This window comes from Miscanthus floridulus, chromosome 3, assembly GCF_019320115.1.
Source record: "Miscanthus floridulus cultivar M001 chromosome 3, ASM1932011v1, whole genome shotgun sequence".
Classification (NCBI taxonomy): Eukaryota; Viridiplantae; Streptophyta; class Magnoliopsida; order Poales; family Poaceae; genus Miscanthus; species Miscanthus floridulus.
The window spans coordinates 129710022-129781442 of record NC_089582.1 but is presented as its reverse complement, the minus strand read 5'-3'; the positions used below and the strand labels follow the sequence as shown (position 1 = coordinate 129781442).

General features: G+C 45.8%; 4 protein-coding genes and 1 pseudogene across 5 annotated transcripts; all 5 read right to left on the bottom strand.

The window, feature by feature from the left end:
* Positions 1 to 13944: 13944 nt before the first annotated feature.
* On the bottom strand, positions 13945 to 18897 carry LOC136546926 (probable mixed-linked glucan synthase 8). 2 transcript variants are annotated; one of them, XM_066538883.1, is made up of 3 exons: positions 18392 to 18897; positions 15976 to 16711; positions 13945 to 15831 (listed from the first exon to the last, which is right to left on the bottom strand). In XM_066538883.1, the coding sequence occupies exons 1-3, from the start codon at positions 18742 to 18744 to the stop codon at positions 14188 to 14190; spliced, it is 2733 nt and encodes a 910-aa protein (XP_066394980.1). In that variant the 5' UTR covers positions 18745 to 18897; the 3' UTR covers positions 13945 to 14187. The 2 variants fall into 2 exon arrangements, with proteins under 2 accessions (XP_066394980.1, XP_066394981.1); XM_066538884.1 differs by lacking the exon at positions 18392 to 18897 and adding an exon at positions 17079 to 17462.
* A 16609-nt stretch (positions 18898 to 35506) lies between these two features.
* LOC136546925 (putative mixed-linked glucan synthase 1) lies at positions 35507 to 38653 on the bottom strand. The gene is made up of 3 exons (XM_066538882.1): positions 38360 to 38653; positions 37389 to 38145; positions 35507 to 37283 (listed from the first exon to the last, which is right to left on the bottom strand). The coding sequence occupies exons 1-3, from the start codon at positions 38623 to 38625 to the stop codon at positions 35625 to 35627; spliced, it is 2682 nt and encodes an 893-aa protein (XP_066394979.1). The 5' UTR covers positions 38626 to 38653; the 3' UTR covers positions 35507 to 35624.
* A 1339-nt stretch (positions 38654 to 39992) lies between these two features.
* On the bottom strand, positions 39993 to 43588 carry LOC136544438 (probable mixed-linked glucan synthase 3; annotated as a pseudogene).
* Positions 43589 to 44515: 927 nt separating this feature from the next.
* Positions 44516 to 48195, bottom strand: LOC136546924 (probable mixed-linked glucan synthase 3). The gene is made up of 3 exons (XM_066538881.1): positions 47602 to 48195; positions 46436 to 47177; positions 44516 to 46290 (listed from the first exon to the last, which is right to left on the bottom strand). Exons 1-3 carry the CDS (start codon positions 47850 to 47852, stop codon positions 44698 to 44700), a joined length of 2586 nt encoding a protein of 861 aa, XP_066394978.1. The 5' UTR covers positions 47853 to 48195; the 3' UTR covers positions 44516 to 44697.
* Positions 48196 to 56541: 8346 nt separating this feature from the next.
* LOC136544437 (flocculation protein FLO11-like) lies at positions 56542 to 57718 on the bottom strand. Its single transcript, XM_066536600.1, has 2 exons — positions 57383 to 57718; positions 56542 to 57273 (listed from the first exon to the last, which is right to left on the bottom strand). The coding sequence occupies exons 1-2, from the start codon at positions 57716 to 57718 to the stop codon at positions 56542 to 56544; spliced, it is 1068 nt and encodes a 355-aa protein (XP_066392697.1).
* Positions 57719 to 71421: the final 13703 nt, after the last annotated feature.

The window sequence follows — 71421 nt, the reverse complement described above, 5'->3', positions numbered from 1 at the left end:
ATCAATAAAGACCATTTCTTGAACATTTGCTATCTTCATGAGTACCACTTATAGGATATCACTTGTGAGTTGATACATACAAACTAGATATCCATTTGCATTGTTGTCTTGTGCTTGTACTCTTATCATTATCATGAGCTTCTTATGTGACTTGAACTAAATTGATTTGCTTAAGCTTTCAAGTCCGGTTTAAACCAATGACAAGCTTCTTCACACCTCTTTTAAGGGTTATCTTGTCAATGTTGTACTTGTCACTTGTTAGCAATACAAATTAAGTCAAGTACTTGGGTTCACTAGCTCATGAACAAATTCATGTACTAACCACTAGATCAAGTAATCATTCATGCAATAGTGGTAAGCTTATGAATTTAAAACATTTCATTTGTTATGCATGATCCTATGAAGTATGTACTATATGCACTAACCGCATACTAGTAAGGGATGAAATGATCATGCACATTACAATGATACCTTTGCTATGTTGGAGTAGAGGATAGTCACATAGATTTCAATTCATTACTCCAATAGCAATGTGAAGTCCAATTATAAGCTTGGTGAAGACCAATAGATACCAATTTGAATTCCATTCTTCACCCATATGAAATGAATACCACTTATGATCAAGTGCACTTTCTTGTTTTGGTTGACTTGCTTTATATTTTGATCTTTGATTGCATGAGAGTATCAATTTGAGAATACAACTTGAAATATCATGATTAGCTCTCTTTTGGGTGTTGCTTGCTTTTCTTGATCAACCCTTTTGATTGCTTCAACTAAGCATCTCAAATGTTCCTCGGATCACCACTTCCATGTTAGCCTTCCAAGTACCACACTTGGTTTACCTACACATAGGCGGCAAGCCCCTACACTAGGGAGAAGTGACCTCTCTCCAAGAACCATTCTTGATACTCACTTGAAATAACTTGATTGATCCAAGTGATGGACTTAATTTGATGAGTAACCTTGATTCCTTCTTTAAGTCCTTTTCTTTCTTCTTGTTTAAGTTCTTTTCTTTCTACCAAAAGATTTCCAATAGTCACTAGAACTTAACCTTCATCTTCATCTTGAGTTTGATCTTGATCTTCTAATTTGAGTACCAAAAGTGTGCAAAGTACACTCCTCAATCAAATGGCCTTGTACTCTTTGTTTAACATGTTACTAGATCATCTCAAAACCAAACTTAGGTACCTCAATCACTTGTAAATATGTTTCCAACTTGAGGACCTTTCAATCAAAGTGACTCTAGATCAATCCAATACTTGTCACTTTTATGGCAGATTCTGTACTCTCCAAAGAACTAAGCATATTTCTCAAAGTACAAATCCAAATACCACAAAATTTGGTGGAGATGAGCTTCACTAAGTTATCTAGCAGCCATAAAAATTTTAGCTTCATTTGATCTCATATGACTGCCAAAATTTTAATTCTTCCACCACTGCTACATGCTGAAAACTGCTGCACTATAGCTGACAAGAACCACTCCAAAACCGAAGCATTTCTTATCCAATTTCCATGAAATTTCTACAGCATCTCATACCATAAGTCTAGAGCATGTACACAAATTTTCATGCCAATCCAATAAGATTTGATTACTCAAACATGGCTATGATCACAGCTAGCTCAGATTTTGAATATAGGACAGATTTCAAGCAATTGAGCTATACTTCATCAAATATGAATCAAACTTGATACTAACTTGTTTGAATACTTCCATAAGACATATATCTATTCAAACCACTTACTAAAAGTCATCTCATGAATTTATCCAACACAAATCAATCCAAACTTGATTACTAATCAACTTATCCATTCAAACACCTCATAGCAAGCAACATTGCATATTTATCCAATTCAATCAACTCATATGCACCCAAATGAAATGATCAACAAGAGATATACCTTTGGTTAGCTCATGATCATCCAATTAGCAAGCTTCAACTCAATAATTTGCAAGTCATCAAATATATCCAATGAATCACCAACAACTTGAAATTTACACTTGTATGTTGTAGCATATTTGGACTTCACTTAATTTGTCATGGCATTGGGATTGGATGTGCACTAAACTTCATATCTTGATTCAACATATCATGATCATTATGAATACAATTGAATCAAGCCTCCAATGCCAATGGTACCTACACACATTCATCCACTTTTTGATGGTACCCAAACAAGTTTGGGTCCTCTCAAGTTAAGAGCAACATACTTAGGCAACGCCTTAGTATGAGTAGCGGGATGTTTTGCAATTTCAACCAATGAGGTACCATTGCCATCCTTTCTAAGCATATCATGATCATCAATTGAAATAGGCTTAGAAATTTTACCTAGGGGACATGAATGTGCCATGTGTCCCCTTTCCCGGCATGAGTAGCACTTTCTCTTTGCTTGAGCCTTCTCTTCTTTGCTCATGTGGTGCTTCTCATTGCCTTGCCTCTCATGGATTGCTTGAGCCTTCTTCTCAAGCTTGTTAGGACACTTAGAGGCAAAGTGTCCCGTACTTCCACACTTGAAGCACTTGATGTGAGCATAGACTTTCTTCTCATTGTCATTCTTGCTCATCATCTTGGCATCTTGAATTTGCATTGGATGCCTTGCTTTTCCACCCCTTCTTGTTTTCTTCTTCTTGATCATCAAATCATCACCATCATGTAGGTTGATCTTGATTTGCTCTTGGGGTGTCTTCTCTTGCTCAACTTGTGGCTTTGGTTGAGGCTTCACTTGTTGCTTCACCAATTGCTTGGTTGGGCACATCGAGGTAAGATGACCCCAAGTGCCGCACTTGAAGCACTTGACATGCTTTAGCCTCTCTTCTTCTTTCTTCAACTTGAGCTTTTCTTCATTTGGGCAACTATTTGCAAGATGTCCCACTTCATGGCACTCGAAGCACATGAAATGAGAGAGCTTCTCTTGTTCTTGCTTCTTTATCTCTCTTTCATATCTTCTCTTGCCCCATCTTTTGCCCTTGATCTTGCTCTTGTTGAAGCCAATGCCACTAGTGTCATTGCGGCTTTCTTTATGATTGACTTTGCTAGTCATGAAGCCGACTCCACTCTTGTCACCAAAGTTTCTTTGAGTTTTCAACATATGCTCAAAGGTGACTTGAGAGTTGTAGCACCTCTCTAACTTGTTGCTCAATTTCTTCACTTCATTTTTGAGCTCATTGTTCTCCTTCAAAATGTTGGTCTCACAAGACATAGAAGTAGAACAAGCATCTATATGTGAAGAGCATGGCATATCTAATAAATCATCACAAGAGGTGGATACATGCTTCTTGCCTACATCACAAGGGTTTGAAACAAATTGTGATTTATCATGTGACCCATGTGATGAGCTCTCATTATTTTTAAGTTTCTTTGTAAATATTTTAATGAGAGAAGCTTGTTTTTCTAATAATTCATCATGAGATGCAAGTAGTGTCTCATGATTCAATTTAAGCTCATCAAGTGAAGATTTATAAGCATCTAGTAATTTCTTATGTTTTTCACAAGAGTTCTTTAGAAATGAGTTTTCATTTTCTAATTTCAATGTTTTAGCTTTCTCATTTTCTAAAGACATGGTCATGCTAGCAAGTCTACTAACAAGCTCATCATATGAATCAACATGATCAACCACATCATCATTTGATACCTTGGTGTCACCTTGTGACATGAGACAATGTGGTGTAGTGGATGGGCTTGTAGTAGCATCATCATGACTTGAGCATGAACCATCATTACCATCAAGTGTGCATGGGGTAGCATCATCACTTGCAACACTTGTGGCATCATCATCAACCTTGTCAAGTGAGCTTGTTGTGGATTGATCATCATCATCCTCACTTGACAATGAGGTGGAGCAATCTTCCACAATCACCAAATTGTGGTTATGCTCAACACACTCATGCACCTCCTTCTTAGGCTCATCCTCCTTCTTGAATTTGCCATCATCCCATGTGGAGGAATCACCGAAGGTGTCCTTGATGGAGTCCCATATCTCACGAGCGGTCCCCTTGTCGTTTACTTGCTTCATCAAATCAAAATGTAAAGCATCCAATAGAAAACAACAAGCATGTGCATCAAATTCATAGAGGACTCTTTGAGCTTTGGTTAGAGTTCTATGATCCAAGACATGGGAGAGACCACTAGTGACAACCCACCAAAATTTAGGTCCCTTTGCACGAAAATGATCAAGCATATGATTTTTCCAAAGTGCAAAGTTAGTGCCATTAAAAATATGATTCTCACAACCATCTAGCCCATAAGCCGCCATCCTCTCGGGTCGGTGAAGACCACAAATGAGAGACCGGGCTCCGATACCACTTGAAGGGTCGAGATGGCGGACTAGAGGGGGGGTGAATAGTCTTTTCTAAAATTAATCGCGTCGGCTAACCGATATAATTGCGGAATTAAAACTATCGGTCTAGCCAAGACTATACCCCTCAATGTATGTTCACTAGCACCTTGCAAAGATAACAATTATGCAACAAAGGTGCCGGGCTAGCTAGAGCTCTCCTAATCAATTCTAGGTGCAAGGTCACACAAACCTATGCCACTAGTACTTTATGCAATGAGGGAGCTCCTATACATGCTAGTAAGCAAAAGCACAAAGCTAACTAAGCTCACTAGCAATGCTCAATAACAAGGCAACTAATGCCTAATTAGAGAGCGCAAATACTTAGCTACACAAACTAAGCAATGTGACTAACAAGGTTACTAAAACCAAATTAGCCACGCAAGGGAGCTACTTCTATGCTACACAAGCAAGAAGGTAATTAGCAAGCTACATAAGCTATCTAATTACAAAAGCAACAACACAAGCGTAATGTATATGAAAGTAAACGCAAGCTTGTGTAATGGAGATGCAAACCAACGGGAAGAACAAGGTTGACACGATGATTTTTCTCCCGAGGTTCACGTGTTTGCCAACACGCTAGTCCCCGTTGTGTCGACCGCTCACTTGGTGGTTCGGCGGCTAATTAGCATCACCCGCTAAGCCCGCACGTCGGGCGCCGCAAGAACCCACCCCTTAGTGAGGGTAGCTCAATGACACGCTTTACTAGAGTTGCTCTTCGCGGCTCCCGCGGGGCGAGCACAAGTACCCCTCACAAGCTCTTCTCCGGAGCTCCGCACAATCTTCTTGCGGGCTTCGACGGAGACCACCACCAAGCCGTCTAGGAGGTGGCAACCTCCAAGAGTAACAAGCACCACCGGCTTGCAACACGATCACCTAGTGCCACTCGATGCAACCTCACGATGCAATCGCACTAGAATCGCTCTCTCACACTATCGGATGAACACTATCATGTATGTGTGAGATGGAGGGCTCCCAAGCACTACTACACAAGCCACCAAGGCTCTAGTGTGCTCAGCTACCGGCCCAAGGCCGGCCATGGCCTCTATTTATAACCCCATGGGCAAATAGAGCCGTTACCCCTTCACTGGGCAAAACTCGGGCCGACCGGACGCTCCGGTCCGATCGACCGGACGCTGGACCTCAGCGTCCGGTCACGCGATACTCGCCACGTGTCCCCTGCGTTCAACGGTCATCTTCCGATCCCAACGGTCATCTGCCGACCGGACGCAGCACTTCAACTGACCGGACGCTGGACCCTCAGCGTTCGGTCGTTTCCAGTAAGCTCCCGAGCATGACCGGACGCGTCCGGTCAACTCGACCGGACACAGCCCAGCGTTCGGTGCTTAACCCTAAGCACTGTGCCGACCGACAGCCTGACCGGACGCACCACTTCAGCGTCCGGTCGTTTCGGACTCAGCGTCCGGTCACTGTTAAACAGTGAGACCGAATTCCTTTCTCCTCTATCTTCTTCACCCTTGGTCCAATGAGCTAACCACCAAGAATTTGCATCCGGCGCAGTAGAAAATAGGCATTCCATTTTCCCGAAAGCGCCGAATCCCCATCTCACCCCTACAAACACCACCTCCTTTGTAAATGTGCCAACACCACCAAGTGTACACCACCATGTGTATGTGTGTTAGCATTTCACAATCATTTCCCAAAGGATGTTAGCCACTCAACTTGCCACGCCACTCGATCCTAGCGACAATGCAAAGTTAGATCACTCGAGTGGCACTAGATGACCGATATGCAAACAAGTTTGCCCCTCTTGATAGAACAGCCATCTATCCTAAACCCGGTCATAAACTTCTCTACACACCTATGACCGGTGAAATGAAATGCCCTAGGTTATACCTTTGCCTTGCGCATTCCATTCCATCTCCTCCAATGTCGATGCAACACATGCACCAACACGATCAACAATGATATGATCCACTTCATATCATCATGTGATCATATTGGTTCATCGATCTTGACTTTACTTGCTCTTCACCGTTGCCATCGTCCATCGGCGCCAAGTCTTGCTCAAGCTTCACCGCCACGCGGTCCATCACTCTAAAGCCTTCGACTTGCCCTTCACGCTTGCAACCGGTCCATCAAGCCAAGTCATGTCTTGATCTTCTCCACCTTGATCACATGACTCAATGTCATGTCTCATGTGCAATAAGCTCCTTCATCATCACATGTGTGAGCTTTGCAACATCTCCAAGCCATTTTCACCTTCATGGCATATGTTGCTCACACACATGTACCTGTGGACTAATCACCTGTGTATCTTACATAAACACAATTAGTCCACCTATGTTGTCACTCAATTACCAAAACCAACAAGGACCTTTCAGGTGCTCAACACCAGCCATGGCCGAGGGCCACTTCTATTTATAGCCCCAAGGGCTAAACTAGTCGTTACCCCTTCACTGGGCAATGGTCGGGCCGACCGGACGCTCCGGTCGTGTTGACCGGACGCTGGACCTCAGCGTCCGGTCTCTCACAGACGACCACGTGTCCCGATTCCAATGGTCACTTGACCTGACCGGACGCAGCAGGTTCAACTGACCGGACGCTGAACCCCCAGCGTCCGGTCGTTTCCAGTAAGGTACCGACCTCGACCGGACGCATCCGGTCACACTTGATCGGACGCAGCCAACGTCTGGTCACACTCCAGCTTCTGTGTCATCGTACGTCAGCCTGACCGGACGCAGCCTGCCAGCGTCCGGTGCATTCAGATCCAGCGTCCGATCAGTTGACCGACGCCAGCATCTTTGCGACCAACTCGTTCTCACTTCTAACTTCTTCACCCTTGCTCCAATGTGCTAACCACAAGAACTTGCATTCGGCGTAATAGAAAATAGGCATTTCATTTTCCCGAAAGCGTTGAATCCTGCCTTGCAAGCTCGGCGGGAGGGAGAGAGGGACCCAAACCCATCTCACCCCTGCAAACACCACCTCCTTTGTAAATGTGCCAACACCACCAAGTGTACATCACTATGTGTATGTGTGTTAGCATTTCACAATCATTTCCCAAAGGATGTTAGCCACTCAACTTGCCACGCCACTCGATCCTAGCGACAATGCAAAGTTAGATCACTCAAGTGGCACTAGATGACCGATATGCAAACAAGTTTGCTCCTCTTGATAGTACGGCCATCTATCCTAAACCCGGTCATAAACTTCTCTACACACCTATGACCGGTGAAATAAAATGCCCTAGGTTATACCTTTGCCTTGCGCATTCCATTCCCTCTCCTTCAATGTCGATGCAACACATGCACCAACACGATCAACAATGATATGATCCACTTCATATCATCACATGATCATATTGGTTCATCGATCTTGACTCTACTTGCTCTTCACCGTTGCCATCGTCCATCGGCGCCAAGTCTTGCTCAAGCTTCACCGCCACGCGGTCCATCACTCCAAAGCCTTCGACTTGCCCTTCACGCTTGCAACCGGTCCATCAAGCCAAGTCTTGTCTTGATTTTCTCCACCTTGATCACATGACTCAATGTCATGTCTCATGTGCATTTAAGCTCCTTCATCATCACATGTGTGAGCTTTGCAACATCTCCAAGCCATTTTCACCTTCATGGCATATGTTGCTCAGACACATGTACCTGTGGACTAATCACCTGTGTATCTCACATAAACACAATTAGTCCACCTAGGTTGTCACTCAATTACCAAAACCAACAAGGACCTTTCAGCAGCCCCTGATAGATCTGGATCGGAGGGTGGTCGGCACTGAACCAGAATGTCTAGAGCCGATTTGGCAATGGAGAGACAATCAGCGAGCTTCAGTCCGACCCGATCGATGGATTCAATCAAATCGTCGTTGTTGATCTGCCTCCTCTGGTAGCGAGGAAGCAGGCGGCGAGTTGTTGCTGAAGGAGACCTCAGAATCGGCTCCGAGATCGGATATGCAGTTGCAGGTGCGGGGATGGTCGGCGCAGAACCGATCTACACCGGCTCGAGGAGCTCTCCGACTCCGTCAGCGTTGATGACCCACGAGATAGATCCGACCGTGAAGATCTGGCCGGGTTGCGGAAGGGACGAAGAGCATGCGAAAAAAGCCATCTTGTTCGACAAGGAAACAGCACGCACACCCCTACCTGGCGCGCCAACTGTCGACAGAATATCGTCGGTAGTCCTCCGAGGGGTATCCCACGAAGGTAGATTGATCGGCAGAGGAGCGTGAGATCAAGAACAAGAAGGCAACAGAGACACACGAGTTAGACAGGTTCAGGCCGTCAGTATGACGTAATACCCTACTCCTGTGGTCTGTTGGTTTGTATTAGCTATCGTATGATATTGCGTGAATTTAGAGGGGATCCCTGCCCGCCTTATATAGTCCAGGGAGTAGGGTTACAAATCGGTTAGATCTGAGAGATAACCGGAAAGTAATAACTGGTTACAGGAATCTTTGGATCATACATATCTTAACAGATCTCATAGTATCTTTAGGATATCTTTCTGGTGTCTTGCGGGAGGCGACGAGCAGAGTCGTGCCCCGCAAGGCTTCATCTTGTGGGCTAGGCCACCCCTGGGGGCGCAGCCCATGTGATCTACCGTGGGTATCCGGAGTCGTACCCCCACAATAGGCCTTTCAGTTAGAATTAGCTTCTGCCTATTCTAGTATCGTTATAACTTATTTGGAATCCCAGATCTTGTTCCTTGTTACTGCAGTAAGATTGTCAGCTCAGATATATAAAAAAAACATGTTAGTGTTATATGCGTCTTTACTTTTTGAGCCAAAACTTTGCCTGAACCGTGAGTAGTCCACCCTTCAAATTATGCCTTAGCACAGTAACTGTGGAAAGCAATTAAGTAAACGTTTTGGATGCATTTTCTTTCTGCAATGGTCGTTTCGATGTTCTAATAACTGCATCTGTTCGGTTGCAGGAATAGGTTCCCATCCAGATTTGGAGCATTGGAGTGGATGCAGTCTGTTGTATCTCAACATCTGTCTTCTAATATGGATCTGGTTGCCCTGGGTTTTCTTGTGTCTAATGACCGGTGTTCTGAAATGCTGCTGCCCTGAGTTGCATGTATTATATAGGAAGCACCACATCATACACATGTGGTCTTCTATATTTCAGCGTTCATTGTCTTGTAACTGAACTTTTAGTGTTTCGATATATTCAGACCAAAAGAAATCTTGCCGTTATTGTAGACCTGGTCGTGCTAGACACGGTGCAACTGGTGGTGTTTGGGGCGGTACACCTGCTCTTTTTTTCACAGTACGCGGTCGAGAATTGGCTCCAAACAGGGCTAAAGGGGCTCGTGTTTTCCACCAGTGCTATGCTGAATCCTGCATCCTGGGTGCAAACTCCGCGGGTGCTGTGTGCGCGCTCAAGAGGGTCTGGATCTGGCGCGGACGTAGCCCAAGAGAGCAGGCGGCGTGGCATCTGACAATGGCCGCGCTGTGCGGCCTTGATTCCCTGTTAGCAGCTCTCTATACGATGGAACACCAATTACTCCACACAACAATAAGCACCAGCGCTATGTATTCCAATACAGCAGGGAAGAGTTCAGGGAAGGAAACAGGAGGGGAAATCAGAGTAGATCAGAGGCTCGATCAGAGGTACATCAAAGAGAGCTTCAGATAGAAGGAAGGTAGGCTGAAGAAGAAGAACGAGGAGGAAGAGCGGGATCTGGGGAAGGAGAGGACCTTGTTGGGATTTCTGAATAATTCTTTCATGGCCCGATCTGCTACTGCTGCCATGCTCCCGTTCTTGCTGGGGCCTTGTGTGACAGCACGTGCCGGCCCATTAAGCCCGACGTTCCCCACTTCTTCTTTTTTTGACAGAATTCCCCCCTTCTTTAGCTTCGGCTTGCCCCTAAGACGATGATGAAAGTACTGTAACATGTCCTTGAGCCATGGATGTCAGCAGGTTGTCCAATGTTGACGCCTCCACCTTGGTAGCTTGAACAAAATTCACATTCCTGTAACTGAATTCTTCCCATGGCGATTGTTTTAAGAACATCACTGCATCTGCAATTAGGAGGTATCTAGAACTGAGTAAGGGCCACAATGTTGGCAGCAGCTTAGCTCCATCACACATGACCTCCGGTAGTCCGGTTGAACTCTGGTCATGACCACACGAGCAAGAACAATCAATTTGCTGGCAACTGAACCTGTCTCAACTAACTTACTATTAATGTCAGTATGAAGTATTTCAGGAGGTGGCCATGGCTGCAACTCAATGCAGCAAGTCGTGGACCCATTCACTCCAACCTTGAATAAACAAGTGGTGGCCAAGAGCGTGCCCAACATAAGGGTTGAGGTCAGGTTGTAGTCCAACAAAGCCTTCATTTCAATCTGTGTGACTTCGACAATTTCCCTCTCATGTAGCAACAGACTATTAGCCATCCATCTTGCAGAGCCAACAGTCAATAAAGGAGCAACTCCGGCACTTCCATTTAGCAGTAACAGGGAAGTAGAAACCCATTGGGAAAAAAAACAAATTTAACAGCCAGGCAGGTCGAACCAATTGCTAATAGATGCAATAGGGACTGAGACAATGGAGCACACAAAGTTCAGATGGAGCAGCAGTTGATGGTTGCAGGAAATCACCCCTAACAATCCTCATCTCGAGTAGCTCATAATCAACCAGCATCTCAAGATCAAACAATGGCGCACTAACCAACCGACTCTCTCCAACAGGTTTTATACAATTTGGCGTAACTAGTGCATTGAGAGATCCAAACTGCATCTCAGTAAGAGCATCTGCGTGGACTGAATATGTGTGGAACAACACAGAAAGCAATTGCTTATGAACACCATGATTCCAGAAACATGGGAAGGATAACTCTCTCATAACCAATTTATGCAGCAATGGCTTCCTTTCACTGCTATGAACATCCCATTCAGTTGATTCTAGAACTACCAATTTTGCTTGCGAAGAAGTAAGGTCCCAAGGTGAGAACTTGGATGTTGCCAGGCTGCAATTTACAGGAAGTGTATAATAGTATAATAGGATCCTCTTGTGACAGCCTACTCGTGGGTCGAAGCCCTTGTTTTAGTTCCTAACTTTGGCATCATGCAAAAAGAAGATTTCCCGTCACATCAAATTTACGGTACATGCATGGAATACTAAAAGTAGACGAAATTAAAAACTAATTACACAGTTTGGTTGTACTTTGCGAGACGAATATTTTGAGCCTAATTAGTCAACGGTTGGACAATTATTACCAAATACAAACAAAATGCTACAGTAGGAAATCTGGCACTCTGCAAACTTTGCCCATCTAAATTCCGGGCAACTAAACGCGCCCGAAGATGCACTACGACTGCATAATACCAGAAATCCAGAATGATGGCCATGATACTGGTCGCAGGTCAGCCCCATTGCCCCAACACGCATCACCGTCACCAGCACAGGTTGGCCGACCGTCTTTGGACTCAGATATCGACTCGTAGTTCGTGTTTTGCTGTTTCGTGTTATGTTCGGAGGAGTTAATGCATCATAGATGTTCGGTTTCACACTGGACGCCTTAGGTTTAGGCCCTGGTTAAAAATTTTCCCAAAATGTCACATCAAATCTTGCAGCACATGCATCACTGGCGAAGCTATGTACGCTGTGGGGGGTGCCAATGCACCCACGACAAAACCAAAATTAAGTGCTAATTATCTCAAATCGCCACACGTGCACCCCCCTCAATCCTGTGTCATGCACCCCCCACGGCGCAACATCAAAGTGTGAAAGCTTGACTCCTCGAGCAAACCAATACAAGCCATTCATGGGCCTAGTGCCAATAAACCTGAGCATGCCAGGATCAAGGGCAGACCAAGTCCTGCATGTATGACGTAATTAGGCCTAGGACTGGTCAGTAGGGGAGTCCCCTACCTATTTTTTTTGCTTTTCTATTAAATGAAAGAATGGTACAACAACAGAGTTACAAGGCCACCAAGGCCCAAAGAAAAAAAGGGAGAAGAAGGAAAAAATTACATGTAGCTATCTTTCCAGGCACTAAGTGAAGCACTCTTTTCTTGTTTAGCCTTGGTACACACCAGGCCAAGCTCCTCTCTGAATCGCAGTTTCCATGTGTTGACATTGACTTGTCCATTGTCAAATATGACAGCATTTCTAGTAGTCCAGATCACCCAACATGCAGTTATGAAAAATTCTCTGAAAATGGAGAGGCCAAAGTTGGTTCTGGCTATAATCACCATGTCAAGGGGTGGCAAGTTCAGGTTCCAAGTTATGGGGATGCTATCCCAACATTCCTGACTGAAGGGACATTCGAAGAACAAATGAAAGCAGGTATCCTCCAGACCTCGGTTGCACAAAACACAACTGTAATCATCAAGCGTCATATTTTTCCATCGAAGCAGGTTTCTTCTACTGAGTCTATCTCTGAGGAGGAGCCAAAAGAAGAATTTATGCTTGCCCAGGTTGCTTGATCCCCAAATCCAAGAGAAAAGAGGGGAAGCTTCAATGTATCTGATTAGGATCTTATAGGTTTTTTTGGTGCTGTATCTAGCATTTCCCCAGATGTAGGTCCACACATCATCTATGTTATTACCATCCCAGGTTACATAATTAGGAGCTCTCATTTAAGAATAAGAAAAATGAGCATTATTTCATAATTAGGAGCTCTCATTTTTTTAGATAATTAATGGGAGATGCAGTTATATAGGTTTGATTTATCGAACTATAGGGTTTAATAAGGATTTAGGATTTAAAATTACTTGACCACGGTAGTATGTCATTTGAATTACTAATGTTATCGGATTAAGTGGCAAATAATCGATACTAATTTCCTATACCGAATGTTAGTTCAAGTTTGATAACCCAGCCTATTGTATATATTTCTTGATTTTGCATAGCTCTCTCTATGTTTATATATAATTTTGCAGGACCGATATATTACCTTAGAAAAATCAAACTTTAGCGTGTAAATATTGCATATCAAGTTTAAGGCTCGGTTTGGTGGAGCTCCGGTCAACTCCTTATACTAGAAAGTGCTGCACCCCCCTCATTTTAGCTCTAGCTTCGCCACTGACATGTATGGAGTATTAAATATAGATGAAAAAAAAACTAATTGCACAGTTTGGTTGAAAATCGCGAGGCGAATGTTTTAAGCCTAATTAGGCCATGATTAGCCATAAGTGCTACAGTACCAGCATGCGCTAATGATGGATTAATTAGGCTTAATAAATTCGTCTCGTGGTTTCCAGACGAGCTATATAATTAGTTTTTTTTATTAGTATCCAAAAACCCCTTCCGACATCCTCGAAACATCTGATGTAACGTCCACAAATTTTTATTTCGCGCACCCTTAGCACGACACTGGTTCACTCCGAAGGAAAAAATTGAAGGAAAACAAAGGGGTAGTCAACATGCATGGCCTGTTAGCTCATTCAGGCTTCCCCAGATTTCCCAATCCATGACGGGGAACGTGAGAGATGAGCGTGCAGCTCGCATGCTCCTACGAGTCCCGTCGCACACACTTGAGCTGAACTGTGCAGGAGCAGAAAACACAAGCGAGTAGATTTATTTTTCCAAATTATGATGTAACCGAGGGGCGAGGCCTGTCATACTCACAGCAATTACAACCACTCACATTCAGACAGTTTCTTACCCCAAAATCCAAGTGTCCCGGTCCAAGAAATCAGAGCCACGTTGCACTCACATACCAGTACATGTCAAAAATCAAGGCAGAAATTTTCTTTCACTTTACCACCATTTTTTGTTCCTTTCCCAAACAAATGGCTAGCTTTCCACTCACTGAACAAACTTGTACAATCAATGCACGATTTACATCATGTAAAAACTCCACATCGAAGAAACTCTCAGCTAAGGGAACAAACTGCAACCGATGCCACTAACCGATGATGAACACAAGCTAAAAACCCCAGCTTGTAGGGAAACTAGCACCGCCTGAATGTCTGAAATGGAACCGAACAGAACCAGTGCGCGCAGCATGGATGGCAACAACCACCGCCGCTACTACAGCAAACCCAATCATGAACAAGATGAACAGTATACAGGGCCTCTTGCTCCACCGCCCCATGATCCCGAGCGCAAACGGGTAGATCAGCAGCAGGATCCATGCGTTGAACACCAGTCCGAGGGACGCATCGGCCATCTGCAGGAGCGACCATCCCTCAACGATCGCCTTGCCAATCGCCGCCCCAATCGCTCCGACGTTCACGGCGATCACCACTATTGTGGGGATCAGCAGTGGCGCCCACTGCACTACGTACATCTCAGCATACTTCTCGTTCACGGTGCTTGTAGCCTGCTTCGCTGTCAGCTTGAACGAAACACCATTCCCACGAAGGACTAGCTTCAGCACAATGTGCAGCGTTGCTAATGGGTACACGGCTGTTGCCCCGATGATGTAGAACTGCTCGTTGCGGATCCAATCCAACAACGTGAGGCCAGCCCACTTGATCTCGACCATGCCGATCAGTTCTGTCATTGCTATGATGATGACGAGGTACAACACATATGTGGGGAACGGCTTTTGTATGTAGAACTCACCACGGAAGATCCATATGATAGGGAAGAGGAGATAGAAAACAAGGAAGACTGATGAGATTGGGTAGGCTGTCATGTTGGTGTAGGCTATTCGTTGCATGAAGTTTAGTCGACGACTAACAAGGAGTGGGCAGTGTGAGAAGAACATTTCAAGGGAACCGCCCGACCAGCGCAGAATCTGGTAGAGGCGCTCAGTGAGGTTGATAGGTGCAGTGCCACGGAAAGCATCTGGTTCTATGCGGCAGTACATAGATCGCCATCCTGTCCGGTGTACTCGGAAGCCCGTCACCACATCCTCCGTAGCAATGTTGTACACCCAGCCTATTTCCTTTCCAAATTCAGTACCATCCTCATATGCAGACTTCATGACATTATTCAGCTCTTCCATGACAGACTCCTCATGTGCCGGTGGTGATGTCATGGACCATTCTTGGTTCGCAGCTGATGGTATGGAGTTGATGAAGGGCATTGAGTTGCCAAACTTGTTGGGGTTGTCCACGAGCTTGAAGGCATCAGTTCTCCAACGAGGTGGATCAATACCATAGACAGCAATCCGGCGGAACATGCAACCGGTGCCAACATAGGAGGGTCCCTGGATGCCATTTAGACCAAGCAAGGTGGCATCAAAGAAGACACGGTTGTGATTGCAGTACCTGTCTGTTGGGTCGACATCATCGAAGCGTTGTGGGAACTGAACAAAAGCAGTGTTGTCGCCATCACGCCGGTCCAGCATGAAGCACATTGCAGCTCGGAAGGCCTGTGAGTTGTTGACATAGTGGTCACCATCAAAATTGATGATGAAGGGAGCATTAGTCAGAAGTGCAGAGACCCGCAGCTGCACGTTCATGGCGCCTGCTTTCTTTTGATGGTCATAGCTTGGATTCTTCTCACGGGAGATATAGACGAGCATTGGGAGCCGCACGTCAACAGCACTGAAGTCCAGAGGGGTTTCAGCACTAGCTGGTCCACCAAACCGAGGTTCATCGCCCGGGTGATTCAACATAACCTGATGAACAGCCATGTTAAGGGTAACAGATTAATACACTTTCTTAGGTCACTCATGCAAGACTATGCTAATTATAAGTCACCACTATTAGAGACTAATTAAGTTTTATCCACACAAAGAAAAAGGGCTAGCAAAATTGCATACCTTAACAATTCCAGCATGTTGCCCTTTCTTGTGGTTTTCAGCAGGGTCAAACCATGTTCCTGGCCATTGTGTTCCATCTGCCATCCAGGTTGCCTTTACACCTTCTTTGGCCTCTGCATTGTATGCATCTGAGCGCTCAGGGATTTTAGTAAAAAGTGCATCCAAATGCACCTTGAACTCATCATACTCCTTAGACATGCGCCTATGATCATCAGCAAACTCATCTGGTACATTTCCTGTGTACGGGCGTGACTTCACAGCAAAATAACTCTGAGGAGCTCTCGGCTCAATGCTATGTTTTCGGCAAAATGGAACCCAAAGTTTTGCGAAATTTGCAGTCTCAAGCAAGCCCTCATAATGGATTATGGACCCTCCATCATCCGAGAGGTAGGTAGCAGTCCTATCAATTGGGTAGTCTACGGCAAGAATGGATAGGATAGAGTTCATAGTGTATATCATAGGCTCATTTATGGGATCAACGGTGTTGATAAAAACATCAAGCCTGGGGAGATTAGAGTCGCCATCAGGGAGATCGAATTGTTGTCTCAGGAGGGAAAGGTCTGGGACACGCTTGATAGGGTTGAGCTTTGCAACTTGGTTTAGCAACCAAGTGACACCAAACCAGAAATCTCCAACCATGGATATCCACCAGAGCCACATGCCATCGGCGTACGGGTGCCTGATCCGCCATATGAAGAATAGGATGATAGCAATCAATCTCAGCAAGGTCAACAACCTGTTGCAGACAAACCGGAAACAAAATTAGAACATGTAGTCAGGGAAAGCTACTACTGCGAGAAGTCCTAGCATTGAAATAGGAATGAGTAGACTGGAATACTATGACTAGTGACAATGCACGTAAATACAACAATTTTGCACCGTCTTTTTAAAATTCGTTACAAGTTGTCAGTAACGTTTTGAAAACAGAGCTGCAGAACTGAATTAATTCACGTGTAATGCAATGGATGGAGTCCACGAGATGAAATCTTCAGTTAGGCACACAGCAGACTCGGATTGCACAGTGCGCATGGGGCATCTCAACTCTCAGCCACAACTCATCGTAGCACAGATCTAGAAATGAGAGAAGTGACAACGCGACACACCTAGCGAGACGCGCCACGAAGACGGAACGCCAGCCCAGCGCTCCCCGGCGACCCGTGCGAGGCGGTGCTGCGAGCAGCGGAGGCGGGTCGGCCTGGAGAGCTCCCGGGCTGGCAGCGGAAGCTGGGATACGGGACCGCGGGGCGAGCGCCTGAGGCACGGCATCGCCGCCCCGCCATCGGCGCTGGTAGTGGTAGGTTCGTTGTCTCGTCGCCGTCGGTCATCGCCGTGTTAGCCTCTTGGAGTGTAGGCCTGTTGGGTCGGGATGGGACGAGGGAAGGGGAGATTGGTGGACCGGTGGGCAAATGCCCGCCCATTTTGACATTGCAGCATGCTGGGCCTAGGCCCAGGTTCGGAATATGCGCTTTCACGAACAAGCGAACTTTGCATCTCTCGGCCCAATATTATGCCTGCAAGCCCATGTTTGTTTATTACGCCCAACCAAAAGTTCAGTGCACCATTTCTAAAGTCTAAAGAGTACGGCCTCCGTTTTCGTTTACTTGTCACCGAATTTTTACTGTAGTAATTTTGATCATACGTTTTTCCCTGTAAAAGATTTTTAGATACATCAAGTTTTCACATATATGATTCTTTATTGAACATACTTCATTAGTGTTATATACATTGAAGTATCTAAGATTTTTTTAGAAGAAAAAACAGATGGTCAAATTTGCTACAGTAAAAAGTTACTGACAAGTAAACACAAACGGAATGAAGTATATAGTAGTGAATTCTAAAAAAAAGAGTATATAGTAGTCCATTTAAAAAAAAGAGAGAGAGAGTAAAGAACCACTGATCTCTCCTAAGAAAATTGTGTAGAGTGTGCTTATGGCCCGTTCGGCTTGCTGAAACTTGTCTGAAACTGGCTGAAAAACACTGTTCTAGCTGAATTGTTCTGAGAGAAAAATACTGTTCCGGTTGAAAAAAACAAGCTGAACAAGTCGGTTTCTTGGTAAGCCGAACGGGCCCATCTCTCTCTAAAAAAACGAGTCCCTCTTTTAAAAAACTCAGTCAAGTAATTTCTTTTCGGCTGGGAAGGAAAATCCCTACCGGTAGTTTAGCATGTAGCCCTTCAAAAAGAGTGCAATTCTACTATTGCCCTTTAAAAAAAATCTACTATCCTATTTTTTTACTTTAGTAATAAAGGCAACTAAGCTGAGGAAAATAGGCGTGCGTACGTAACTGATCATTGACACTCCCAAAATGGTAATCACGATCCAAGAGCCATGGCCAAAAGTAGAAACAGTGATTCTCAGTAAAGCATGTGCGCGTGTATTATTAGCGATGAGGCTTGAGGCCGGATGTACTTGCGCACCTGTAGGGGTGCAAGAGGATTCCCTTGACCCTGTACGTCCGGAACAGGAGCGGGCGCCGCCCGTCCTCGCCGCCGTCCTCCTCGGCCTCCGCCGCCTCCTTGTCGTCGGTGGGCGTCCAGTACTTGTCCATCGGGCTGACGACTGCTGGCTTCTTCTTCCTCTCCCTCGTGCCGTGCTGCTTGCCGTTGCCGTTCGCCGCCACCGACGACGGCACCGTCGTGCGCCCCCCGACAACGCCGTTACTGTTGTCGACGCTCCCCCCGTGATGGTCGCCGGCACCGTTCTCCGACGGCACCGCCGTGCCTCCGGCAACGACGACACCACCGTTCGCCGGCGCCTGAGGCGGAGCCATGCCTCGATCCTCCCTCGATCGATGATCAGTGTCAGTAGCTAGCAGCTGGCAACTAGCTCTGTTAGCTAGAGACTGGATTAGCTGGGCTTAATTAGCTCCGTAACCGTAAGCAGCTCAGTGAGGCGCGCCTGCTGGTCGCTACTCGCTAGCTCAGCTCGCTCGGTGCAGAGTAGTGTATAAAGGAGTGTGGCAGTGTGCAGATATATGCTGTTCACTTGCCTGACAAGGAGGAGGAGGTACAGTACAGGTATCAAGGTATGTATATACAAAATCACGCACATTAATCTGATTCGATCAATCGATTGTCGGTTAGAAGCAGTCGAAGAATAAGAGGCCCGCAGGCTGTCGGTTGGCCTCGTCGATGACGTGACCTATCCGCATCACGGGGTACGAAGCTACGGTGCTCTAGAGGCACTCGGTGGACCAGCTTATTATATTAATCTCTATCTCTACGACTAAAACATACGGATTGTCAACATCTACTCGGCAGGATCAAAACACTCATACGATCTATATCCGACAGACAAATAATCACCGCATCTCATGCGATCTATATCCGGCAGGCAGATAATCACCGTCGTATGGAGACACTGGGGGGCAAGTAAATAAAATGGAATAAGATTCACGAAATCACCGGTAAACAAATAATCACCACATTGAGAGACTGGAAGAGAAGTAAATAAAATGGAATAAAACGGAAAGAGAATTATGGGAAGAGAAAGGAAGGCAAATAATCACCGTATGAAGACACTGGAAGACAAGTAAATAAAATAGAATAAAACGGAAAGAGAATTATGGGAAGAGAAAGAAATTTATTGGAATATCACCACACAATGATCATGATCGTGATCCAAATCTCGTTCGTCGTCCTTCGCGTTGCGTGTTGACAACAAATACTTTTTTTTCCTAAAAAATGAATTATTGTCATGCCTCATGCGGGCTAAGATATTGTAAGTCCGAGTATACATGTTTTGGTAAGACAGAGCATGGATAAATTCAATTCGATGCCTAGCAATAAATTTTCAGCCTTTGAGGCACCTGATGTTTATCGTAACTTTCAGACAACAAGTTCCAAACCTAGCTTTTATTTCAGATTCATTACGATAATGAATGTGTTTTCTAGACATTATCATGGTATAATACACGTGAAAAATTGAATTGATATATTCTTGATTTTGATTTGCCCTAACAAACATCTCATTCAATTTATGTTACACCCGTTGTAACACACGGGCACTGGTATTATATTAAGTAGATTATTTGCAGCGATGGCAGCATCTGTAACACATGGCAGGACCAAGAGATTATTGCCATGCGTTCCGTCTCGTTCAACGAGAGAATGAATATAACGGCTACAAAGCCAGATCAATTTAAATACCCCCTCCGGTCATAGTTAGATGTAGATTTGACTTGTAATTTTTTTTTTTTTTTTGGTCTCCGTTACCAGATCTGGATTGGCTGTTGGGATTAGTGACATATTTTTGGTTTATTTTGATCCATGAGAACAGTAGAAAAAATAAATCATAAAATGTTTATAAACAATAACATGTAACTAGTACTCTGTTTCAAGTATTTGCTAATTCACAAAAAACTAGTCATGTGATGATGTAGATGTCAATGGAGGCCGATTTGATCGTTATGTGGATCGTCAGTGTGTTAAATCGCTACACTGCATCAACCGAGATTGGCTACATCAGCGCAAGACTCGGTAAGAATGTGTACTTATGCTAATAAGTAATAACAGTGTCAGTGCTGCCATCAGAACCAGTCCCACCTAAGGCCTTGCTTGACTACACTCTGATTCACATCAATCTACGTGTATTGAGTTGAATTCAGGTGCCTCAATACATGGATTTGGGTGGATTGATGAAGTGAAGTCAAACAAGCCATAATAACGGTATAATTCTCCGTTATGGTTTTGTTTTATTCATTCAAACACTACTTTATATAATAGTATGCTATTTATTATGAGAAAAAAACTAGCATTCTTTGTTAAATCAATCAGTGCCGGAACCATGCATATGTTATATCCGGGATTTAATCATGGAAATCAACAAATGTCTAATATTAATGCATGCCGGCAAGCAGGCAGATATAGATGGATCGATCGACATACTCTCCTATACGTGTTCAAGTAATTCCAGCCAAGATGGCATCATCCAATTAAACGGCGCGATTGTTTTATTTTTTCTTAGCAATTATTCTGAATTGCAGTCATGCATCTGACGACGGAGACGTGCATGGAGGACGATTGATGCCGCCTAACGGATCGAAGCTAGGAAACAAAAGCCTCGTTTTGGAGAATATAATGCAGATGGTGGCTTGGATTATTTTCGCTTGATCGTAAACGATCGTAAATTTTCAGCCAAAACAGTATTTTTCTCTCACACCAAACCAGCCAACAGTAATAATCCACGATCATATACGATCGTTTCAGCCCCAGCCGAACAGGCTAATTAGCGATCGTCCATATGCCGCAGATCGCCCGTTCCATCTGGCAACCCATCGCACGTCGTCGATCCCCTGCTGTGTTTTAAGTGCAGGTTCACACCGACACGCGCGCCGCAGACCACAGCCTTCAGATCCAGCACGTGCGGTAGTATAACGGCAGAGCTGCATGCTGTGCTGTACTGCCCACTTGGCCGTGCACTGGATCCCTGAAACTCGTCAGCGTTGAGACTTGAGCTCAAGTTGCGATTCGACGGAGTTAAATTTCCTGTCGGTTCATGACATATTATGAGATGGGAATTCGGAGATTGTTGCAGAGAGCGGACTCTGCATCTCTCTGTCTCTCTCGCCCATGTCTTATGTTTCCGTTCGGACATGACATACACTCTCCTTCCAGATCTAACCCAATGTACATGTTTCTATAGTTGCATATTGTGGCTCGTATACTAATACATACATACATACATGCATGTATACACAACATACACATGAAATTCTGTCGAGGTAGGTAGCTAATAAGATGGCTCACTGGCCCTACACGGTTTTTAGAAATGTGATGTGATAAGCAGCATTTGGATCCACACGTAACGTAATACAGGTAGTCCACCTGGAGTGTGGGCGCCTTGGCATATTGAAGAACCCTTATGCACCTTTACAATCCACCATGGTAGAGGCACGCGCTAGATTATATCTCAACTTTTTAGATAAGCTAAGAAACGCTTAGCCTTTCGAATAAATAAATCATTATCATGGCTCGATTATATAATGGGCACCTTAGTACTAGTAGTATTATATACGTTCAGAGGTCACGGTGGTAGTATTGTATTGAGGCCGTGCATGGTTTTATAGACATGGTGTTTAACTGTTTAGGTACGGCAAACCACGGTTTGCAACCATAGCGCGCAAGCAGCTTGAAGCTCCGCCAAACTAAACTAAACTAAACTAAGAATTAAGTGTGAGAACCAAATCGATCATCGCTCTAGCGGAAGTAATTGTCTGTGTGCATGTGACAGGCAGACAGGCAGCACATCCGCATCGACGACGCACGACGACGGATCGGACTGCCCATCCGCATCACGCGCCGCTGGCACGGTGGCACCGCATGTATCGGGTACGGTTATATGCGGGGCCGCTGGACAAACGCCCCCACGATCCAAACGAGCGTGCATTACACACACTACTAGCTAGCTGTGGTGCGCTAAGTGCTGAGAGCATATCCGGCCAGCTTTGCTCGCGTGCGCGCGCTCCTCCGGGACGCGCTCGCTCTCACCGCCGATCCATCAGTTGGGGTGCGTGCTCGCCTAGTCGCCTTGGACGATAAGCTGCCTCTGATGGTCGATCCAACTCCCAACTCCCAACTCCAAGCTGTCCAGTGTCCACCACAGCAGCACCGCCGTGGCCTCGCCTCGTACGTCTTGCTGCGTCATTATTGCGTCAACTACTCTGCTCGCTCGCCGCCGTGCTAGATCGATCGTTTGTTCTCCAATCAGGCCGATGGATTCCTTTTGTGCGAGACAAGCTGCGCGCTGGCACTACCGCAAGTTGCAGTTGCAAAAGTGTCGGCGAGGCGATTGGGACGAAGGAGATTATACTAGCAGCAAGATCGAATGAGCCATGCCAAGTAGGGGCCCGGGCTAAGGGCCTAGCGTGCGCGCGCGCGTACGTACCTATGCCCAGTGACTGGGCCATGATGAGCCTTCCGTGTGTAGGAGTATCTTCGAAGGGGGTGCCAGCGTTCGAACGTTCTGGACTCACGCTCGTGTCTTGTGTTGTATCGTGCATCTCTCTGTTTTCTGCGCCTACTTCGTTTCTTGTGCCCACGTCATCCTACCGGCACCCTCCACTCGCATATGGGGACTGCCAGCTTCAGCTCCGTTTCCCGCGCGCACGTGGGACCGCCTGCACCCCTGCACCCTATCGAGCACGCAGGGACTGCATGTGCCTACGCCCGCTGCTTCCCACGCCCGCTTCACACGGGAACAGTATACACGCCGTCCTAGCACCTGCAGCAGGTGTCCGCTATAGGTGGGTTCAATTGCAACATATGCAATACTCGATATGATTTACTTTTGCAACATCCTGATAATACACTTGTAACATACGTCCGAAAACAACTAAAACACTTGTAACAGACGTCTAAAACATTTGCAACAAGCAATATACATCTGAAACACTTACAAAACGCCTGAAAACACTTGAAAGCTGTTGCAAGCATATGCAACATCCATATGAAATAATTACAATATATACGTAAAACATATGCAACATTCAGATAAATGCTTGCAGTATACATCTAAGAAACAAATGAAATATTTGGATCAGACTCAACATGCGTGTATAGCCTTGCAACATATGCAACATCCCGATCTACTTTTGCACCATCCATGCGAAACACTTACAACATAAGCATCTAAAACAATTGAAACATATGCTTTCGCGCAACATCTCCTTGCTACCTACTGCACGGAGGGAGCGCAGCTACGCGCGCATCCCCGCTGCGCCAAGCCACCATGCCGCTGCCCTCCAAAATCATCCACGAGCAGGCCAGCCATCAGCACAGGCGACGAGAAAAACATCTACGCGAGGAGGGGCAGAGGTGCGTCAAGGCAGCCGGCACAACACTACACCATAACAAAACAGGAGGGATGCGCGGCTACGTACGCCTAGGGCAGAGGATTTCATCTACTATGCGTCGCCGGGCGGAGGGTTGTGCCATGGGGTGGCGTAGGAAGCGGACGAAGGGGCAGCCACATCTAGCACGAAAGCAAGGCGAGGACGACAAGGCCCAGGAGGAAGACGGACGTATGTGGCGGGCAGGAGGCGTGATGGAGAGGGAAGAAGCGGGCGGCCACGCTCGGGGCGCGGTGGAGATGCCGGGCGGTGAACGCCCAGACGCTGGAGGCGGCGCGACGGAACACGGTCACGGCACTGCGTCGTATATGTACCCTACACCCTATCTTACTTGCTCGTCCACTTGTTTCTCCAGATAAGATAGGATGGAGAAACGAGTGAACGAGCAAATAGCATAGGATAGGAGGGGATCATTGAATTCGGCGACTCACCAGGAGCGGCCGGATGGACGAATACCCTACAGAAAGTATTCCCAATCTTGGAAGCGGCCGAGGCAGGGTTACTGAAGCTGATGAGTGATGGTGATTTTTATTCATGCGCTTTTATGGAGACTGGAGCTGAGCTTTGTCATCCGAAATCGATCATCAAGGGGGCGAAAATACATAGCTTCAGGTCATTCCCAACAATGACGCACACCTGCACCTCTGCTTGACTACTTCAATGGCTCAGGCATCTCCTGGACCAGCAATCCAAGCCACCTAACCAGCAAGATTACTCCCTTCAACTCCATCTCACCCAACAGCATCAAGACCTCCTTGCCAAAGAGGAAATTTATCACCTCCAGAGAGCCAAAAAGAATTGGGCCATCCATGGTGACCGCAACACCGCTTTCTTCCACCATTCCATTATTAAAAGGAATAGAAAAAACCGTATCACCCATCCTATCAATCCGGATGGCTCTCAATCCACAACCCTGACCAGCTTGCTTCCACTCTTGTTCATTACTTCTGGTCCATCTTCACCTCTCAGAATTAGCACTCCCACCAGCCTGCGCCGCCTCACCTCACCCTTCCCTCTCCTTCTCAATCGCCTATCCCTCCTCCTCCAATTGGCAACCAGCACGCTCAGTCCCATGCTCTACCGTAGCCTGTGTCTACACTGTTGGGAACCCCACCTTCACCGGCTGATGATAGGTACACCAATTCTATACCAAATATAAATGAACTCCATGACATTGTCAAGCAGATGAGAAGCAGAGCCACCCCTAGTCGATGGTCTCAATGTTGCCTTCTACAAGTCACCGTGGTCATGGATTCATGGATACAACAGGATGTGCACAAACCGGTAACTGAATTATATACCTCAGCTAACCTCCCCGTAGATATTAATAAAACCTACATCACCCTCATCCCTAAAAAAGATCACCCGGTCTTAGCTTAGGATTTTCGTTCGATTAGCCTTTGCAATGTTATTTACAAAATCATTTCCAAGTCTCTAGCTAACAGGCTCAAACATCACCTGCTGCATTCCATCAATCATGCCCAGGCGTCCTTTATTGCAAATAGACATATTTCTTCTAATATTATTATCACTCAGGAACTTATCCACTCTTTCAATTTAAAAACCTAAAAATAGAATGCTTTTATTCTCATAATTGATTTGGCTAAGGCTTTTGACAGATTGGAGTGGGATTTTATCCTTTCGTCTCTTCGACGATAGGGTTTTAATGAACATTTTATTAACCTTATTTATGCTTGTATTTCCTCTCCGTCATTTGCAGTTTTAGTCAGTGGTGAGCCCTCTGGCACTTTTATTTGACCCCTTCCCCCCTATCTTTTTGTGATTGCTATTAATGAACTGTCCAATCGTCTCCAATCTAAGCTCCATAGCAGGAACCTTTCTGGCATCACCTTGGGCGTTGGTGGTCCTGCCATTCATTCCCTCCTTTTTGCTGATGACCTAATTCTCTGCGGCCACGCCTCTGTTGCTGAAGCGGAAGCCATCAAATGCATCCTCTATGATTTCTCCTAGCTCTCTGGTCAAGTCCCCAACTTACAAAAATCATCCATCCTTTTCAGCAAGAACGTCAATGACCAAATCAAAGACCAAATTAGAGCTATTTTCCCTGTGCCTAATTTACTACCTAATTCCATGCACCTTGGCCACCCAATGATCTTCAACCACAGAGATAGGAATAAGGCTTACGCTTTCATCATTAACAAGTTCAGAGCCAAGCTCACTACTGTCAAAGCCAATAAGCTTAATCATCCTGGCAGGCTCACCTATATCAAATCGGTTCTTGCTGTTAGGAAGCAAAAATCACTAGGATCATAGATCTAGCCGGTAGAGTGATTCTATACAGGATAAAGGACGTAGTTCATCCTAATGGATGTAGAACAAGAGAGACAGAGAGGGAAAAGAGAAGGTGTTGAACCTAACACCGCAGAGGGGGAGGGTTCAGAGGACACCATCACGTTCGTTGGTGTAGTCTATGTACGGGCAGTGACGGTCGGTGAAGAGGGCGATGAAGACGTTGATGTCGTTGGAGCGAGCGGCGTGGCTGGTAGCTTTCCGTCACTGGCTGTGCTCCTCTCTGATCGGATTAGGGTTTAGGTGTCAGTGGAGAGCTCGGCTCAGGTTAACCTCATGATAAGAGTCATCAGCCCCCATCTCTTTTTATAGCGCAGTGTGACGGGGGCCCTCCAGCCATGGTGGGCTGGGCGCCCTCGATCAGGGCATGAATCAAAGGCCCAACTGGGCCGTTGGGTCCAGTTAGGATTAGAGATCAATCTAACAATCTCTCCCTTTATCTCTTTCCATCTTTTACTTTCATATCATTTACTTTTGTTCATTCCATTACAGATTAGCGCATAGAGCATGTCTCATCATCACGGTCCATTGCCGATAGATTTAACAGCTACAACACACCTCTCTGTTCTGAAATAGATACTTATCTTTGGGCCTTCTTTTGTCCAGAAATTATAGGCTTTCCCTTAAACCCATGCTGACGACATGTTCTCTAAACACGTTGGGTGGTAAGCCTTTTGTAAGCAGATCCACGAGCATCTTTTCGGTACTTATATGCTCAAGACTTATGACTTGATCCTGGACTTTATCTTTCACAATATAATACTTTATGTCAATGTGTTTGGCAGCACCACTTGACTTATTGTTGTGAGCATACTGTACTGCCGAATTATTATCGTAGTATAACTTAAGTGGTCTATAGATGTTGTCAACCACCTTCAAACCGGGTATGAACTTCTTTAGCCAGTTCACCTGCCCTATTGCCTCATAACATGCTATAAACTCGGCATACATTGTGGACGATGTAGTGACAGTTTGCTTTGAGCTTTTCCATGAAATAGCTCCTCCTGCGAGAGTGAATACATATCCAGACGTGGATTTTCTATTATCTCTCGCATAATCAGAATCTGAATATCCCACTATATGGAGTGAATCAGATCTTCTATACGTCATCATGAGGTCTTTCGTTCCTTACAAATAACGCAAGACTTTCTTTACTAATTTCTAGTGTTCTGTTCTAGGATTGCTCTGGAATCTGCCAAGTAACCCGGTAACAAATGTCAAGTAAGGGCGCGTGCATACTTGAGCATATTGCAAGCTTTCGATAGCTGAAGTATATAGAACCGCTTTCATTTGATCGATCTCATATTGGTTTCTAGGGTATTGAAAATCCCCATATCTGTCGCCCTTGACTATAGGAGCAGGTGATGAACTATATTTATGCATACTGAATTTCTTTAAGATTTTTTCTATGTATGCCTTTTGTGATAGTCCTAATACCCCTTTACTTCTATCTCGGTGAATCTCGATCCCTAGAATGAACAAGGCTTCACCAAGATCTTTCATATCAAAATTTGAGGACAAAAACTTCTTTGTCTCTAGTAGTAGACTGACATCACTACTAGCAAGTAAGATATCATCCACATACAGGACAAAGAAGATAAACTTGCCATTCTTAAACTTTGCATAGACACAATTGTCCTCTACATTCTCTTTAAACCCAAAATTCCTTATTGTCTGATCAAACTTCAAGTACCACTGTCTTGAAGCTTGTTTTAATCTATAAATGGATTTCTTTAGGCGACATCCCATTCGTTCTTTTCCTTCCTTGACAAAACCTTTTGGTTGTGCCATGTAAACATTTTCCTCCAAGTCTCCGTTGAGAAATATCATCTTTACATCCATCTGATGTAATTCTAAATTATAATGTGCCACTAATGCCATTATAATTCTGAAGGAATTCTTACATGAGACTGGAGAAAATGTCTTATTGTAATCAATCCCTTCTCTTTACGTAAAGCCTTTTGCCACAAGTCGTGCTTTATATCTCTCTATATTCCCTTGAGAGTCAAGTTTTGTTTTGTAGTCCCATTTACAGCCTACTGTTTTGGCTCCTTTAGAAATTATTTTCAAGTCCCAAACTTTATTGGCATTCATAGATTTCATTTCATCTTCCATGGCCTCAAGCCACTTTGATGAATGATCACTTCTCATGGCTTCTTAAAATGAGATGGGATTATCCTCCATTTTAAATTTCTCAGTATTGTATACTTCATAGTCAGCAGGAATAGCTGATCTTCTAACTCTTTGAGACCTTCGAGGGGCCTCTATATTTGGCACATCTTCTGTTTGAGGCTGTTGTTGCTCCCCCTCATGTGTGGCAATAGGTTCTATAGGATCCTGAGGACCAAGTTCCTCATCGTCATTCATTGTTGCCACAGGCGGAATAACAACAGGTGCTGGGACCACAGTATCTTGCACTGTCGGTGCAGCGACAACAGGTAGTGAGAAAAATAGCTCATGAATCATCGGAGTGGGCGTATACACCCGCTTCTCTTCAAGGTCAATTTCTCGAGCTACCATGCTCCCCCTCATCATTTCATCCTCTAGGAAGACAGCGTGTCTCGTTTCCACAAACTTTGTATGTCTATATGGATAGTAGAAACGAAAACCTTTTGACTCTTCTGGGTAGCCAATGAAATGGCAACTTACTGTTTTGGGATCTAGCTTCCCAATGTTTGGGTTAAATATTTTAGCCTCAACAGGACTCTCCCACACGTAAGTGGTTTAGTGAGAGTACTCTTCCTGTCCACAACTCATATGGTGTTTTGGGCACCGACTTACTTGGTACTCTATTGAGAATATGAATGGCGGTTTTTAACGCCTCCATCCACAGGCTCATCAGTAAGGTGGAGTAACTTATCATACTACGCACCATATCCATCAAGGTACGATTGCTCCTTTCAACTACTTTATTCTGCTGAGGTTTGCCCGGTGTAGAATACTGGGCTACTATGCCATTCTCCTGTAAGAACCTTGTAAAAGGTCCAGGAACTTGGCCATATGGGGTTTGCCGACCGTAGTACTCCCCCCACGGTCGGACCTGACTATCTTAATCTTTAAATTGTGTTGGTTTTCAACTTCTGCCTTAAATATCTTAAATTTATCCAATGCTTCTATTCTTTCTTTGATTGGATAAATGTAGCCATAACAGGAGTAATCATCTGTGAATGTTATGAATGAATCATAACCATACACACTCTTTACAGGAAACGGACCACAGATGTCTGTGTGAATAATCTGTAAAATTCCTGCGCTTCATTTGGCATCTTTCCTAATTTTCTTTACATACTTTCCTTTTATGCATTCTCTGCATTGTTCTAAATCTGAGAGCTCTAATGGAGGAAGAATATCATTCTTAACTAGTCTTTTGATTCTCCCCGTCGAAATATGGCCTAAACGACAGTGCCATAATTTCGACAATGCATCGTGAGTTCTCTTTCGTTTTCTGTTTATATCCGTAGATGAGGATACATTCACATTATCGCATGCAACGTTCCCATCATCGTATACAACATTCACATCATCACGTAGTGATAACAAATAAAGCTCATTTTATAAGATAGCAAGACCAACACATGCATCATTAAATGTTATCTTATATTTGTCATTTTCAAAATGGCAATCATATCCATCATTGTCCAAACATGAAACACTAATCAAGTTCCTTTGTAATGAGGGAACATAAAGAACATCTCTAAGTATAAGTTTGAAACCATCAGCAAGCTCTAGAGAAAGATCGCCAACGGCTTCAACTTCTGCTAGGACTCCATTTGCAACTTTAACGTGTCTTTCGCTTCTTTGTGTAGTCCTCGTCGAACGGAATCCCTGTAAAGAATTAGCAACATGAACAGTTGTGCCTAAGTCAATCCACCAAGTAGATTTTGAATATTGTACATACAGGGATTTATTTATGAACGTAATAATGTTCTCACCTTTCTTTGCCATGATCATCTTTAAGTAATCGAAACAATCTTTCTTATAATGTCCCATCTTCTTGCAATAGAGACATTGATCTTTCTCTACTGTGAACTTATTTTGCTGAGGCTGATGCAGCATAGGACCCTTTTCCTTTGACTTTGAGGAGAAATTAGCATTAGTATTCTTTTTCTTGTTATCTTTCAGATAATTGATAGAGCCACCATTGCCAGCTTTCATTCTCTCCTCCTCTTGCACACACATAGCCATGAGCCTCTTCATGTCCCATTTCTTGGGCTGTATGTTATAGTTGACAACAAAAGTGTCAAACTCTTTTGGCAAGGAAGCAAAAATTAGATGGATAAAGAACTCTTCATTGAGAGCCAGATCCATTGGTTTTAGCTTGGATACCAAATTGCTCATCCTTAGTATGTGCTCTCTTATGCCATCATTACCTAAGTACCTCTCTGTCACCAGCTGCTTTATCAGTTGGGTAGCATATGTCTTTGAAGAGCTAGTAAACTGACTCTTTATTCTTTCGAGGTATCGGTGATGGTGTCACACTCTAGGATTGAGCCCACAATTGCAGGCTCAATCGTGTTCTTTATCACAGCCAAATATTTCTTGTTGGCAGTGACCCACTTCCTATGCTCAAGGTCATAGAATATTCTTTGGGATGCAAAATCCCTCTCTTTTATTGCCCAAGCGGCATCAGCCTCGTTTGTCTCCCTCACTGGTACCACAGGCTCTATGGGACACGGTGAGGTGACTACCCAGTCCACCTCAGTCAAGATGAAGGTCAGGTCAATCTTTTTCTTCCACTCCATGTAGTTATCACCTTTGGGAGTGGGGATCTCTTTGATACAACCAATCAAGTTGTATCCGCCTAAAAACACAATTCATATAGTGTGAGAACATAAATAATGACAACAATTGTATGCCTTGATTTCAACGTTGGTCAAAATTAAAACATACAACTGTTTATACATTAAATCTACATCACCGTTGGGCAGAAATAGAATTAATGCATGACAAAAAACTCATCATAATATTGCCATTAATCAACGTTGGTCAGAATAATAACAATATTATAATCAATTAAAACATATTCATTTTCAAAATTAAATTCCCCCGTTGGTTCGAATTTAATAATGAAAATAACATCTTTAAATACGCAGCGGAAAAATAATATCAATTTAGTGAATTTTACCCACAGAAAAATTCTCTTTTCTATTTTCTTTAAGCCATTTTATCAATTTTCCAGGAAATAAACATTTACTAGAAAAAGGAAAAACAAATAACTGATTCAATTCATCACTGTTCATTCGGCCCAGTCGGGAATTCGGCCCGGCCTGCCTCTCTTCCACGCGCGCTGCCCGCACCCAGGTCGTTGGAGCGGGCGGCGCGGCTGGTGGCTTCCCGTCACTGGCTGCGCCCCTCTCTGGTCGGATTAGGGTTTAGGTGTCGGTGAAGAGCTCGGCTCAGGTCAACCTCGTGATAAGAGCCACCGGCCCCCACCTCTTTTTATAGCGTAGTGTGACAGGGGCCCTCCAACCATGGTGGGCTGGACGCCCCCGATCAGGGCACGAATCAAAGACCCAACTGGACCATTGGATCCGGTTAGGATTAGAGATCAATCCGCCTCCATTCCTATTTACTACGTGTCCACAGTTCTTTTTTCTAAAACCTTTATTGAGAAAATTAACACTATCATCCCCAGATTTTGGTCGGCCGGCGTACAGGAGGACGACAGTTCTAGCCCCATTGCCTTTCGCTCCTGGGAGGACATATGTCAACCCAAGGAGAATGGTGGCCTAGGCATCCGTGACCTTCATACTATCAACAAGAGCCTGATCATTCATGCTGCTCGGAATATCGCCACTAACAAGAATCCTTTTCTTACTGTAATTTTAAAAGCAAAATATTTCCACAACAGCCCCTTCTGGACTGCCATGGCTGACGGACCTCGCTCATCTTCTGGTCTTCAATCCTGCAGGTCAAGAATAATCTCTCCTCCAACTCGATCTACTAGATTCATGCAGGTAACACCTCCATTTGGTCTGCTCCGTGGTGTCCTATTTGGAATTCCATACATGACCACCTTCTCCTGCCTGTTACTATCTCCCCCTTACCTGCTACGGTTTCTGATCTTTGGATCTCTAACACCCGCTCATGGAACATAGATCTTATTTCCAACACTTTTGACAATCAGGCTGTACAGGTCATCACTAATATTGGGCGATTTGCAAAAATGAGACTCGAAACATCGGTCGTTTGCAGATTTGACACTGGACTCGCATTCATAGACACAGATAGGCTCACTTGTCATCCACCCGAGTGTCATCATAATCAAGGAGTTAATCTTTCGAATGTCATTTTTGCAATTTTTCCACTAATATCCGGTCTGTCCCTAGTGAACAACAGGATATCCTGAGATAGACCCCATCCAAGAATGGTCTATGCACTGCTAAAAATATTTACAGGCATCTGTCCTCCCAGCTCCAGGTCCAACTACCCCAGCAAGGATCGAGGAGCATTCTTTCTCAGGCTAACCAAATTTTGCAGAGAGCTTGGAAAAGTAAGGAATTAGCACCTCTACTCAAAGCCTTCACCTGGCGACTTATCAGAAGAGCCCTATCCACTGCTGATCGGGCAGCAAGGTACTCGACTCACATTGATAAACATTGCGCCTCCTGTGGTGCGGTCGAAGATGATGCTCATCTCTTTTTCCACTGCAATCTCCCTAGGGCTGTGTGGTTTTCTACTAATCCTTCTCTCAGAACTGATAATCTTTCCCAAGAAAATGACGGAATACAAATAATTCTTCAAGCTATTATTTCTGAGTCAACACCTGAATATTTGTTTCATAAAATCCTAACCACCTTATGGTATCTATGGAAGGCGCGGAATGATAATCGCTTCCAAAGCAAACCCTGGACTCCTTGGCAGGTTCATCGAGCTGTTGCTGCGCACATCAACACTCAAAAGAGTGTGCATAATGCAGAACCGGATGTCATAGCCTCCCAGCCTACAAGGCTGATGACAGAGGCCCCTCCTCCACATGATACAACATCACCACAAACTCTCATGCAAGGTATGCCCGATGCCATTACAGGAGATGAACAGGACCAAACACAAGGCCTCGGCGCTGGTGGCCGCACCCTGATGGATGCTACTCCATACCAAGGTATGCAAATTTCTAGTGCAGCTAACCCCCAGGCAGGCTGCTGCATACAGCACTGTACTGCTGGGCAGACGGACAGGTACACCATAAGGATGCCGGCTCTCATTCAAGGTGTAAGATGCTATGTTGATGCCTCCCTTCTACCTGATCAACCATCTCTGCCCCCTAGAACGGCAGGACTTGGTATATTCTTTGTCAATCCGCAGGTACAGCCAACACAGACAATCTACGTCAAGGCGATCGTCTCCGATGTTTCCTCAGTGCTTATGTCGGAGGCTGCTGCTTTAACCCTTGCAGCAACGATCAGCGACCTCATCTACTTCAACAACACAACTTTCTTATCAAATTGTCAACAGTTAGTACACTTTCTCACTGCAGAGGACCAAAACCACCCTCCAGACTGGAGGATCAAATCTTTCACCCAGCTCTTCAGCAATTACTCCAGACGACGGCAAGCGAAGCTCTTCAAAATTAGCAGGAACCTCAATACCACGGCGGATGCCCTGGCTAGACAGGCGTTCTCTGTCTCAGTTCCTATTAATTCATACTTTGAGCCTGTGTGCTCCTACACTTGCCACTCTACCCGGTGCCCACTCTTGGATGTACTGAATTGTGTAAACTTACAGTCTGTAAGACTGCTTGCAGCTTCTTGCTGCTGAAATGAATTCGTTTGTTGTCAAAAAAAAGTTTTTTATAAACATCTCAAGTTTTGCTTGGATGTATTAAGTTCCTGATTTCTTTGATTCTTTCCCTGCAAGGGCGGTATATTCGGGCAGCTGTAGTTGGTAGGCCTTTGCAGTGCCTCCATGGCTGTGGCTGCATGCGAACTGGACCTGCGTTTTGGCCCATTACTAGACAATAGAAACAAGCAACCCATAGGGACATAGTACAGCCCTGATAATGATTCGGCAGCCCAGTGAGGTAAACGAATCGGCGGCCCAGTGAGATAAAGCCCGTCACCTCAGATTGGGCCTCCATGGCAGCCCACAACACAGGGCACCCAGAGGAATTTATTTTACCTCATCGAACTATCGTCATAGTCTTATTTTTCTGATCGAACTCTAAAACTATACAACCCCGAACTCTCAGAACCGTTCATGGTTTGAAGTGGTTTTGTCTTTTTATCTAGTTATATAATTTTTTTGATAAATACTTGACAAGGTTTTTGAACCACAGAAAATGTCTCTGTCCTTCTAAAAATTCTGAAAATAAACTTATACATATAAAGCTTTTGTTATGTAACATAAAAAACATAGTATAGAAGAAAAATAGATAGATTAATATAAAAAGGAAATAGTAAAAAAAGAATAAATGGGTGAAAACTACAAGTAATCGAGCAGACTCGTTCACTGTCGGGAGCGACTCGCTCACTGGACATAGTGTTGGGAGAAAAAAAAAGAGAAGTGGGTCCTGTTGGGAACCGCCGTGCGCCGAGGCACTTTGTTCCGGGGGCGAACGTTCTGTCAATCTAGATTTGTGACTAGAAGCTTGATTAATTAAGAAAACATAGGACTTGGTAGGAAAGGGATGGTTTTCTAATGGTTGAAGTTGTATTTTGGCATGGATTTCTAATGGTTTTCGATCCCTAACGGGATAAGTCCACTCACCCTAAAAATAAACGAATCATACCAAACAAATCAATCTACTCTCTTTATCCTTATTCTCTTCTTCCAACCTTGATATGTTGTTCATCCTTGATCTCGACAATCAGAGATGGCATCCTAGGTTTGCTGACTGACGGAGTCCCTCCCATGTGATAGTTCGACAGTCTCTTTGCTCCTGTAAACTAGTCGTTTGTCGCTGTATAAACATGATAGTTATCCTTGATTTGTTCGTAAACCTAGCCGTTCTTCACCATAAATGTGTGACAAACATTATTCTCCGCACGGATTCATCGGCCATCAAGCCAAAGACATGTCAAAACCAGCCTAGCTGAACATGCCGGTTTTTGTTTCCCTTTCTACTCTAGTTAGGCGCAGCCCCTAAGGCTTCCAAAACAGATCTTTTCAAGCTAGTGGAAACTTTGGATAGTTCAGTTGATTGCCAAAAGCTACTGGACTACTGGAGCGAGTAAACTAATATTACAATCATGATTAGAAGCTTGATTAATTAAGAAAACAGAGGACTTGCTTGGTGGGGATCGGAAGGGATGGTGCTGGTATAGCATGATTAGAATCAGTGACGACCGCCAGGGTCTTGTTTGATTTCGTACCAGTTACCACGGTCACATAAAGTTCGAATACAAAGTAAAGAGACTTCAACAATCTTGAAAATGTTCGCGTCAACAACAAACACTGGATGGATACAGCCCTTACTCCAAGATAATATCTCAAGAGTCAAAACATCCAAATTATTACACCAAACATACAGTGGCATTGAAAAATGATTATATCTACCCCGATGACCCAGCTGCAACCACTGATTCCGCTTTACCAAGAGAAGAAGCTGCCATGCCTGACCATCCTACTGGGTACGTGGCACGGAAGCTGATATACACGACAGCGACCGTACCAATGGCCACCACCAGCATAACGAACAGGATGGCAGGTCTCTTCCCCCACTGTCCCATGATCCCGAGCGCAAACGGGTAGAGAAGCACAAGGATCCAGACGTTGAACACCATCCCAAGCACCGCGTGCTGCGCCTGCTCCGTGAGCAGCCCCCAGGTCGCCGCCTTGCCTACCGCCACGCCCACCGCCGCGACGTTCACGGCCAGAACGGCGACGGTCGGGACCAGCAGCGGCACCCACCTCACGACGTACAGGTCGGCGAACCTGTCGCCGGAGCAGGCTTCCGTCTGCTTGGACGTGAGCCTGAAGTGGATGCCCTTCCCCGTGACGAGCTTCAGCGCCATGTACAGCACCGCCGTCGGGTACACCCCCGTGGCGCCGATCATGTAGAACTGCTCGTTGCGGCACCAGTCCAGCAGCGTGATGCCCGCCCACCGCACCTCGAACATGCCGATCACGTGGATCATGGCGATGACCGCCACGAGGTACAGGATGTACGTGCCGAACGGCCTCTGGATGTAGTACTGCTCGGAGACGAGCCACATCAGCGGGAACAGGTTGTAGGCCAGGATGAAGACGGTGACGATCGGGTAGGTGGACATGTTGAGGTACGCCACGCGCTGCAGCGGGTGCATCCGGCCGCCGGCGAGGAACGCGTTGCTGTGGGAGAAGAACATCTCGAGGGAGCCACCCGACCAGCGGAGCACCTGCAGGAGGCGCTCCGTGAGGTTGATCGGAGCCGTGCCGCGGAACGCCGCCGGCTCGACGGAGCAGTATATGGAGCGCCAACCTTGCCGGTGCATGCGGAACCCGGTCACCACGTCCTCCGTCGCGATGTTGTACACCCACCCGGCGTCTCTCCCCCATTGAGTCACGTCTTCGTAAGCGCACGCCATCAGTGACGCCAGCTCGCTGGTGACTATCTCCTCATCGAGGAACACCGGCGTGATAGATCGTCGTTCTTGGTTCGCGCCGTCTAGTATTGTGTTTATGAACAATGTCGATCTACCATATTGTTTGCCCTTGTCGTCGTTCACCTTGCTCTCGTGTGCTCTCCACCGTGGTGGCTCCATGCCGTAGAGCGCGGCACGGCGGAACATGGTTCCGGTGCCGAGGTAGGAAGGCCCCTGCAGGCCGTTGAGGGAGAGCATGGTGCCGTCGAAGAAGACGCGGTTGTGGTTGGCGTACCGGTCCGTCGGGTCGACGTCGTCGAAGCGCTGCGGGAACTGGACGAACGCGGTGTTCTCGCCGTCGCGTGGGTCGAGCATGAAGCACATGCTGGCACGGAAAGCCTGCGAGTTGTTGATGTAGTGGTCGCAGTCGAAGTTGATGAGGAACGGCGCGTTGGAGAGCAGAGCGGATACCCGGAGCATCGCGTTCATGGCGCCGGCTTTCTTCTGGTGGTTATAGCCGGGGCGCTTCTCGCGAGATAGGTAGACGAGCATGGGGAGGCGCGTGTCAGTGTTGCTGAAGTCGAGTGGATTGTCAGTGCTTGCTGGTGACCCGAGCTGTGGTTTATAGCTCGGATGGTTTAGTACGACCTGTCAAAGAGCATGTTAATTAGTACACTAATTAGTATTAGCTCACAGTTTGTTAATTTGATGAATATTTTAAAGAAAATAAAGTCAGTGTGATGGAATGTTTACCTTAACAATTCCAGCGTGCTGTCCTTTTCTATGGTTCTCAGCCTGCTCGATCCATGTCCCAGGCCACTGCGTACCGTCAGCCATCCACGTCGCCTTCAACACACCATCTTCGTCCTTGGCATGCTTTCTGTTGTACGCTTCGGATCTCTGGTAGATGGTGCTGAAAAGAGAGTCTATCCTCACCTTGAACTCTTCATATTCTCTGCGCACGCGCCTGTGATCACTCGCGAACTCCTCCTGCATGCTCCCCGTGTACGGCTGCCTCTTCACTCCGAAGTAGCTCTCCGGCGCTCTCGGCTCCACGCCATGCTTCCGGCAGAAGGGAGCCCATAGCTTGGCGAAACTTGCAACTTCGAGCATGGCTTCGTAGTGGACCAGCGTGCCGCCGTCGTCCGAGAGGTAGCAGGCGTACTTCTCGACTGGGTAGTCGGTGGCGAGGATGGAGAGGACGGAGTTCACCGTGTACAGTATGGGTTCGTCTACCGGGTCCACGGTGGTGATGAAGACGTCGATGCCGGGGAGATTGGAGTTGGACTCGCCGGAGGTCGAGTACTCGTGCTGGTCTCTGATGGCGGCGAGGTCCGGGACACGCTTGATGGGGTTCAGCTTCGGCAGCTGGTTGAGGACCCATGAGAAGCCGAACCAGACGTCGCCGACCATGGACGTGGCCCAGAGCCACACGCCGTCGTGGTTTCGGTTCCGGATGCGCCATATGAAGAAAGCGATGATGGCGATCAGCCGCAGGAGAATCACAAACCTGACAGAAAACGGGCAAACGCATTAGTATATCGATCTTGCATACCGTGGGCAAATTCAGTCAGAGATCAACAAATTTCGGTTGCAGTCAGTTTTTATATATAATACCAAGTGATGAGTAGTGGCAATGTTTCTGTCGAGTTAGGATTATTCATTGATGCAAACCATTATTGCCACCTAGGGAGGACATTCTTGCATTGGATGGCCAAAATAACCTGTAAGGATGCAGGATGCTGCCCTTGACCTTCATGGTCCGGAACAGCAGGGGCTGGCTGGAGTTGCCTGCAGGCATGTCTCCCTCCTGGACGGCCACCCAGACATCATTGTCCTTGGCGGCGGCGGCGTTGATCCGCTTGGCCACTGGCGAGTCGTCAGCTGCCGAGCTGCTGCGTCTGCTCTCCTCGTCGGCGCCGTTGGTCGCGTCGACGTGGAGGCTGGCAATGGCATTGACCCGGCGAGTCACTGCCGCCTCGGCCATCATTTCGAACGGTGAGCCACACCTAGTTCGTGTTGTGTCGTTGGTGGTGCATGCGGCTTGCCGACAGGGGATTATATAGGGCGGGAAAGCAGAAAAGTTTGGAAGACGGAGAGGAGGGGACTGAATAGAGAGGGTCCGTCCGTTATTGAGCATAGGAAGGAGCATCAGTTCAGTTTTTTTAGTTCAGCACGGTCAAAATACAGCAACTGGGCCTGGGAAGCCGCCATTGCCGTATACTTTTGCATTCTTGGGATGAAGCTAGTGCACTACAGCACAGAATCAGGTTCTGACCGATCAAATTCAGGGGGCCAAAAGTTACCGTCTCGATAAACAAATGTTTCTTGGCTTGCATGTCTCAAGTTTCAAAAGGAATATGACATCTTTATGAAAACGTGCACGCTACCCTAGTGGTAACAACGATTTGTTTGTTCGATATATATGCCTCCGGCTCCACGTGAGAATGAGATCATCAGACTAACAACAGCTGGGCTGAAAGGCACGGCCGAACGCGGTGTCCGTGTTTCACTTGTGCAGGGATCAGCACGTTTGGTCAGTGGATGCTGTTGCTCTCTGGCTGCTGCTGCTCCTGACTTGCTGTGGGTCTGAGAACTCGAGAAGAGCACCGCTACCGAGACTTCGCCGTCAGGGGAAGTGGCGAATCAGTTTCGGAGGCGCCGTGTGTTTATCGGGAGTGGAGGACTGCCCAACTCTCGACAGCAAAGGTGAAATTGGCGGCCCAACCAGCGCCTACAGTCTCCATATAACACCAGCTCACCTCGCCCACTGATATTTCAGAGAACCTTTCTTTTTCTGGGGAGACTTTCTGAAGAATGATGCCCAAAATTTACAGTCAGGCACTCCCGTGGGTTAGAAAATCGTTGTACTTTCCGTTTGAAAATAAGGTACAGATTGCTATCACCGCGAGGAAAAATGCTACTGCAATTTGTGAAGTTTGACTAATCATGTTTCGCGGAAAATTTAAGTTAGTCTGACAATAGTTTGGAACAGCCGAACATGTTACAGATAGAGTGAGCCCCGGCACTTGAAGTATGGTGCTCCATCCATTTGTCCTATTTGCTTAAGTCAGATTTTTCTTTACTATTTTTGTGTTTACTAACATCTTGTCTGCTAGCGAAAAAACAATCTAGGATTCCATTTTTTGAACACAATATATATAGGGTTCCATTGTCCGGTCCCTTGTTGAATTGGACTGTACCGGACCAAAAACCAAGTAGTTTGAAGTGGAATAGCAAAATGTATCATCAAATGCGAGTAACGTATTTATATTTGAATTTGATACAATGGAACGTAATTGGTCTCCTACTTTACACAAGCTAAAAAAATGCAATGCTTTCTTTGACTAACACTGTCTATATTGGAATAATATTAGCAAGTAAGATATGAAGAGCCACATATATCACGCCAACAATTACAAAGACTGCTGGCAGTAGTACCAACAGGATGATCGGTCTCTTCGCCCACCGTCCCATTATCGCCAGTGCAAAGGGGGTAAAGGAGCACCATGATCCACACATTGAATAGAAGTCCGAGCGCAGCATGAATCTTCTTCGCCACTGTCCATACTCCCATGTACACCAAGGCCTTGCCCATGGCCAGTCCAACATTGGCAACCAAGACAAACACTGTGGGAATCAACATCGGCATCCATCGCATCTCATACAAATCGGCAAACTTGTCATTGGTATTGGCGGTTATTTGCTTGGAAGTGACCCTGAAGTGTATACCCTTCTTCGTGAGGAGTTTCTCTGCCATGTGCAATAGTGCTATTGGGTATGCACTTGTCGATCCAATCATGAAGAACTGCTCATTACGCCAATAGTCTAGCCATGTGACCCTAGCCCACTTTATCTTGAGCCAGCCAATCATGTGGATCATCAATATAATTATGAGAAGGTACACAACATACCTAGTGAAGGGCCTTTGGATGTGTATTTCATCGGGGACGAGCCACATTACTGGGCAGAGAGCATAGAGCAGGATGAAAAGTGATGTGACTGGGTAGACCGTCATGTTGAGGTAGGAGACACGTTGAAGAAGTTGCAGCCGCTGGCCACCGATGAGTGGGTTGTTGAGGGAGAAGAACATCTCTAGGGACCCACCAGACCAACGAACAATTTGGTGGAGGCGCTCTATTAGGTTGATTGGTGCTGTGCCACAGAATGCATCATGCTGCATTGTGCAATACATGGAACGCCACCCTTTCCCATGGATGCGAAATCCAGTCACTATATCTTCAGTTGCTATGTCATAGATGTAGCCAATACCCTTACCCCAGTCAGTTCCTTTATCATAAGAAGCTGCCACAATCATCTCCATATTGGTGATAGATGTGTCATCAATTGGTGTTGGTGTGCTTAGCCTTTTTTTTCTTCTATGGCTTTTGAGACCGAGTCTATTAAGAGTGTGGACTTGCCATACTTGCTAGATTCAGGTGTGATGTTGCCTTGTCTACAATGAGGTGGGTCAATGCCATAGAGCGCTATGCGACGGAACATGCATCCAGTGCCAAGGTAGGATGGTCCTTGCAAGCCATTTAGGGCAAGCATGGTTCCATCAAAGAATACTCGGTTGTGGTTGCCATACCGGTCTGTCGGGTCGACATTGTCGTAGGCGCAACCCAGCAGCAACAAAGTCAGATTTATTTTCATCGTCGGCTTGGGGACTATGGTGATGTCCACAGCTTGGATGATCCAACACAACCTGTTGAAGGAATTAAGGTGTCAGAGGCAACTTTATTGTAATGGAATCAGTATCTATAGAGTAGTAAGTAGGTTGGATAAGTATGCCTATTATATACTTTTTCGGAAATCAACAACATTTTACTGTGAACTTTAGTACCTTAACAATTCCAGCATGATGTCCTTTCTTATGGTTGTCTGTTGGATCCACCCATGTGCCTGGCCACTGCATCCCATTTGCCATCCATGTCGCTTGTGCATCTCCTTCTGAAGTTCTCATGCTGTTGTAAACATCCGAACACTTGCAAATGGTGTCCGAAAGATTACCCAAGCGCACCTTAAACTCATCATAGTCCATCCGCAACCTCTTATAATCATTCATAAACTCTTGTGGTGCTCTTCCACCATGTGGTTGCGCCTCCATCTCAAAATACCTTTCCGGTGCTCTTGGCTCAATGCAATGCTTGTGACAGAATGGAACCCACAACATTTCAAATTTTGCAACCTCAACTAATGCTTGATAAAGGATCAGTGACACTCTATCATCGGAGACGTAGCAGGCAAGTCTGTCGACTGGATAGTCGGTGGCGAGGATAGAGAGGATGGAATTCATAGTGTCGAGTATCGGCTCATCGACAGGGTCAGCGGTGGTGACAAAGACGTTGATGCCAGGGAGCTTAGAGGTGCCATCTGGAAGGTCATAGTGTCGCCTGAGGGCAGCAAGGTCAGGTATGCTCTTGACGGGGTTGAACTTGGGAAGCTGGTTCAGGAGCCATGAGAATCCGAACCAAGCGTCCCCGGCAACCGACATAGCCCAGAACCACATGACATTGGATCTGTTGTTCTGATGCGCCAGACGAAGAATAGGAGGACCGCGACTAGGCGTACGAAGATTAGTGCCCTGTAACAACAGAATGGTTGAGAATGATGTCGTCAATGCTGATGACTGGTGAAAGTATGTGTCATCGGGTATTCTTGTCTCTCGTTACTGAAATGCCAAATGATTCTGCATGTTCATGTTATTAATATCAACAGAAAGGAAACAACACTGGTGCTTGTGCCAGTTAATGACATTAGCATCCAAAGTAGTGCCTGGAACATGGGAGCCCCGCGTGAATAATGTGCAGGTCAACACATGATAAGTTAAAGAAACTTTGCAAATAATATCTTAGTGTGCTTGTAAGATCGATCCTGTAGCCATCATGGCAAAACGACTTGAGAGAAGAAAAAAAAGCTCCACGGTTCCGTAGTAAAAACATAGTACTGCACTCTGCTGTTGTGCTACTCTATACACTAGTACTGCTGTGTGTGCGTGTGTGTATGAAATAAATGAAATATATACATTTGTATGCATGTCATCTAGCTTCCAATAAAACATGCACGGTGTTCCTCACTCTCGTATGCATGCATATAAATGCTAACAAATAAAAGTTCAGTTTGGCTGCGCGCCGGGGTACCTGTAGGGGTGCAGGATTGCGCCCCCTGAGCTTGTACGTCCGGAACAGCAGCGGCCGGCCGTCCTCAGCGCCGCACTCGGTCACCGCCCGCCTCCCGCCTCGTCAGCGGCCACCCAGTACTTGCCCTCGGCGCCGCACTCCTTCGTCTTCGTGGCGCCGTTGCCATCGGCCGCTAGAAGTGGATCGGCGAGGCCGCCATCTTCCACAACGACAGCAGCGCCGGCGAAGTCATGGCTGCTGGTTGCCTAGGAACGGAGCCTAGCTGGCTAAGTGGCTACGCACGCACGCAGTGGCTCGCGGACTGCGGAGAGAGCGAGCGACTGCGCGAGCTGCAGCAGACGGCTGGCCGGAAGGACTGACGACGATGGAAGTTTACTACACTAGCTAGCTAGGTCGGCATGGCCAAATCATGTTGAAAAAAAGTGCGTCCAGATCTCTCTGCGGGATCACCGGATCGATCCATGTGCCTCCGGAGGCGGAACCCACGGCGTCGAGCTCGAGCGTCGTGTGGAGACGTGCAGTGTAGCAACCATGTTCTACTAGCTGGATTCTTTTGCGTTTGTGTCAGGTCAGGAGATCATTAATATAAGGCGAATAAGTCTGGTGCGTTGACTATATTATACCTGGGCTGATTAGTTAACGCCTGGTGCTAACAATAATGCAAATTGTGGACGAAAGGATCGATCACAACTGATGCCAGACATGGAGCTCTGCATTACGCCAGTCGGCACACGTCATGTACATATACATGTTCATAGTTGATCCGGTTTCTGGCCGAAAATAATTGAGAGTACTGGCCACTACCGTCATGAGACTGGTTTGTGAGAACTCGGCTTGAGAGTCGATTGCATTAAATTAAATCGTAACAAAGAAAACTGATGGCGCATTTTATATATAAAAAAAAGGAAAAACAGAAACTTTATAATTTTGCGTCGGGCCCAGTTCTATGTCATCGTCGTGTAACACATATCTAATGGTTTGTGTAAAGCAAGCCCACATATCTAATGCACGGCCCCAGTCCACGAAGCCGGTATCCTGCTCCAAAAGCGGGGAGCATCTGAATGCGGAACACGCACGCACGGCCGCGCAGGCGGTTCTGGGTTCTGGCGTTTGGTCTGAATCGTCTCTGGCAACGCCGCCGCTGCCGCTGTCTTCCATTTCCCTAGCCAGCTCGTGTCCCTCGACCTTCACCTTCCCCTGCTCACAAGTAAGCCTCCGTACCCTCTGCCTCTACTTTGACGAAATCAATTGTTTGGTTTGGGTGGGGTCCTGCTGTTCCGTGCTGTAACCTTCAAGCGTTCGATCAAATGCCCGTGAGAAACCGGTCGGACGTTTTCCCCACTAGAACGTTAGATTCAGAGGCCCTGTGGTTTGTTGCCTTAGATTTTTGCAATATTTGCATTGGTTTCTTGTCCTCTATTTTGGAGATCATTCTCTAGTTTGGTACAGAGCAATTCTAGATACCTGGTGCTTTATCCGTGTGTTCACTCTGCCTTGCTGTATGAGCCTAGAAGTCTGTGTGCCATGCATCCTTGGCATTACCTGGGATATACAGGGCTTACTTTAGGCAGGCTGTGAATAAAAGTGTGTTGTTAAAAGCTGAATACTAGGATAATAGTAGGGCTGAATTAGGACAAGTAAGATATTATGCATTTCCAATCGTATTAGAAGTCATTGGTGGTAGGGAAATTAAAGCCTAACATCAATAACCCTAACATCAATAGCGAAATTGTACTTTTATCCTAAGACATTGTTGCACAGCTGAAATAGGTTGTATGGGGCCAAAATCCAAGTGGACTGAATTTAGTTAGGATTATTCTGTATTATTACGATGTAAGAATACAACATTTATTTGATACAAAGGAACATAATTGGTTCCTTGGTAACTACACAAGAAATTACAATGTTTTCTATACCACCTAGAATGGAATTACACCAGCAAGTAAGATATGGACACCTACATACAACAGCGCAACAAGTGCAAAGACAACCGGCAGTAAGACTACAAGGATGATTGGCCTCTTCGCCCACCGCCCTATGATCGCTAGTGCAAATGGGTAGAGGAGAAACATGATCCATATGTTGAACAACAGACCCAATGCTGCATGCATCTTCTTTGCCGCTGTCCATGTTCCAATGTATACCACTGTTTTGCCCAGGGCTACACCAATGGCACCAACATTGCAGATCAGAACTGCCATTGTTGGGATGAGCATTGGCACCCATCTAAAATCATACAAGTCAGCAAACTTGTCATTGTCATCTGCGGCTGTTTGCTTGGAAGTGACCCTGAAGTGTATGCCCTTCTTTGTGAGGAGGTTCACTGCCATGTGCAGCACTGCCATTGGATATGCACTTGTTGAGCCGATCATAAAGAACTGCTCATTGCGCCAATAGTCCAGCCATGTGACCCCCGCCCACTTTATCTCAAGCCAGCCAATCATGTGAATCATCACTATGATTATGAGAAGGTACACGACATACCTAGTGAATGGTCTCTGGATGTATACTTCATCAGGGATAAGCCACATCACCGGGCTTAGAGCATAGATCAGGATGAAGACTGATGTGACTGGGTAGACTGTCATGTTGAGGTAGGAGACACGCTGAAGGGGTTGAATCCGGTGACCACCTATGAATGGGTTGTTGTGGGAGAAGAACATCTCTAAAGACCCACCAGACCATCGCACAATTTGATGGAGGCGTTCAGTTAGGTTGATTGGTGCAACGCCACAGAACGCGTCATGCTCCATTGTGCAATACATAGAGCGCCACCCCTGCCCGTGGATGCGAAATCCAGTTACTATATCTTCAGTGGCTATGTCATAGATGTACCCTACACCCTTGCCCCAGTCAGTACCTTTGTCATAAGAACATGTTACAACCCTCTCTAATTCAGCAAGGAATGTGTCATCAATTGGTGGTGGTGTGATTGACCTGTCATTTCTCAGGGCTTTTGACACTGAATCTAGGAAGATCGTGGAGTTACCAAACCTGCTAGCTTCGGCTGTGATGTTTTCTGCTCTGCAGTGGGGTGGATCAATACCATAGAGTGCTAAGCGACGGAACATGCAACCCGTGCCGAGGTATGAGGGTCCTTGCAAACCATTAAGGGCAAGCATGGTCCCATCGAAGAAGACACGGTTGTGGTTACCATAGCGGTCTGTGGGGTCAACATTGTCGAAGCGCTGTGGGAACTGAACAAATGCGGTGTTGTCACCATCCCGTTGATCTAGCATGAAGCAGACAGCCGAACCTAGGGCTTGAGAATTGTTGATGTAGTGGTCGCAGTCAAAGTTGATGATGAGTTGGGCATTAGAGAGGAGAGCAGAGGCCCGCAGCTGTGCATTCAGGGCACCTGCCTTCTTGTTGTGGTCATAACTTGGGTTCTTCTCACGAGAGACATAAACAAGCATTGGGAGGCGCTCATCAGTGGTGCCAATGTTGAGATTGCTTTCAGTAATGGGTTGTGAACCATGATGCTGTCCACGGCTTGGATGGTCCTGCACAACCTGTTAAACAAGGAACGAAACCATCAGTGGTGACATTGCTGTAACAAACAACAGAAAGATTAAAAATTTTCCCGGACTAAAGCTCTGCAAGAAGTGACTGTCTCATTTTCAGAATTTCAACAACCACTAATCTGAAATTTAGTACCTTGGCAATTGGAGCATGGTGTCCTTTTCTATGGTTTTCTGTTGGATCAATCCATGTGCCAGGCCATTGAACCCCATTTGCCATCCAAGTTGCCTTTTGATCTCCTTCTGCAGCTCTCATGCTATTATAAACATCAGATCTCTTGCGGATGGCATCAGGGAGGTTGTCCAAGCGCACCTTGAACTCATCATACTCCATTTGCACCCTCCTATAATCATTCAAGAACTCCTGCGTCACCCTTCCAGCCTGCGGTGGCGCCACATGCTCAAAATAGCTTTCTGGTGCCCTTGGCTCAATGGAGTACTTGCGGCAGAATGGAACCCACAGAGGTGCGAACTTTCCGACCTCGACCAATGCCTCATAGAGAATCAGTGCCCCGCTATCATCTGAGAGATAGCAGGCAAGCCTGTCGACTGGGTAGTCAACAGCGAGGATGGAGAGGACACAGTTCATGGTGTAGAGTATGGGCTCATCAATGGGGTCGGCAGTGGTGACGAAAACGTCAATACCGGGGAGCCTAGAGGTGCCTTCAGAGAAGTCAAAGTGCCGCTTGAGTGCGGCCAGGTCTGGGATGGTCTTGACGGGGTTGAACTTTGGGAGCTGGTTGAGGAGCCACGAGAAGCCGAACCAAACATCGCCAACTATGGACATTGTCCAAAACCACATGATGTCAGATTTGTTGTGGCTGATGCGCCATGCGAAGAAGACGAGGACAGCGATTAATCGGATGATGATCAGCAACCTGTAACATGAAAACATGTCGTCGGTTCTCAGGCCATAGAAATGCAAGCTTTGCTCTCGAAATGCAAGCTGTGCAATCGTGTGTGTGTGAGTATGTGACCAGAATAGGAAATAGCAATCCTCCTGCAAGATCCTTTCATCTATTTGGCAATCCATATTACTATATTATTAGTGCTTGGAAGATGATGAGCCCCCAGTGGAGTCTCAGGTCAACGGTTGTCCATTGAAGAAAATTTTGCTGGCAAATTTATTAAGCCAGTAAGATCTAAGCAGGCAAAGTCTAACAAGGAACTAGGAAATGCGCGTTTAGCAAAAATATACAGCCTGTGCCCTGTTTACATAGTGAACTGTAAATAATTAAGTGCATATTTGGACGGTATCTCTGTTCATGCCATGCACATTCAGTTTAGCTGAGCTGGCTTTACCTGTAGGGGTGCAGGAGGGCGCCTTTGACCTTATACTTCCGGAACAGCAGCGCGCGGCCCTCCTCACCGCCGGCCTCCTTCGCAGCTCGCCTCTCGGCCTTGTCAGCGGCCACCCAGTACTTGCCCTTGGCGCCGTAGGCAGCCTTCCTCGGGGCGGCACCGTGGCCGTTCGCGCTCACGAGAAGTGGGTCAGTGAGGCCACCATTGGTCGCATACACGGCACCGTCGGCTGCCGGCGCCGGCGAAGCCATGCCTTGCAGGTCCTAGCTAACTTCTACTTTTTTCCCTCTTTTGCCAAGGCCAGAGGAAGGTGGGGGCACTGACACTCTAGCCAGTGTGCAGTGGCACACGACGGGAGGAAGCCTAGAGCAGTGCTTATATAGGAGGAGGCACGACGGCCAGGCCGAAGCACGGGAGTGCCTGGGGCGTGCCGGGCAGGTTACAGCCTTACAGAGTTACAGGTTGTTCACACCTGCCTAGAAGTGCGTCCATCCAGATATGTGTGTAATCTGTAGCCAATGGATCGTTATCGATCCGGCAGTGTGTACAGACTAAACTACAAGCTCACGCTGAAAACGTGGACCATGGACAGTGAACAGTGAGCACAGGCACAGAGCCCCGTTCATGTGCCGCTGCGGGCTAGCTGACCGCAACGCAACGGCCAGAATTCACGGGAGTGCACAGCACGCATGTGGTGGTGCAGTGCGCTACGTACGGCAAGTAGAGCGAGCCTGGAGCTAGCGCTGTTATTCTTATTCATTTGCACCTGTGTCAGGCATGTTCGTCACCCATCCGCTGGTTCTGTAACTTCTACTAGGCAGTTGGGCTGGGAAAGTCAGCTTCCAGCGCTGTCACCTGCATCGGCGAAGGAGGATTGGAAGATGGAAACCAGATCAGTTTGTCTCTCCTTCCATTTTTTATCTGGAGGAACCACGCATGTGGGTCGCACAGTTGCAATGATCGGATCTGCCTTGGGCACGCAGCCAAGCATCAGCAGCGCATCGGGAACTAGATCTTGTCACTGCTATGGACATGGAACGGGAGCAAGAAAACAATATTCTTGGCGCAGTTGTTTGTTCGCTTCTCCTTTTAGATCTAAGGCCACTTAGTAGTTTCAGTGCAAGTAGACGCTTGGCCTGGATGGCTGGATTAGTTTATACCGATCATGATCATGTTGCATGTTCCTGTCTACCGTTGTTTTTTCCCAGCCTGTGCTGAGGACCTTGTGAATCCATTTTTTAATATCGTCAGTAAACAGGAATCTCTCTTGCAGCGGTTGAGATCAGATCTGATGATATGCTGCTAACACATCTATGTGCCGGGTGCTCTGCTGTGATTTCGGATGCATATTGACCGATAGGAGGGAAATATAGAAATTTGTCCAATTGCATAAATAAGGGTGTAAATTCACGTGCCGACCGTTGGTTTTTTCCCATACCGTGCAAGGACCTTATGAATCCATTTTTCAATATGTTAGGTTGCAGCGGTTGAGATCAGATCTGATGATATGCTGCTAACACATCTAAGTGCCGGGTGCTCTACTGTGGTTTCGTGTGCATATTGATCGATAGGAAGGGGAAATATAGAAATTTGTCCGATTTATTGCAGAAATAAGGGTGCAAATTCACGTGCTAATCAAAAAACGAGGAGAACCTATGCATCTATTATGCGTAGCGGGATCTCTGATTAGGTATATATTAGCATGGAGGCTTAATCATGCGTAAAAGAGTCATAGATTAAGACTCTGAGCAAAGGCCCAAACAATAACATATATGAGGGACTCATCATTTAGGGGTACTTGAATCCGGTGACTAACAAAAATTAGATCATGGGTTCAGTTATGGAAGAAGAAAAATGTTTCCTGTATAACTGATATTGCAACTGCAAGCTAATTTTCCTTCTGGCATTGTGCTTTGTGGCTTTGTCTACTATGTCTCTCGGTTGGGGGCAAACTTTCTTAGCTAACAAGAAACTAATACTTTACCTAGTTATTACTTTACAATGAGAGTTTAGACAGCTGCAGTAAAGCTCTCTTGGTAAAGTAAGTCTGGACAGCCTACAGATTTTACAAAATGAACATAGTTTGAGACCATAAAAGAACATTCAGGCTTTAGTAGGTTTGCTATTGGATCGCCATTAAAATATTCTTCTCCATGAGTGCTTCCATGGTACCAGCTTTCCTTCCATGTTGAGATTTTTCAGTTGCTCTTTAGCTGTATGCCTCCAATAATATGTTCAGGCACACCGGCCAGTGAACAGATCTACCTTGGTTAATTTACATGGAGTCCTGAATATTAGTTGCCAACTTATAAGCCTTTATATGTTTTTTTCTAAAATAACCTTGACAACTGCTCCAGTACAAATAATGATACTAAAAAACAACGTGATTCCTACTTTTCCGTAAAGCCCACAAAGCTGCTTGATGAACAGTATCCAAATTGCGCACATTTTATTACTTGTCAAAATTTTGCTTTGGACATAGGTCCATGATTCCCAAGGCAGCAGCAAAAGCACATACAGTGATATAGATCTGTTGCAGAGTACTCCCTCAATTCAAAATTATAAATGTTTTGGCTTTTCTAGTTAGATATATAGCTTTTGCCATATATTTAGATAGAAATTATGTCTAGATACGTACTAAAATCAATGCATCTAGAAAACCAAAACGTCTTATAATTTAGAATGTATAAAGTATATAGTAAATCAGAGTCCCACTGACATCTTTTACATGTAGCTCTTCCTTTTTCAACCGCGAAGCTGCGAATTTATACGGGGGCTTAGAAGGGGCTCCGTGCTAGGTCCACCCTTGCTTATATGATTTTTTTCTCATTTAACCTTGGCAACTTCTCCAGTACAACCGGTATTGAAATGTAGGCCATGTTTAGATTGCAAAAAATTTCAAACCGATGAATAGTAGCACTTTCGTCTTATTTGGTAAATATTGTCCAATCGTGGACCAACTAAGCTCAAAAGATTCATCTCGTGATTTCAAACTAAACTGTGCAATTAGTTATTTTTTTACCTACATTTAATGCTCCATGCAAGCGACTAAAAATTGATGTGATGGAGAGAGAGTGAAAAAACTTGGAATTTGGAGGTGATCTAAACAAGGCCGTAATGTGATTTGCAGTTTTCCATAAAGTCCACAAAACTGCTGGACGAACAATACCCAAACTGTATTTTTTTTTAGGGAAATTTGCATATTTTTTTAGTACTCGTCCTGTTCGTTTGGTGGTATGTTTTTCTCCCATAATAAAATAGCATCAGCCAGCTTATCAACCGTAAAACCATCAGCCGAACAAAAGCACATACAGCACGATAGCAGTCTAGCAGATGTCTGCTCCAATTGGTGCAATATAATCATCATCTGAACCTTTTTGTTTTTGGAATCCACCAAAAGACATATACGTGAAAAACGTATCACTATGCATGTTGTATAGTAAAGTCAGAGTTCCAGTTGCCCAACAGTTTTTTTTTTTTTTTTTTTTTGAAACGGGCCCAACAGGTTTATCGTTCGGTCAGGGTGAGAAACATATTAGTATATTATATTACCATTGACGGGTAAATTAGAAGTTACTTATGTAGGGGCTTATTTTTTTCTATGAAAATATTGTTAGGACCATGGTGAATTGACATATATGAAAGTTTTCGATATCAATCGATCTTGCTCTCTACTCAAAGGAATTGGCAACCGAAACGTGTCGGTATTCAGAGTTGCATCTAAACTAGTCTGACCACAAACCAGTGGATCTTGAAGCCTTAACTAAATATTGCATCCTGAATGTAGCTGCTCTAGCCTGTAGTACACCTCATACGATGTTTTTGTAATCAAGTTCTTTTGTGTCGTGCCTTATTTATCATAGGAACATGCCCATTATACCTCCGAGGGTAGTAGGCCTGATTCAGATGGCACGAGGGCTCCATGTGCACAATACAGCCGGTGCTTCAGATGCAGGATCTAAAAAAAAGATGAGCGTGATACACACGCAGTTGATTCCAAGGAGTATGGGGCTATTCTATGGCTGGTCCTAGAATACAAAAGGGTATGCCACCATCGCCTGTTCTGTGACCACCAACAACAATTTTGTTGAAGAAGAAAATTCATTGGGTGATGGGAAATTGAGGTCCGTTCAGGGATAGAATAGGCATAGGCCAGCCACACAAGCCGCCAGCGCCCAGCTTGGAAAACAAATCTAGCAGACGGTGCCGGCCGGCACTCGCAGCAGCCTCGCACTCGCATCGCGATCACGCGCATACGGAGTACTCCTATCTCTGAGCGAAGCCATCCCGACCAATCATCGGCCGGTTGGTTAATTTCGTCCCGTTCCCGTTGGGCGCAGCAGATCTTGTCACGGCATGCAATGCATGCGCCGAGCTGATCTGGAGACAGGGTGCCACTGCCACAGTTGGCTCTCATCAGTCATCAGGCTCCGTGTCGTTGTGTGCTACAGCTAACACCAGCCTCATTCGCGTATATGGAACTCCATGTCACGCGTAACGCGTAGGATCTCCGCTTTCACAGCGGCAGTGCTAGTGCCCGGCACGGGGAGGAGGAGGAGACACCGAGGCGAAGGTGAGGCTGAAGAAAAGCGAGGATAGAGATGCAACACCCGGTTTATTTTTTGAAACATCCAGATACAATAATTGCAACATACGTATGAAACACATAAAACATCCATCTAAAACACTAGCTGCAACACTAACATTCGAAACATGCGTATGAAACACTTGTAAAAAACACTTGAAAATCATTTGCAAACATACACAAACATCTAGATAAAACATATGTCTGGAAAATGAGATGAAACATTTGGAGCATACACTTGAAACATATGTGTATAGCTACTGCAACATGTGCAACATCTTTTGCAACATCAAGATAAAACACTTGCAACATCCAGATGAAACATCTGAAACACTTGAAACATACTCTTGCAACATGGGCTTTGCTTGGACGAATGGAGGCACGCCGGCGCGGAGGTCAACGACAACGCATGGAGCTCACTGTGCGGCAGCGACACGGGCAACTCGCCGGCAGGTGTGGCGTCACACGAATCTCGTCCCCCTCGCCTGCTTGCTGGAGCATCCGTCGTGGAGGCTCACCGGCTCGGTATAGGCGGCCGCCGCTCGCCAGCTCGGTGGAGGCGGTCGCGGCGAGGAGGCAGCGTAGTGGAGGCGGGCGAGGCAGACTGGGTCCGGTGGGGAATGCGACGTGGAGGAGTCAGCGCGGAGGAGGCCGCAGGGGACGGGGTGCGGTGTGGCGGGGGACCGGCGACGGCGAGGCAGAGTGGCGTGGACGGATGGGCACGGTGACGCAGGGAGGAAACGACGCAACGAGCATCAGGGCACGCAGACGGGACGAGCAGATAGGTTCGCTGGACGAGCGACGCATACAGGAGTGAGCGGAGGGAGGCGTCCATCCATCCGGACGTCTTAATTGTATCATTAGCGTTTTCACAGCAATCATACCTCCTGTTTTCTCAACGAGATTACAAATTTGCAATTCGCATGCCAGGAGCCCTTCACCATGTTACGTGGTATTAAAAAATTATTCCAAAAACTCATTTTTTCCAACCTTTCCAGTAAATAATAAAATAAAAGACCATAACACCAATAATTTTTTCAGCAATTTACTCATGTAAAAGAAGCAGGCCAACTTGACGATTTTCAGTACCTCCAAAACGGTATCTCTATTACCTGCTCCACTACTTCCGGTATTCTTAGGTATAAAAACAGTGGATGGAGATCAATTCCGCGAACCTCTTCATTCCTTGCTCTAATCTTAGTATTCTGGGAACCTCCAGGTAGCTGCGGTCGGGGCGATGGAGCGTCAAAGAAAAAACTGCTGCCCCGTGACAGGGAATAGTGGCTGTCCGCTGATCGTTTGCGCGTGGATTTTCATACGTAAATAGATTGAGAGTTAGGATAGGGAGTTCTGCCAAAAAAAAAAGGGAGTTGTGCCAAACAAAATAAATATTAAGGGTCATTTTACTAAATTGTTGGAACTATTGAAGATGCTCTTAGGGTAGCTCTAATGGTAGTTTATGAGCTAGCTCAAAGTATAATATTTCATATTTTAATAGAAAAGAGAAAAGCTAGATCTTGATCATGGGCTACTCTCAGGCACACTTTCAAGATTATATGATGTTATGTGAGACTGTTCATGCATGTTATAAGTTATGTGTTAAAAGTTAGTACTATTGAAGAAGTTGTTTTAGTGCTAATAACTGCTCCCTCGGTCCAAAAAAAATACAATTCTCATTTTTCGATAAGTCAAACAGTTCGAACTTTAACTAGATTTATATAAAAAGTACTAACTCATGATATAAAATATGTACCATTAGATTAGGTGTAGAATATATTTTCATAATAAATTTATTTGAAGACATAAATGCTAATACTATTTATTTTAAACTTAGTTAAATTTGAGCTAGTTTAACCTGCACCAGTCCCATAATTATAATGTTCTACGGACGGAGGTAGTAGTTCATACTGTAAGGATGCTCTTACGCAACGTCGCGTCACTTGCCAAGGCTACGGCCGGGCATCCCAATCTGGATTTCAGAATCATATGATTCTACCAAAGTGAAAAGATACCAATTTCACTAATATATTCTAAATTTCATAGTATACTGATTTTAAATGAAAGTTATTACACATACGATCCTACGTGAAATTTCATAGTATTATGATACTACAATATTGTGCAATAGTTGATATAAATAAAAATGTCAAATTATTGGCTGCAATAAAATAATATTTAAATTAAGACGCATTGAAAATAATGTCAAGAAGTCCACCTTAATTTAAGTAAGTTTATGAAATTAACCAATTCACTATTATAGGCTTTAATCTTTATCAAACAAAAAATCTTATGTATTGTGTATAGTCCGATAGAACTGGGATTTTGGTTGCTATATACTCCCTCGGCAAACAGTTTAAATTTTGACTAAAATTATATGAAAAGATATTAACACTCATGAGACAAAATAAGTACCATTAGACTAGTTATAGAATATATTTTTATAATAAATTTATTTGAAGACATAAATGCTAATACTATTTACTATAAATTTAATTAAATTTGAGCTAATTTGATTGACACGATTCCATAATTACATTCTTTTGTGGATAGAGAGAGTACTTACGTGCGAGAGGCGAGCATGCACAACGGTAACGACGACGAGTTCAGCTACGGTGCGGGCCAGGTAGGCAGCAGCAGGGCTGGGCCATGCGGCAGGCTTAGTGCATCTCTAGTATAAACAACCCTCTAATCTATATTTGAGAAGCAGAGAAAAAAATTAGCTCCAACAAACAACCTACTTCGTCCCTCAAATTTGTTACTTACCCAAATCATCTCTCACTATATCCATTTTCACAGGTCGGGGTCTCTACTTTTCCGTTCTATTGGTTTCTCACCCGTCACACATGACTCCACGCCTCCTCGCTCGCCCAACACATCCTCCAGGTCCCGTGCTACCTCTTTAGACTTGGTTCCTCTTCCCTCCCGACACCTCCTCCTCCTCCCTGCCCATCACCTCCTTCTCGCCCGGTTTTCTGTCTAGTTCCTCCCCGCCTAACGTCTCCTCAAGCCTGGTTTCTCCTTGCTCAATGCCTCCTCCCCACTCGGTGCCTAATCGCCAACGGAATTGGCCGTCCTTCCCCTGTGTGTGGTGCACCCTCGGTGTTCCTAGGGAAAGAAGGATGGGAAAGAAAAAGATAAAAGAGCATGGTTTTAGGTGAGTAGAATTTTGGAAGTGCTAAGAGGATTTAGAAATTGTTTGGGGTTTTAGTGAAAAGAATAGAGATCATGTTTTAGGTAGTACGTAATGCTATTGGAGACAATATTTAGCCCATGTTTAGTTCCATCCAAAACCCAAAACTTTTTATGCAGTATCCATCACATCGAATCTTGCGGTACATGCATGGAGTACTAAATGTAGACGAAAAAAAAAACTAATTGCACAGTTGGGTGAGAAATCACGAGACGAAACTTTCGAACCTAATTAGTCCATAATTAGATACAAATTGCCAAATACAAACGAAAGTGCTACAGTACCCAAAACACAAAATTTTTTTGATCTAAACGCGTCCTTAGAAAATAGAGACTATCTAGAAAGTCAAATATGGAACAGGTTTTAGGTACGTAAAATGCTCTTAGATCTTTTTTTTTTGTTCTCTGTAAAAATGGAGATGATGTTCTGCGCTGCTTGAAACTCAGCGCTACTCGCCAGAAGAAAAGGAAAGTTGGCTGAACACGTCAGTCCCTGCGTCCGTCAAATCGTACCATCATTCACGGACTACTTGATCGGTGCGCGGTGCAAAATTCAACACGGGATTGCACGGAGGAACACGATGGGGAATGCTTGGACTGCTTCGAGACGCACATTTCTCGCGCGTGCAAACAACCCGAACATAGGCGATGGATCTAAGAGCAAGCTCTAAGCTCTAACTGAGGCGGTGATCGGTTGCCCTTCCTAAATTTTTTAGTCGCTGTCCTATCAAATATTGTATGGAGTATAAAATATAGACTAATTACGAAACTAATTACATAGTTTACTACTAATTTGCGAGACGAATCTTTTAAGCCTAATTAGTCCAGGATTTGACAATGCGGTGCTACAGTAAACATATGCTAATGATGGATTAATTAGGCTTAAAAAATTCATCTCGTGGAGTACTGACGGATTATGCAATTTATTTTTTTATTACTATCCGAACACTCCATACAACATCCTCCCGACATACCTTCTAAAGTTTAGCGACCGGATCCGAACACCGCCTGAATCAGACTCTGAATATAGCTGCCATATTAAATTCGGCTATCCTGACCAACAGTGTAAAGTGAACAGTTTCTAGCATCAGTACCATAATACGTGTCCATGTTAGACTGTCTCCAACAAAAAGACCTAAACACGACCCCCATTTCCCAGTTTTAGGTTATGCACAGGAAAATGTCTCGCACCCGTAACTCAGACCCCTCCAACAGCTACGCAAAAGCAGAACCCATCCTGAAGCGGACGATGACCGCACGGCCGAGGACGCCGCCGAGCTGCCTACCTCACCCGCCGCGGCCTCGACGTTCACCCGCGCCACGGCCTCCCACACGGGCGCCTCCACCTGTTCCTTCCGTCCACAAGAGATAGAGAGAGAAAGCGAGGGGGAGAGAACGAAGTGGAGGGAGAGAGAGAAGCAAGGTGGCGTGCAGACCGGGGAGCACCGACGACGACCCCGGCGGCCTGTAGCCGTCTCCCATGAGAGAGAGGCAGCAAGGGGAGAGGGGGAAGGGAGAGCGCTCGGCGGCGCTATTGCCTCGGCGCGGATTGAAGGGAGGGAGAAGCAGGGGAGCAGGGAGAAGAAGAGGAAGGTGGCGGCGGACCGCACGACGATGTAGAGGCCGACGGCGACCAGGGCGGCGAACCACGCCGGAGGCCCTCGGTCCTCATCCCTCCGCGCCTCAGCTTCGAATCTGGAGGGCGCGGCTGCGACGGCAGCCCCCGGCTTCGGCGGCGGCGAAGGTGGAGCCCGCGGAGCCTCGTCAGTGCGGGGCGGGCAGGAAGGGGTTGGGCGCCGTGGGGCCTCAGATCCGGCCGAGCCCGGGAGCAGGGTGGCCGCGGCGGCATCAGCCAGGCCCGGCAGCGGAGTGGCGCCGGCGGCGCTCGACGCGGTGCTCTGCGGTCAACGGACGGAGGAAAGCGATACGGAGGGAAGAGAAAGATAGAGGGCGGGCAGAGCGAGAGGGAAGAGGGAGCAAAGGCGAGTGAGCAGTGCGGCAGTTCACGGTGAGCTCGGGCTTTGGCTGGGGGCGGCGGAGGTGTGGGGTCGGCAGCGGTGCTCGGCGTGAGAGGGAGTGGAGCGAGGAAGCAGGGCAGGGGTGGCAGCGGTGCTTGCTGCGGCCCGGCGGAGCAAGGCGAGGGCGGCGGACGGCCTCTTCCGTTCCTGGTTGTCCGCGCGCAGCAGCAAGAGAGAAGGGGGCAGGGGAAGAAAGGAAGAGCAGAGCAGAGGAGGAAGAAGGGGGAGGAAGCAGAGCACTACGACGTAGCGACCCCGGCGCGACGGCGGCTTCAAGCTCCGGTAGCGGTCTAGCTTCTCCATCGCGTGCCGCCGCGGCCACCATCGGAGATTTGAGTAGCGAGGAGAGAGGCGACGCTTTTTTATGGTTCGCTTGGGCTTGTAGGCAAAATGCGTCGCGTGGATGGGTCATCCGTGAGAGCCACGATTTGATAGACAAAAGCACTGTACAAGACTTATTTTTGGGTTTGGGTACTCCGTTGGAGTCAGTCTTAAAGACTACCAGCACTGCTTAAACAGAGGAGTAAAGAGAGGTAGCTAGAGAGATTGACTTGGACCAAAGCAAGTCGAATAATCTCGCCAGCAGCAGCGCACGCATGCCTGTACGAGTGCCTAATATGCATGCATGGCTCGCTATCAGCTTGTCACAGGGTGCTTAGTTGGGTGAATTTTGGATGTTGGGCTATTGTAGTACTTTCATTTTTATTTGACAATTAGTGTTCAATCATGGTCTAATTAGGCTCAAAACGTTCGTCTCGCGATTTCTAACTAAACTGTGTAATTAGTTTTTTTGCCTACATTTAATGCTCCATGCACGTATCGCAAGATTCCATGTGATACGTACTGTAGCACTTTTTTAAATTTGAACTGGCAGCTAAACACGGGCTCATTTTGTTTTCGCTGTCGATCTGGCGCAGTGAGCGTCGCTGTTCAGTCTGACTCTTGGATAGGTAAGGAAGGACACGGCAGTTGGCTATGCTTTGGCTGGTATCGTCTCCTGAACGTCATATCATCGCATCGAAAATCAGAACGGCGAGGACAACAGGAGAGCGAGGTAAAACCAATCCAATCAGTCCCTTCTCTTCACCAGCTACTCCATAATTGAACGCGGGCAGTACAGTTCTATGTCTGTTGAATTGCTGCATCTTTTTCAACAAGCCAGTATGCTCTCCTGTCCTGATGTGATCCTCAATCTGGTCCTGCATGCACCGATCGGGCCAGAGCCCTCTTGACCTAGAACTGCCATCTTTAACCAGGGGGCGGAGGGAGGGAGGGGCTGACGGTGGGGCCAGGCACCCCGTATGCTTGATGAACTCCACTTATGTACACTAGATTTCACCATATATTTGAAGAAAAATTTCGATATTTACCCCTCCAATAATCCATCAGTCAGTATTTGGCATCCCTCATAGTTATTTTCTGGTTCCGCCCCTTACTTTAACTGTAATCGTGTGCCACTGCAGCCAGTATCAGAGCTAGGGTTGAAAGCGGTCGAACTCGGTCAGGATAACCCCAATACTGTTTTTACTTTTACATTTCAATACGAAAACGAAATCGAATTCGGGAAGGTCGGAAACGAACACGAAAACGAACTAACGGGATATCGAAAACGAACTAATTCGATCGGGAACATGTCGAACACGGTCGGAATACGAAAAGCAAAACGAAAACACCGGCCCGTAGAACCTAGTTGAGCATGACAACATGCCAACAGTCCGGTACCGACACAACCACACATGGTCATGCACAATTCACTTGTACACATACATTGATACACAAATCACCAATTCACCATGACAATTGATAAATAGGCAACATGTCTAAATATTTAGAGACATTTGGGCTAGCCAACAGGTTATATTTCAGCAGCACTTCCCATGTCTTCTAGTTCCTCGGTTTCCTCTTCATTCCCCTCATTGATTTCTTCCTGCTGCAAGTTGGCAAGTTGCCATTGTGAAGAAAAGCAGTATAACAGTTAGTAAGGATCAATGAAAGGACTAACAACCAGTAAAGATATGCATAATCTAAAATGACCAAATGAAAATATACCTCAAGCTTAAGCTTATTAGCCATTGCAGTAGACAATGCCTCCACTTCAAGATCACTCACAATTGATCCAACATATTTAGAATCTGAATACAAAAAGAAAGATATGAAATCAGTCCATTTTTCAAGTGCAAATATAAGTTTGTAACTAAAAAGTATGTACAGAAGTACAGATCATCACCTTTTCTTGCTGCAGCTACCCAATCTTTGGTGCAAATCAATGCCTCTACAATCTCAGGGTCAAGGCGATTACGGTAGGGATCAACAACACAACCAGCAGCACTAAAAGTAGACTCGGATGCAACAGTCGATACTTGTATGGCCATCACATCACGAACAATCTGTGTAATGATAGGATAGTCTTCCCTCTTGTTCTTCCACCAAGCTAAGATGTCAAACTCACCAACAATTTTCTGAAGAGGTTCGGCCATGTACTTCTCCAACTCATTTGACTCAACCATACCAGGTTCACTTGCAGAATATAAGAAGTTTTCAAGGTCTTCATCTACATCGCCCATTATTATATCTGTTGCATTACTAGGTCCAGTTCTGCTACTTTTCTTCTTTGATGTTGCATTAGCCGAACTAGCATAAAACTGATACAACTTCTTTATCACACTAACAAACTCATCAAGTTTAACTTGATACTCGTCACCATAGAACTTCCTCATGTAGTATTCAATAAGCTTTTTCTTATATCTAGGATCAAGAAAACAAGCTATAGCAAGAGCAATGTTGGACTGCTGCCAATATTTCTCAAACTTTTCATTCATTGCAATTGCCATTGCACTAATTGTGGCATCATCACTAAAGCACCATTCATCAAGCATGAGTTTTATATCACAGAAACCTTTGTAAAACAAATTTGCAGTAGGATATGAAGTACCAGACAGAATTTCAGTGAGGTCATAAAATTTCTTCAAGCATTGATAAAGTGTAAATGCCTTGTCCCATTCAGCAGGTGAGGGAGACATTTTGTCATATCTACGACGATTTGCAGACTTTAGCCTCACAAAAGCATGCTTGTAGTACAAAGCATCTCTCAGCATGAGATAGGTAGAATTCCACCTAGTCGACACATCCATTGAGATACCCCTCTTTGTGTCCAATCCAGATTCAGTGGCACACTTCAAAAGCATTTCCCATTATAATGGAGATCCTTTCACAGCTAACACAAGTGATTTGATTTTGGTAATTGTTGCTGAAATTGCTTTCCACCCATCTCTAGCAACCAAATTGAGGATATGACAGGCACATCTAACATGAAAAAAAATCCCATCACAAACTAGAGAGCCATTATCATTATCTTTCAGATCTGAAATTATATCATGAACAGCCACTTCATTGGAACTAGCATTATCTAAAGTCAAAGCAAACAATCTCTTCTCAATGTACCAATTAACCATAACTTCAGTAAATGTTTCTGACAGCTTTGCACCGGTATGCCTTCCTTTCACATTGAAAAAACCAATAATTCTCTTCTGCATACGCCACTCATCATCTACCCAGTGAATTGTGACACACATGTATCCTTTGTTTTGGCAAGAGGTCCACATATCCATGGTTGCACTAAAGCGGCACTGCATAGTTTTCAAGTACGCATGCAAAACTTCCTTCTCTTCCAAATATTTATCCATTATTTCTTTCCTAACAGTGATACGTGACTTAATCGGAAAATTAGGATGGAGAGACTTTATGAAATCAACAAGATACTCATGCTCAACTATGTTGAAAGGATATTCATGCATGGTTATTGCCAAATTTAATTTCTGCAAACTAACTTCTTGGTCATATTTGTAGGGCTGAACATGAGTAATTTCAGTACCAGGGTCCTTACCAACTTTGAGCTGTTGCTGTCCTTTTACAATACTGTGTTGCGACTTCAAATGGTTCTTAAACCCAGTTGTCCCATGGTTTCCTTCAGCTCTGTACCTTTGCTTGCACTTTGGGAAGTTACAGTATCCCCACAACTGCTCATACTTCTGTCCATTCACCTCTACAACCTCAACTTTCTTTGTAAAGTACTTCCAGACTGCTGATGTGCACCTCTTCCTCCTCTTGCCAGTCAGTTGAGCTTGCTCTTGGTCTTCGTCATCCTCTTCATCTTCCTCTAGGTCATCACCCTGTATCTGGACATCTGGATTTGTAATTGGAGTTGCAGCTTCATCACCCTGTATCTGGACATCTGGATTTGTAATTGGAGTTGCGCTGCTGCCACTGGTGCCCACATTTGTAATGCTAGTTTCACTTGGTGTTGAAGAACCCCTTGTAGATGGTGGTGCTGGAGTTCGACTAGAACTAGGACTAGCACTAGGTTTTTGAGATGCAAGCCTTTTACTTGTAGATCCTGATAAGAAAAAAGGAAAACATTGCTAAATCATCAAGCTGCCATATTGCGGTTAACAACTACCAGAATTCTGGTTAAATATTTTTCATTGAAAACTCTGAAACTTAGAAAGTAAAAAAAATAACACATATATGAACCACAAGGGCATTGGTAAACATAAGATTCTTGAAATAAAAAATGGAACAGCTATGCATTAGCAGGAATCTGATCTATTAAGAACCATGTATTCCATCAGCCCACGAAGAATGCTATAAATGTATATAAAGAACAAAAGCAGCACACATTCGAGATCAAGAAGGATGGGGCCAAGAACCTCAAGGACGGCGTCAAGGTACTCGAGGATGACGGCTAGGTAGACTTGTGAGAGATCAGGTCGAGATCGAGAAGGATTAGGGGCCAAGAACCTCAAGGACAGCACCAAAGTCTATCAAAGAAGCATCTAAAGATGTTCCTGTATCAGATCGTTGGATTTCAAAGCGTTCTAGGAGGACAAGCTCTAGGAATTCAAACAGTTTGAAAGTCTCTAGTTCCACATCTGTCTATCAGCGGGAATCTTTAGGGGTATGCTATAGATGCTGAATCTACAAGCCAGCTCAGATACTTGTTTAGTGGTACTTGCTATCAAGAGTATTTTTCCTGGGGATGTTCTTTGGGTCAGAGACTCTGAAATCTTTGAGAACCGTGACATAGCAGGTGCAGTAGCAAATATGATGTGCCAGATCATTTCTGAAAGACCAACAATGTTTTTGATGGTTCTAAGTGTTTTTTGTTTATGTGTTTCAGATGAGATTTCAGAGCAGAATGGTGATATACTGCAGGTTGAGGAAGGCTTTAGAGGGACTCTTTTGACATCAAGTGTTTCAGCACAGCTTTGTCAGGGTATAACATTTAGTAAATGAGTTTCTTCTGTCAGATATATGGTTGCATACTTGTTGAGGTAAGCTAGTTAAGGTCTCTAGAAGGTGATACCGACTGCCTTGGTTCTTTTTTTGGTTACATATCATAGTTTTCTCGATAGAAATAGAAATTACTAGATTCATGTTGAGGTAAGCTAGTTAAGGTCTCTAGAATTTGCTAGCTACGAATTCCTCAGTACCTGGACAAGGAAGAAGCGGTGGCGTGCCTGACGGCGGCTCCATAAGCTTGCGCACACTCTTGGTCTTGGTCCTGCCGCCTCTCGATCCAGAAGGAGTTTCTCCAGTGGGCGCCATTGTCTTCGACGTTGCCGTCAACTTCTCTGGAGTCTGCAGGCGGGGTCGCCGCCTCGCGTTGCGGGGAGCCGGCCAGCTGGGGGCGGGGGCGGGGGCGCGTCTCGCGTCGAGCCGTCGAGGGGGAGGGGGCAGCCGCTGGGTAACAAGTAAACCCTATCTTTGTTGGGCTGGGCCGCTGGCTGCTCCAGTCGCTGGCTGCTCGAGTTGGGCTGGGTAAGAAGTAAATTCGGAATGTCCGCTTTGCGTATACGGGATATCCCGAAATAAAAACAGGATATGCGAAAACGATCGGGATAGGGCTCAAACCGATTTCGTCCCGATTTCGAATTTTGTGTTCCGTTTTTCGTACCGATTCCGTTTTTGTCCGAAAATACGAATACGATCGGGTTAAATGTAGAAATCGGAGCGGAACGGAACGGGATATATCCCGACCGTTTTCAACCATAAAGTGGAGTATGGCCTGGGGCACGCACACAGACAATTACTTCCGCTAGAGCGATGATCGATTTGGTTCTCACACTTAATTCTTAGTTTAGTTTAGTTTAGTTTGGCGGAGCTTCAAGGTGCTTGCGCGCAATGGTTGCAAACCGTGGTTTGCCGTACCTAAACAGTTAAACACCATGGCCTTGTTCGCTGGTCTGAATTTTGGCTGAAACTGGCTGAAAAACACTGTTCCGGCTGAATTGTTGTGAGAGAAAAACACTGTTCCGGCTGAAAAAACAAGCCGAACAAGCCAAATTTAAGACAAGCGAACAGAGCCCATGTCTATAAAACCATGCACGGCCTCAATACTACCACCGTGACCTCTGAACTTATATAATACTACTAGTACTAAGGTGCCCATTATATAATCGAGCCATGATAATGATTTATTTATTCGAAAGGCTAAGCGTTTCTTAGCTTATCTAAAAAGTTGAGATATAATCTAGCGCGTGCCTCTACATGGTGGATTGTAAAGGTGCATAAGGGTTCTTCAATATGCCAAGGCGCCCACACTCCAGGTGGACTACCTGTATTACGTTACGTGTGGATCCAAATGCTGCTTATCACATCACATTTCTAAAAACCGTGTAGGGCCAGTGAGCCATCTTATTAGCTACCTACCTCGACAGAATTTCATGTGTATGTTGTGTATCCACTATCCAAATTCAGAGCGACGTCTCGACCGAGGAGTGCGAACGGCGAGAGGAGCTGCGGGAGCAGCGGCAGTCCCAGGTGGATGCGCTGTGGGGGAGCGGCTTGTGGAGTATCCAGAGACTGTGCTAGCCCAGCAAGATGGTAAGTAAGCCCATGTCCCCTCGGCTTCCTTCTCGCCAAGATCCGTATTTTTTTAATCCGTTCATCGCCAGCGTCACTGATCTAATCATCAAATTTGTCCTAGAATAACGGTATGCCACCATCGGCCCCTTCTGTGACGAACAAGGGTTCTTTTTCATATATACGTGGGAGACTTATTTGTGAGTTGCCTATGGATATTGCAGACTGCAGTTTTATTGAAGAAAATTTGTTGGATGGCGACTGGAAATTGAGGTCCTTGACAGTGGCACGACCAACGCTACTGGCCGTTCAAGGATAGGCACAGCCGCTGACTCGCTGAGCCGCATATAGGCCCGCGCCTAGCCCAGTGGAGGATGGAGATGGAGGAAGCCCCTTCTTGTGCTTGGAAAACAGATCTGGCAGACTGTGCCGGCACTCGAACTCTCACTCACATCACCATCGCGCGCACACTCCTATCTCTGAGCGAAGCCATCCCGACCACTCATGTTCCGTCCCGTTAGGCGCAGCAGATCTTGTCAGGGACTGAGGGCATGCGCCGAGCTGATCTAGAGATAGGGTACCATAAGGCCCTCTGTGTGCCTTAAGTGATGGCCGAAGACGAGTGAGAAGATTGAGGCATCACTCCGTCCCACTTCAGCAAGCGATGCTAGTTCAGAGCAGTGCCAGGAAAATCAGGAGCGAAGCATGTAGAGAATGCGGTGCCAAATCATTAAAAAACTATTTAGTTCTGCTGCAGACCAGGTGCTAGTCTTGCCGCTGGAAGCATTTGAATGCATTAGATGGAGTTATTTTATTTCTTGTGGTCCCCACGTGTACTGATGGCTGCGGTGGTAACTTTTTTCGACACTGCAGCTTCACAGTCCGATACCCATTTGATCACCGTGGGACCTATTCATTTTTTTGGCACCGCCTCCACACTGTGGAGGGCCTAATTTGGTCCTCTTCAGGCTTCGTGTCGTTGTGTGCTTGCTAATAGCCTGATCCGTGTATATGAATTTCTAACTCCTCGTGCAGCAGATTGCCATTCTGCTATTCGCATGCCAGGAGCTCTTCACCATGTTAATGCCGCCTCACTTGCCAAGGTTACGGGTATCCTGGTCTAGATTTCAGAATTTCAAAATACTGTAATCCTACCAAAGTGAAAGGAGGATATTGATTTCACTAATATACTGCAAACACAAGATTGATATGTGTCCTTGTGTGTCGAGTTGTGATGAATGATTGTCAAGAAATGATTTGCTTTGGTTGAGTTTGGAGACTAACCATTTTTTTAGAAAAACTTGTCTTCATTGATATCATTCCGGAGTTTCATACAGAACCAAATCACATATACAGGCCCGAGTAACATGCCACACTTCCGGTCTTTTCGTCTTACCAACCAACGGTGATAGTCCATCATCACAGCCGGTTTGCACCACCAGCCAGCGGTGATGATGTGCTCCTCATCATTGCCGCCTCGCCATATGAACCAGCGGTGAAGACATTTTCACCGCCAGCTCGTTGTTTGATACGTCGGTGATAGCCATGTTGTATTATAAATAAATTCATAACTTTTTCAAATAAAGTTAGATGGAAACAAACTTTATCTCAAAGTTGTAGATCTCAACGCAATCGATAACTTTATAGTTGATGATTTTTTCATTTGAAACCATTTACGGTCCCAGAATTCTGTTTGAAGCGCTCAAATTTTGAAATTCAATTATGCTCAAAAAAATTTTGAAATTCAATTTTTTCAAATTGTACAAACAACCTAAGATGGAAAAATGACATAAACCAAAGTTGTAGATCCCAATGAGGTATACAACTTTGTAATTGACAACTATTTCATTAGAAATCATTTATAGTCTTAAATTTGTATCTGAAGTTTTAAAATTTTAAAAAACCAAATTTTCAAACAACGTCGGATGGAAAATTGACCAAAACCAAAGCTGTAGATCTCGATAAAAACAACAACTTTATAGTTGATGAGTTTTTCATTCGAAATCATTTTAGGTCCTAAAAGTCTGGCTGAAGTTTTGATGTTTTAAAATTCAAATTTGTCAAAAAAACCTCGGATGGCAAAACAACCAAAATCAAAGTTATAGATATCAATTAGAATAATAAATTTATAGTTTATGACTTTTTCATCTGAAACCGTTTAGGGTCCTAAATATTTATTTTAAATCCTGAAAGTGAATAATAGGGGAATGGATATGCTGTATAGACACAAGTGACTTAGGGGTGGATTCGTTAAAGGAGACTGGTTAGAGGAGCTATTGGTATTTCTTAACTTGTCACTTATTTTAATAGCCACGTATTATAAACTTATATCTCCTTATATTACTTTACTAGGTTGTCATCCCTAGTGATAATGCCAGAGATGCTTGTTGGTACTACCTAGCATTACTATTAGAATAACTCTAAGTAGTTCTTTATTAATTTATGTAATTAGAAAGAATATATATGAATAAAAAGGGATCTGCAAGCGCACAGATAATATACCATTGTAGCACTTCACCCGGGAGTATTCCAGGTATCGTTATTTATATTTTTACCATAGGGAAGGTTTAGCATGGACAAGTATTAATAACTTATACTATTGATGTAGAAGTAAACCATAACCCAATATTCTACTCATAATAGGGGTAAGTCATAGGATAAGATATATATATATATATATATATATATATATATATATATATATATATATATATATATATATATATATATATATATATATATATATATATATATGATAAGTATTGATCAATGATAATGATAAATCACTCAGAGGATGATTAGGGTTTCTGTTTTCTCAAATGACTCGATCTCCTCAGGCGGGGTAGGGGCTGATATATATATAGGCCGGAGCATCCAACGTGAGCCCTTGGATCAAACCGACTTAAGGAATAGCGTAGATGCAACCTAGGAGGCGGTGGAGAACTGACATTGCAACGCGGAGGCTGACAGGTGGGCCTAGGGGCCGGGCGGCCTCTGCCTCTCTGCCTCGACGTGGTGTCTTCTGGTGTCCTCTAGAACCTTCTAGTGTCCATTTCGCTGCAGATAAGCGCGATTAACTCTGACATCTAGGTCCACCTTGACGGTTTTCTGAATAAACCTTACAGAAATCACAGATTCACCAAAACTCGTGGAATTTATTAGTTTAAACCCCTAAATTTTTGTTGGTGATCTCAATTGTGCCCTTATACATGTTTTATTTATGGTTTATAATGGTTGTTAACTACCGTCAATAAACTCCCCCAAGCTTAACCTTTGCTAGTCTCTTAGTGTCGGTGTTGCGAACAAACACCAACTAGTAAATTTATATTTGTTGCGTGTTAGGCTCGGATGGTGTACTAAAGGACACAAGGTTTATACTGGTTCGGGCAGAATGTCCCTACGTCTAGTTTGCTGCTACTCATGTTATTAGTACAAAAAAATGTTCGTAGTAGGGGGTACAAACGGTCGAGAGAGGGACAGGTCCCAAGTCTCTGATGGAAAGGTCGAAAGGATGCCAAGATCTTGGTTGCTGCTTGGCTGTATGTTGTGTGTGGAATCGATCCGTCCCATTAGTGGGGTGCCCTGCCCTCCCTTTTATAGACCAAGGGGAGCAAGGATTACAGATGGGAGAAAGAGGAAAAAACCAGAGGGTAGAGAAGGTCCTTCGAAGGAGCCGGGTCTTCCTTTCCCCTTGTGCCTGCCCTGCTGACATGGCAGACCGTGTTAGGGATGGCGTGTTCACTGATCCTTATAGGGTCGTGCCCTGGCCTCATTCAGTAAGTGGGTACATCCCATCCTACATCGGCGGACGATGTGGCGTGCCAGGGAGCCAAGCTGTGACCCTACGGGGAGTAGATGGAGAAGTGACCATATGTCCATCACTGTAGATGATGTGACTTCCCTTCTGGATTGTAGTGGTTGTCATATGCTTATGTTAGGATCCACGTCCGAGGGCTGACGGCGACGCCCACAACACTGTAAGACAAAAGTCGGCGCCTACAACACTGTTCGGGCTCTGTCAGGCTGGAAAGGGCTTAAAGCGTCCATCCCATCGTATCCTGACGATACCTTCCTGCAGGCGTGCAGGGCATGGTCCTTGATACTGCGGTTGACTTGAATGTCCTATCTTACCCTGTGCCCGTCATTATGAAGGAGTAGGGCGTAGTTGTCAGGCGAGACGGAGCCTGTCCCGGGACGTTGGGCGGGGCGGAGCCAGCCCTCAGACGTCGGGTGAGGCGGAGCTAGCCCTCAGACATCGGACGAGGCGGAGCCAGCCCACGGAGGTTGGACGAGGCGAGGCCTGTCCCCAGTCATCGAGCGAGGCAGAGCCAGCCCTCGGGGGTCGGGCGAGTCGAGACCCGTCCCCGATCGTCGGGCGAGGTGGAGCCAGCCCCTAGTCGTCGGGTGAGGTGAAGCCTGCCCTCAGTCATCGGGCGAGGTGGAGTCTGCCCTAGACATCGAGCGAGGTAGAGTCTAGCCCTCAGGGGTCGGGTGAGGCAAAGCCAACCTTTAGGGGCCGGGCGAGGCATGGCCAACCTTCAGCCATATGGACAAGAAGTGTAGTTACGTTCTTGTCCATTTGAAAGCATCAATGTTTGATGGTTATTAGCTTCACCCCATTGGGTACCCCAGTATTAGGTCCCCGACAGTAGCCCCCGAGCCCTGGGTGATTCAGATAGAATCGCCCGGGGGGTATTTCGGACCCTCCGTGGGTATGGCTGTGAGATTTAGTATTTTGACAACTGGATAGCTTAAAGGGAACCCTGGTATCCCGTTCATGGGGATTCGTCCAGTGTTAGCCTGGTTGAGACTCAATCGCGGATCGAGATTCCTTGAGGTTCGTGTGCCTGAGTTCTGGCCGCTTACGGGCCCATCCCTCGTTGGGACGGTTGTCGAAACTATTGGGCCAGCCCTCGAACTCCTGGGCCCGGGTAGGCCAGAGAAATGGTTCTTGACCCGTATCCCCTCTGCGGAAAAAGAGTCCTAGTCTGCCCGGGAAGGCAAAACGTCCGGCGCGACTTTTGGTGGGAAAGGATAGGGATTGCGGGCGCATATCCCGCAATGTGACTTGGTGGTGTATCTTGGCGGGCATGGAGATCTAGGAGGGCTGTGGCCCTTCTCACATCCGTCATCCCTATAAAACCAAGAGGTTCGCCCTAGGGTTCCGTACTTTGCCATCTTGCCTTTGCATCTACAACTTCCGCCGCCAATCGTCTGAGCCTCCCGTACTCGCCTCGCAGCCGCCGTCAAGCTCACATCCATCCCCCTCCCAATTGTTCCATGGAGCCATGGTGCAGATCTGACATCACCCCTCAGCGCCTAGAGGGCCTCATTCACCGTGGCCTCCTTTGCCCGCTGACAGCCACCGAGGAGTGGTGGCTACCCAGCAATGAGGACGAGCCGTCGCCACCAAAATGTTATGTTGTGTCCTTTGCTCGCTTTCATGAGCGGGGATTCGCCATCCCTGGCCACAAGTTCTTTCAGGGGCTGCTGGATTACTATAAGGTGGAGTTGCAGCACCTTACTCCCAATGGGGTCCAGCACATTGTGGCGTTCGTCGCCCTGTGTGAGGGGTTCTTGGGGATTAGTCCCCACTTCAACTTGTGGCGGTATCTCTTTGCCGTCAACCTTTTGAAGAAGTGGGTCGGGAAGCAAGAGCTGAGCGTGCTGGTGGGATGTGCCGGCATTCATCTTCGCAACAACCGGGTGAACGAATACCCATCGATGCGTCTGTCGACCTCCAACAAGGGGTGGCATTCACATTGGTTTTATGTCAAGGACGACGTTGCCGCCCCCTTGCCAGCGTTCTTCGGGCGCGTCATCGAAGAGGTCCCAAAGTTGTGGGGTGTCCCAGACAAAGCCAAGAAGAAGATCAAGGACCATCTCGTCGCCCTCCAAATTCTAAAGGAGAGGGGCATGAAGGGATCGGGGATCATCGGTGTGGTAGAACCGCCCAAAATAGCACACTTACGGAGGCGCTCGTCTTCCACCAGACACTAAGCACCCCGAAAGCAAGCTATAGCGGGCGGTATCTGTCGGGCACACCCCAAGGGAGAACCCGAAAGATCCACATTTTTCTCAAGGATCCAATAATGAGAACGTGTTACAATACTTATCCATTTCATACATCAGAGTTTCTTAAAAGTACATTATTACAATACCAAATATCAGAGTGCGGAATGATAAATAGCGGAATTTAAAAATAAACATCTAGCGATAGGGACGAGGATCCGTCTGAGCCCACCAGAAGAATCCTCCACACAAGGTACTTCTCATGCATCACCTGCAACAGGGGTAAATAAACCCTGAGTACACAATATACTCGCAAGACTTATCCGACTAGTGGGAATAATTTCCCGACTCCAAGGAATATGAGAAGCTTTATGGCTTGCTGGTTTCTTTTTGGCAGAAAGCAATACTAATAGTGAGTCCTTAGTTATATATTATTATTATCAGCCGTATTAAGTTATCATCTAGCCAGTCTATATAAGCACCTATTCTACTTTCAAGCAAGAGTTGAGCAATCAGTTCCATTTCTTGTCCTTTCACTTTCAGTTCTTACTACGGTGCTAAACACGAGACAAGCCATACCGGATCGCCCGGCGATTCACGAATCAATGTGCCCAGCTGGGTGCCCTAAAAACACACGTCCCGCTTGTACCCTAGGCACAAGCAGGACTAACCCATCACTCTCCTGTCCTAGGTGTCCAGGTCCCCGTCCAAACTTGGACTCCGAGCCCCCACATCCTGAGTCCCAGACTCAGTGTGGTGTAAGGACCTCCACCACCTCCTCTTCCCATCAGTCGGTCCGGAAAGAGCCAGATCCACGACAAGAGAGCAACGAGTCTTCCCTGCGCCCATACCCAAGTATGCGCTCGGGACAATAAATCTGTGACTTGCCCACGATGCCTTATGCAACGATCGGTCCTTAATCGACACAGACAAGGAAAAAGTGTAACCGAGCTATGCCCTGTTGGCCGCAGGACACAACCCTTTACACCCACCAAAACCCAACTATATCCCTGCCCGATCACCATTTTTCTTTCCACCATTTATCATGAGTGATCATATTTATCACCTATTTGCGAGTAACGGCAGGTTACTCATGCTACCGATATCCTGAGCATAGCAGCTACTCGACCTGTACTAGTATGACTCATAGGTAGA

Excerpts from the sequence above, each read along its gene's own strand:
- LOC136546926 (XM_066538883.1), bottom strand. The coding sequence starts at position 18,744 with ATGGCTCCGCCTCAGGCGCCGGCGAACGGTGGTGTCGTCGTTGCCGGA. Across the intron at positions 16,712-18,391 it reads ATCCTCTTGCACCCCTACAG|GTTGTTGACCTTGCTGAGAT; the intron begins GTGCGCAAGTAC and ends TGTCTGCAACAG. Across the intron at positions 15,832-15,975 it reads AACATGCTGGAATTGTTAAG|GTTATGTTGAATCACCCGGG; the intron begins GTATGCAATTTT and ends GCTGTTCATCAG.
- LOC136546925 (XM_066538882.1), bottom strand. The coding sequence starts at position 38,625 with ATGATGGCCGAGGCGGCAGTGACTCGCCGGGTCAATGCCATTGCCAGC. Across the intron at positions 38,146-38,359 it reads AGCATCCTGCATCCTTACAG|GTTTGTGATTCTCCTGCGGC; the intron begins GTTATTTTGGCC and ends GTTTTCTGTCAG. Across the intron at positions 37,284-37,388 it reads AGCACGCTGGAATTGTTAAG|GTCGTACTAAACCATCCGAG; the intron begins GTAAACATTCCA and ends GCTCTTTGACAG.
- LOC136546924 (XM_066538881.1), bottom strand. The coding sequence starts at position 47,852 with ATGGCTTCGCCGGCGCCGGCAGCCGACGGTGCCGTGTATGCGACCAAT. Across the intron at positions 47,178-47,601 it reads GCCCTCCTGCACCCCTACAG|GTTGCTGATCATCATCCGAT; the intron begins GTAAAGCCAGCT and ends TTCATGTTACAG. Across the intron at positions 46,291-46,435 it reads ACCATGCTCCAATTGCCAAG|GTTGTGCAGGACCATCCAAG; the intron begins GTACTAAATTTC and ends CTTGTTTAACAG.
- LOC136544437 (XM_066536600.1), bottom strand. The coding sequence starts at position 57,718 with ATGGTGGCCGCGGCGGCACGCGATGGAGAAGCTAGACCGCTACCGGAG. Across the intron at positions 57,274-57,382 it reads AGCCAAAGCCCGAGCTCACC|AGCACCGCGTCGAGCGCCGC; the intron begins GTGAACTGCCGC and ends CGTTGACCGCAG.